The sequence below is a fragment of the Phyllobates terribilis genome, unplaced genomic scaffold (assembly GCF_046119375.1).
Source record: "Phyllobates terribilis strain yellow unplaced genomic scaffold, ASM4611937v1 Scaffold_12__6_contigs__length_324123572, whole genome shotgun sequence".
In the NCBI taxonomy this organism is placed as follows: Eukaryota; Metazoa; Chordata; class Amphibia; order Anura; family Dendrobatidae; genus Phyllobates; species Phyllobates terribilis.
This window is the reverse complement of record NW_027362772.1, coordinates 29,735,063-29,807,151: the sequence shown is the minus strand read 5'-3', so window position 1 is coordinate 29,807,151 and position 72,089 is coordinate 29,735,063. Positions and strand designations below refer to the sequence as shown.

Genomic DNA, 72,089 nt, shown 5'->3' with positions numbered 1-72,089 from the left:
CCTGGGACTGTGCTCTCCCTTAGGAGTAATCTCGCCCTACCCCCACTGCGGGTATGTGTTGGATGCAGGTGTTAGGGTCCCGAGCCATACGCCTTCCTTACCTGAGGGTGAGATACCACACCTCTGGGTGAGATGCAGTAACTCTGTGGCGACTGAACCCTCAGGGGCGCCTCACACCGTTCTGCACAGCTTTGAAATGGCGACGAAGATGTTTAGTGCTGACGACGATGCCATTATCAGCATGACTATTCCGGTGATTTACATGCTGGAGCACAGATTAAACAGAATTCAGAGTCATGTGGTGGGACAAGAGGAGGTGAAGGAAGTAGAGAAGGAGTCGTATGCGGAAGGGATAACATCTCCAAGGTCCAGACGGTCGGCAGCACCAAGGCGGCAGGCATGGGAGGGTGGGGAAGAGGGATTAACCAGGGAGCATGGTAGCAGCCAAACTGTTGAGGAAGGTGCAGGAGCCAAGGAAGAAGTGTAGGACGAACTGGCGATGGGCATGGAAGACTCATCAGATGAGGGAGACCTTGATCACATTTCTGTTGTGCGAGGTTGGGGGGAGAGGGCAGAGGAAGGAAGCATGTTTCTTACCTCGCTACCAACACAACAAGGACTTGGTCCTCCTGGATGCGCAAGACACATGAGTGCCTTCTTGCTGCACTACCTGCAACATGACCCTCGGATTGTCAGAATTTGAAGTAATCCTGACTACTTGGTTGCCACACTCTTAGATCCCCGGTACAAAAGTAAATTTGCCGAAATAATTCCTGCCATAAAAAGGGATTTACGCATGTAGGAGTATCTGCAGATGCTGTTGCAGAATCTTACATGTGCTTTTCCACAAAACACCAGTGGTGCACGTAGTGAATCTCACAGTTCTAACTTGCCAACCGTGGGACGGTCGAGTCTTCATCACACAAACCGTAACAGTAACACAGTATCTACTGGTAACAGCAATTTTGTGGAATCGTTTCACCACTTTTTTAGACCATCCTTTGCAAGGCCACAGGAGACAAGAAGTCTGACACATAGTCAACGCCTAGAGAGGATGGTACAGGAGTATCTCCAAGTGAACATCGAATCCATGACTGTGTCACTGGACCCTTGCTCTATTTGGGATTCCAATCTGGAAAAATGGCTGGAGCTCGCCACTCACGCCTTGGAGATCTTGTCATGCCCTGCAGCCAGCATTCTCTCTGAACGTGTGTTCAGCGCTGCTGGTGGTGTGCTGACAGATAAGCGCACGCGGCTGTCCACTGAGAATGTAGACAGACTCACATTCATAAAGATGAACAAATCATGAATTCACAATGACTTTTCTACCCCTGTGTCATCCTGGGGAGACTAAAAGCTTGAGGATTTTGTAAAATCACCTCACCAACCGTGTTAAGCAACTGTGGGGCAATTGATGCCACTTAACCCTAGAACGCATGACCATAAAAATCTACACTTTCACATACCTGGGACCTTTTAGGCCCTAGTGCAAATAACATGGAATAACTCAAACTGAAATGACAAACAACTATATACATGAAGAATACCTAGAGTTTCAAAATTCTAACTAAAGTAATCTTGCAGAAAATAGAAAACAATTAACAGGGCAGGCCTGCGAGGCCCCAGGTATGCGTTCTAGGGTAAAGTGGTGTCTGTGCCACAATTTTGGGAAAAAATGGAGACTCTTTTTGGAGTCCCCTTGCTGTGTCTTACGTGACGTTGGTATCGTCAATTCCAGGTGGGTTGGGTCGCTCCCAACCCCTTTTAACTGTAAGAAACTACATACACTATGGCTTGGGGTAACACAGATGGTTGAGTCTGAAGAGCTGTTTACTCAGAGGTCTGCTCCAAAGCTTCAGTGTCTGCTAGTCAGCGTAGAATTTTTAACTGCATCTAGCCTAGGTAATACTTTGGGCGTAGTAGCACAGCTGCGAAGCAAGCTGCACCGCCTGTGTATCTAATAAGAATTTTTAAATGCATCTAGCCTAGGCAGACTGTGGGGACCCCCAACCAAACCCAGACGCTCAGCCCCCCTACCGCCCCCCTTTCCTTGACAATACAATAATGTAACTCTTACAACTGGATGGTCACAGCTTTATTAACTGTTTATACTCATTCCATTAGAAAGGCATTTTATTTCTAAAATAATTCAGCTTGTTGCAGCATGCCCTGGGTCTTCTCTCCGGCAAGTTGGCCAACAAGTGTAACTCTCCAAAATGTCCTTTCTATTTCCAGGCCACGGAGGATCCTGCGTACTCGTATGCGGGACTCTGAACCACACCCATCACTCATAATGCTTGTTACACTCCGTCCTGGAGTCCTGACAGGAATATGTCCAGTCCAATATCCATTACGTGAACACCGTCGGGCCGTATGAGGCCTGCTTTATCTCCTTCCAGTTGTTGGTGTCATATCACTACACCGCCTCTGTCTCTTCTAAATTTTGCCATCCGAATATTTATTACCCGCCTTGTCCGTTCGATGGCCGTGATGTCTCGCGCACCTTGCCATACCGCTATTGGCACAATCTCTGACCATACTATAGCTAGTTTTGTGAAAAATTCTCTGAAGTGCTCAGTGTCTAGTTTCATTATTGCCATTAGTTATGCACTCTTGTGATGACCTAGGTCATTTCTCTCAGCCTGTATAACTAAGATTGTAATGCACACGCCCGGGCTGAGCGGCGTGTGCGTGTGATTCCACTGGACCGTGCCGGAGAGTGAATGCCTGGAGGGGCGTAACTAGGTATTCACCCGATCCGACCAGGGTCGCACGACGGCATACGATGCTAGTGCACCAAGGAGGAACCGAGCAGAGGGACCAGGTGTTACTCCAGGACAGACCCCGGACACGGCTGTTGACCCACACAGGGGAATACAGGAACAGACAGGTTAGGCTGGCACACGGACTGGTGGGTATAGGCAGGCACGACTGGTATGCAGGCAGGTGGGTATGCAGGCAGGGGGGTACAGGCAAGCACGGCTAGCGTGCAGACAGGAAGCCACTAGCAGGTAGGAACACAGGCGGGATAGGACCCAGTACACACTGGGACTCAGGAACAGAACCACAGATGTGGCGGACAAACACAGCAGAGTAAGGCCGCCCAGAGTGTTGAGCGAGAGCAGGGCAAGACGAGACCGCCTAGAGCGGTGAGCGAGAGTAGAGCAAGACGAGGCCGCCTGGAGCGGTGAGCAAGAGTAGAGCAGGACGAGGCTGCCTGGAGCGGTGAGCAAGAGTAGAGCAGGTTGAGGCCGCCTGGAGCGGTGAGCAAGAGTAGAGCAGGACGAGGCCGCCTGAAGCGGTGAGCAAGAGTAGAGCAGGACGAGGCCGCCTGGAGCGGTGAGCAAGAGTAGAGCAGGACGAGGCCGCCTGGAGCGGTGAGCAAGAGTAGAGCAGGACGAGGCCGCCTGGAGCGATGAGCAAGAGTAGAGCAGGACGAGGCCGCCTGGAGCGGTGAGCAAGAGTAGAGCAGGACGAGGCCGCCTGGAGCGGTGAGCAAGAGCAGAGCAGGACGAGGCCGCCTGGAGCGGTGAGCAAGAGTAGAGCAGGACGAGGCCACCTGGAGCGGTGAGCAAAGGGTCAGAGCGGAGCAAGACTGCCGGAGCAGTGAGCAAAGGCAGAGCAGGCTAGAACCGCCGGAGCGGTGAGCAAAGGCAGAGCAGGCTAGAACCGCCGGAGCGGTGAGCAAAGGCAGAGCAGGCTAGAATCGCCGGAGCGGTGAGCAAAGGCAGAGCAGGCTAGAACTGCCAGAGCGGTGAGCAAGGCAGAGCAGGCTAGAACCGCCGGAGCGGTGAGCAAGTCAGAGCAGGGGGGACAGTGCTCTGTTCGCATGGAACAGATAGGAAGGGAAAGGCAGAACCAGATACCCACAGGGTACTTGCAGTGAAGTAGCGAGTGGACCACAAACTCACAAACGGAAGTACAGTGACAACGAGCAGGAGTTAGGTACGAGTTCAGACTCTGCAGAAAAAGGAAAGGTACGGACATAGAGAAACACAGGAAACAGGCTAGAAGAGTATACAGACAAGAACAAACACAGTAGCAAGATACAGGAGCGGGTCTAGGTATGCGGCCCCTAGAAGGCGGGAGGAACAGGCTAGGAGCGTGTTCAGACAGGCCTGAAAATACAGCCTCCAGGAAGGGCAGGCAAGCAAACACAGAAGGGGACGTGGCACATTCAGAGTGAAAGAACACACTGAATGAAACACAATGCTCAGGCAGGGATTCATTGGAGCAGCTGGGTGAAATACCAGGTGACAGACAGTAATAGGCTGAGGACGCACAAGGGGTGTGCCTGCAGCAGGTACAAAAAGCAGGAAGTGATCGGGCGCTGCCCTAAAGCAGCAGAAACAGACACAAACAGACAGCATGGAGGGAAGCCAGAGAGACATTCTGGACTGGAGATCAAGTGCGCGCTCTTGCACAGTGGGAGATGGACCACTATGCAAGGACGCTGCCAGGTATGTTACAAAGATGACCAGACCTCTTGCCTCTCTCCCTACCTTGATTACCTCCATTAGTACCTGTGGCCATAGCAGGCCTCTAATACCTCTCCAGTTGAAATATGTGTTATGAAAACTCTAATTTCCTCCCGCCTGGACGGACTTTCGCCCTTTTTTCTGCCCAATATATATACGAGTGGCCTATCACCCACACTGTTGGCTTAGCGTCACCTGTAAAAGAAACAAACCACATTAGGATAACAAGTCCGGTCTTATGTATCTCGCCAAACACGTGGATCGCCATCTCCCTATCCTCTGAACTTCCGTTTCTGACTGTCCTGCTCTTGCTGCTTTCGTGGCCGCGCCTATGCGGAATGAGTGTGTCCCGTAATCTTTGGGGTGGTTCCCTGCCGATGTTATGCATTTATTACATATAGCTTGGAACTGGTATATTGATAATGGCGTTCCATCAATGTGTGATAGGAGGAAATTACTTTGTGATCTGATGGTTATATCTGTTTTTACTATTGTTACCTGACTCAGTGTACCGTTAGTGGGTTGTAGAAGTCCCCCATTCCCCCCTCCCGCTGGAACCGTTTTCGATTGGCGTATACATAGACGTATTTAATTATTGGCTATGACTACGTCCTGGTGTAATAAGCCTCCACTGGTGGTAATTTTGGATTGAGGGACTAATTCGCTTATGCAAAGCGCCCGAAGAAGGCGATCACAAATGCAGTAGACAGTAGTGTTGCTTCAAATTGTGAGTGTCATGTTAATGGTGTTAGGGATATGATGTGAGAAATCAGTTTTAGTGACACGGGACGGGACGTCTACACTCCTGACGTGGCTGACCCTTTTTCCACCCTTTTATGGATTGTCTGATGATGAATCTTTGTCACATCTCCCCAATTCAGTAGTTGGAAGTGAAATGCTACTCCGGTCAGACACCCCTGCGCTGACGCGCCTGATATGTCCCTCATCATTAGCTGGTGGAGAAATTCTATGGTGACTTGTGATCTGGCTTGTTCACATTGGTCAACCCGTCTGCCTGCTACTAGTCGTGTCCACTCTTCCCATGCCTTACCGTATGCTTGCCACATCGACGGGGCAACTGACGCTCTGATTAATGGCATCAACTATTCGCCACTAGATCCCATAGGGAGGGTGGGCAACTGCTGCCCGATGGGCGGGCGTTGGGGAAGAGCTCTGTGAAAATCTGCCAATTGAATTGTTATAAAGCGTTAGCAGCAGCTTTACACCCCTCAGCATAGTGGCTAGTGCGGACCCATACATTGTATTTTAGGCACAGGAATGCTAGCCGGCGTAGAAGGCCTAGCACTGGAAGAGACGATGATGCCATCTTATTAATGCAATGCGCTAGGCTGGTGTTTTTTGTTATGAAGCGTATATTTTTGTTAGCCAGGCGCGCGCCCCATATTTCTATTGCTACCACTATTAGGAAGAAAAATGATTTTAGATGAAGCTAAAAATTATTAATAATTTCAAATCTGGTGGAGCTTGGTATAGATGGCCTAATACAATGAGTACCACACACTGCTACAAGTCGAAATATTTTTTCAGAGCTAGATGCAGAAAAAAATTATATTGAATTTGCAACCTGATGGAGGTCAGTATAGATGGACTAATAGAACAAGTCCCACACACTGCTAGAAGCACAAATATATTTTCAGAGCTAGATGCAGATAAAAATTATTTTTAATTTGCAACCTGGTGAAGGTTAGTATAGATGGACTAATAGACCAAGTCCCACACACTGCTAGAAGCCGAAATATTTTTTCAGAGCTAGATGCAGAAAAGAATTATACTGAATTTGCAACCTGATGGAGGTCAGTATAGATGGACTAATAGAACAAGTCCCACACACTGCTAGAAGCCTAAATATTTTTTCAGAGCTAGATGCAGATAAAAATTATTTTTAATTTGCAACCTGGTGGAGGTTAGTATAGATGGACTAATAGACCAAGTCTCACACACTGCTAGAAGCCGAAATATTTTTTCAGAGCTAGATGCAGAAAAAAATTATACTGAATTTGCAACCTGGTGGAGGTCAGTATAGATGGACTAATAGAACAAGTCCCACACACTGCTAGAAGCCCAGATATTTTTTCAGAGCTAGATGCAGATAAAAATGATTTTTAATTTGCAGCCTTATGGAGGTCAGTATAGATGGACTAATAGAATGATGCTATGCCCAAAAGGTTTTACTTCACTAGGTGCAGTAAAATAATTGGTATTCTATACACAAGTGGTGTAGCTTGCAACACAGATAGGCTACTCCACTGACTAACACACTCTGCAATAGGCCAAAAAGGATTTGCTTTGCTAGATTTAGCCAAATGCTGTGAAAAAAACTTGCATAGCACTGGCACAGACCTGCCTGGCAAAAACTGATAGCAACTGATGTAATTTAGTCCTGAAAAGGACTGCAATTACAATTAGTCTTTACTCCCAACCTATCTATTTAAGAGCACAGACCTGCCTGATAAAAGTCGCAGGAAATGCTGTGACCTAGTCCTTAAAAGGACTGCAATCACAACTATTCCCTACTCCCAAGCTGTAGATTTGTGCGAAAATTGGCTTGAAATTAACAAGGTATAGCGCACACAGCAACAGCGGTGCCGTCTAACACGCAGCTGCAGCAGTGCGAAAATGGTGGCGACGGGGAAAATGGCTTGGTCTTGGTCTTATAGGGCAAGGACATGTGACATACACTGCCAATGACACATGCCCTTGCTTGTGTGAAAAAAAGCACTTCGCTCCGTGTGTGCGCTGCTGATAGGCTGACAGATTGCACCTCCCCACTGTAAATGCGGGAAAGGTGCCAGCCGCTCATCTCCCGGCTGCTCGCAGCACAAGTACACCGACGGCCTCGCTCCCCGGTCCTCCCTTCACACTTGCCGTCGGTAGATCAGCGGCACTAGCCGCTCATCTCCCGACGGTAGCCGCATGGAAGTCAGCAGCGATGCAGCCGGGAGATCACCGGCGCTAGCCGTTGATCTCCTGGCTGCTCACACCGAAAGTACCCGCACATCAACGCCACTCCCCGTTCTCAGTAACATGGGTCGCAGATTGGCCGCAGCCCCCAGCCACGACCAATCAGCGATTTGGGCGCCAAATTAAAACACGGTCTCCGGCCAATTGGCGCCGGATTTCAAAGAAGTACGCCACCTTTCGGAGATAGCAGGGCTGACTTCGCCCATGTTGTCTTGTGACTCACCAACTGCCCATAACGTACTGAACATGTTTTGTCAGTCACAGTGTGTGATGGACTTCAGTCACATTTACTGAACACGTTCTTCCAGTGACAGCGCGCTGAAGAGATACTTCTTGACGCTTCCTGTCTTCCAATGGGTCGTAAGCGAAAATACGCCACGGAGGATGACAGAAAAGCAGCAGAAGCAGCAAGAAAACGACAATGTCAAGAGCAACAGACACCACAACACACTGCCGCCAGACAAGCCCAGGATGCGGAAGCTCACAGAAAAATTCGGGAACAGGAGACACCAAGACACACTGCCGCCAGACAAGCCCAGGATGCAGAATCTCACAGAAAATGTCGGGAACAAGAGACACCACAACACACTGCCGTCAGAAAACCCCAGGATGAGAAATCTCACACACAACGTCGTAAACAGGAGACACCACAACACACTGCCGCCAGACAAGCCCAGGATGCGGAATCTCACAGACTACGTCGGAAACAGGAAACACCGCAACACACAGCGGCTAGACAGGAACACGATGCGGAATCCCATAGACAATGTCGGCTGAATGAATCTCCAGAATCCAGGACAAACAGAGAACAACACGATCACCAAATTTATCAAAAACGAATGCTCTACCAACTAAGGCAAACCCAGCAGAACATTCAACAACTCGCATGTTACGTAACAGACAATGAAACTATAGTTATTCCACACTACTGTGGGAATATGAATGTAGTTTGTTCTAAATGCGACTCTCTGAATTTCATTGAGGAAAAACCATCTGACAATCCGTTTACTCAATGCTGCCAAAAAGGAAAAGTTATGCTACCGAGACGTCACTACTCAGATCTGTTTGAGCAGTTGATGAAAGGAACGCATGAACACAGTAGAAATTTTATGGAAAATATCAAAAGTATCAACAGTTCTCATGCGTTTGCTTCATTTGGTGCCAACATTGCACCGCCCCCTGGATTCGGACGGTATTGTTTTAAAATTCATGGCCAGATCTACCTCCGCACTGGAACACTTCACCCAGAACTAGGACAACCACCAAAATTTGCACAACTATACATCTTTGATCCAAATGAGGCTACAGAACAAAGGATGAACCTGAAAGAAAATGAAAAGTGTAATGCAGAACTGATGAACCTAATTGCCGTACATTTACAAACAATCAGCCCATTTGCTGCCGCATATCGCATGCTAAAGACGTCGAAGCTGAGGAGGAACAGAGAGCTATACCAAATGGGACTGAAATGCCTTCTATTATCATGTCCATTAAACAAGAACGTAAACAAGAACCCTGATGTTACAACAAACCACGTGTAAGTGAGGTCGCAGTTGTTTTTCAAAACCATGAAGGAGAGCCTCCTTTTCAAAGGGATACATTAGTCCATCTTAAGCCAGACCAAAACAACCCTTTCGTTCCTAAAACACAACGAATTAGCATTTTGCACAGCAACCTTGATGCTCTTCTGTATCCGCTATTCTTTCCAAACGGTGATCAAGGGTGGCATGAAAACCTACACCAGCAAGGAATTTCAAGGAGAATTACACAACTACAGTACTACAGTTTTCTTCTGTCTGTCCGAAATTACTTCAATCCTATTTTAAACGGTGGGAAACTGACACAACAGTACTTAGTCGACGCATACGTTAAAATTGAAGCTAATCGGCTCAATTTCATACGAATGAACCAAAAACAACTTAAATTTGAAGACTACTGCATTCTTCAAGAACATTTGCAAAAACAATCCATTCAAAAAGGAATTCCAATTGGAAAAACAGTAATTCTCCCGTCGTCGTTTGAAGGTAGCCCCCGCAACATGCAACAGCGTTATCAAGAATCAATGGCAATAGTAACAAAGTATGGAAGACCTGACATTTTTTTAACAATGACCTGTAATCCAAAATGGCTGGAAATTACCGAAAATCTACAACCCTGGCAGCAAGTTGAACACAGGCTGGACTTAGTTGCACGCGTATTTCGACTAAAACTCAGCAGCCTTTTTAAAGACATCAAAAATGGGTATTTTGGAACAGTCGTAGCAATGGTACACGTCATAGAGTTTCAGAAACGAGGCCTCCCACATGCGCATATACTAATTATCTATGGATGTGCCATTTCTGGGGAGGCTGACGGCTGGTGTTTATAGCCTGGGAGGGGGCCAATATTCATGGCACCCTTCCTGGGCTATTAATATCAGCCCCCAGCTGTCTGCCTAGCGTTTGCTAGCTATTAAAATAGGGGGGACCCCACGTTATTTTTTTTTGGGTCCCCCAATTTAATTGCTAGTAAAGGCTAGGTATTCAGCTGGGGGCAGATATTAGTAGCCTGGGAAGCTCCGTCGGTATTACCCCCTTCCCAGGCTTCAAACCTCTGCCCCAGCCGTCTGCTTAACCTCCGCTAGAGACTAAAATTACGGGGAACCCAACGCCAATTTTTTTTTTAATAAATCCTTTATTTTAACACTAAATGACAAGTACAATAATCAACACTATCACTGTACTTCTTATATATGTGACTGACATGTTTCTATGTATCTAATCTATGTGTGATGCTCTATTCTTTATGTTATAAATTGTCGGGTACCGCTGCTGAATTGCCGGCTGGCTTTTTTAAAGAGACGGTGCATGAAAACGCTAATATTTTTTTTAATAAATCCTTTAACACTAAATGACAAGTACAGTAACCAACACTGTCACTGCACTTCTTATATATGTGACTGACATGTTTCTATCTATCTAATCTATGTATTATACTCTATTCTTTCTGTTCTAAATTGTTGGGTACCGGTGTATGCCGCTGCTGAATTGCCGGCTTTTCATGTTTCACTGTGAGCACTGTTCCCATCGATTTGGGCAACCACTGTAATGCCACAACCACCATGGCTGTGGCATTACAGTGAGTGGCAGACAATCCCTGCATGATTGGTGCTCTAAATAGCGCAAAACATGCAGGACACGCTTTTGGTGCACGAACAGTTATCGAACATAACCTCGAACAGACAAATTTTTTGCGAATCATTCGCGTTCGTCGAACGACTCGAACAAGGCCCAAAACAGCTCGAATTTGAGATTGGCGAACAGTTCTAGTCGAACACTGCTCATCTCTAGTCACAAGGTCAAACTCTACACCGTGTTGGCATATATTTACCGGAGCCCGCTTTAGGTCATGGACAACTCTATGCTGCATTTTCAAGAGTTAAAATGAGATCCAACATCAAGGTGCAAGTTTTGGATTCCCATTTACAAGGAAAGTTTCTTAGAGATAGTCCAAAAGTATTCACCAAAAATGTAGTGTACAAAAATATTTTGGGTTGATATTGTTAAAAACTATATTATAGGGTCATACTTTTGTCCGATGATTTATTTAAAAATAGAGTTAGATATTCATGGAATAGTTTATATATTTGGAACATCTGTTTAATAAATTTGTTCAGTTGTATTAAGTTCTATAAGCAATAATATTTAACAAAAAAGTATTATTTTACCCAGAAAATTCTGTGTATTCATTGTATTATTGTTAAATCTTCATAGCGACATCTGCAGCATGTGCTACTAAAGTGAATGCAGATTTGTGCCTCTCCACGCACTTAGTCCCGACGTGGAGAGGAGCGAATCTACAGACAGCAGCAACTCAGGGCTGTATCTGAGAGCGCGTGCTGTGCCTCCAATCCTGCCAGGAGCTGCTGTAGACACGACAGACAACGCTAGACCAGAGAAAAGGAAACAAGGTGAGTATTAGTGTTTAGTTTTTTAACTGTGCTGTGGGGATGGGGGAATGAGTAGGTCATACAAAACCAGGAAAAGAGGGCCATACAAGCTAGGATGAGGAAGCCGTACAATCCAAGATAAGGCAGCCATACAAACCAGGATTAGGGGAATGACGGAGCCATACAAACCACAACTAGGGGATGAGGGAGCCATACATACCAGCATATGGAAATTTAACATTAGGTGCTGCATTTCCCACCCTAGGCTTATACTCAAGTCAATAAATTGTCCCTTTTTTTTGTTGAAAAATTATGGGTCTCGGCTTATTCTCGGGTCACCGATCACAGGCAGCAATGAGATGGGATGTTTTTAATGGGAACCAGATGGATAATTTGGAGTTGTTGCACAAGTATAGAAATTTAATGCAAAGGAAAACCAGAACCTGGTGGACCAAAGCGGCCCTAGAGAATTATAGCAAACAAAAAATTATACCTAGAGGACTTAGGGTTCAACTATACCCAACATTTGAACTTAATGACCCCATACTGGTTGGCAAATGAGAGGTGGCTGCCTCCTCCTGCTCACTCACTTTCATCGATATTATCAATGAAAGAAATTCACAGCTTTTAGAAGAATTGGATCAGGAGATCAGTACTCTGCAAATACAAATGAAACAGGAAATTCAGACTGAACATTTAAAACAATTCTATAGTGATCTAGAACTTGAAATGGAAAAATGGGAGCAGGAGATTAGTACAACCAAAAAAAAGAAATATACAAGGGATTTAAATGACTACCAACAGAAAAGGGTCTATAGATGGCAATTCAAGTCTAAAAATGGAGAAAGCATGAACGAATCAGCCCCAATAATGTCCTCAGCATCATCCGTATCAAGTGCATCATCGGTAAACCTTGATCAGGTGTCTGGAAATTCCAATCAGATTAGTAGAGATGAGCAGAGTTCGACTCGAACTGTTCGCCAATCTCAAATTCGAGCTGTTTTGAGCGGTGTTCGAGCCGTTCGGCAAACACGAACTATTTGAAAAAAATCCAGCTGTTCGAGGTTATGTTCGATAACTGTTCGTGCACCAAAATCATAACTGGATTTTTTCACAGTAATGCTGATAATCAATGTTAATACGCAGTTTGAGTGTACAGCGGGGCAGGGGGAGGGGCAGGGGATGGATCTCTGCAGAAATAATGAAGATCTCCATTTTTTTTTTCTCTTTCCCACATTTACAGTGGTGAGGTGCAATCTGTCAGCCTATCAGCAGCGCACACACGGAGCGAACTGCTTTTTTTCACACAAGCAAGGGCATGTATCATTGGCTGTGTATGTCACATGTCCTTGCCCTATAAGACCCAGCCATTTTCCCCGTCGCCACCATTTTGTCACTGCTGCAGCGGCGTGTTAGATGGCACCGCTGTTGCTGTGTGCACTATACCTTGTTAATTTCAAGCCAATTTTCTCAGAAATATACAGATAGCTTGGGAGTAGGGAATAGTTGTGATTGCAGTCCTTTTTAGGACTAGGTTACAGCATTTCCTGCGACTTTTAGCAGGCCGGTCTTTGCTCTTAAATAGACAGCTTGGGAGAAGGGACTAGTTGTTATTGCTGTCCTTTTGAGGACTAGGATACAGCATTTCCTAGGACTTTTTGCCAGGCAGGTCTGTGCCAGTGCTGTTCAAGTGTTTTTCACAGCATTTGGCTAAATGTATCTAAGCAAATCATTTTTGGGATCTTGCAGTGTGTGTTAGTCAGTGGAGTAGCGTATCTGTGTTGCAAGCTACACCACCTGTGTATAGAATACAATTTTTTTTACTGCACCTAGCCAAGTAAAACCTTTTGGGCATAGCATCATTCTATTAGGCCATCTATACTAAGCTCCACCAGCTTGAAAATTACTAATAATTTTTATCTGCATCTAGCTCGGAAAATAATTTTGGGCTTGTAGCAGTGTGTTGGAATTATTCTATTAGTCCATCTATACTAGGCTCCACCAGCTTGCAAATTACAAATAATTTTTAGTTCATGTTGTCTGGAAAATAATTTTGGGCATAGTAGCAGTGTGTGATACTCATTCTATTAGGCCATCTATACTAAGCTCCACCAGCTTGCAAATTACAAATAATTTTTAGCTGCATCTAGCTCGGAAAATAATTTGGGGCTTGTAGCAGTGTGTGGGACTTATTCTATTAGTCCATCTATACTAAACTCCACTAGCTTGCAAATTACAAATAATTTTTTTCCTGCATCTAGCTCGGAAAATAAATTTGAGCTTGTAGCAGTGTGTTGGACTCATTCTATTAGTCCATCTATACTAAGCTCCATCAGCTAGCAAATTACAAATAATTTTTATCTGCATCTAGCTCGGAAAATAATTTTGGGCTTGTAGCAGTGTGTCGGATATATTCTATTAGTCCATCTATACTAAGCTGCACCAGCTTGCAAATTGCAAATAATTTTTATCTGCATCTAGCTCGGATAATAATTTTGGGCTTGTAGCAGTGTGTGAGACTTATTCTATTAGTCCATCTATACTAACCAACTTGCAAATTAATAATAACTTTTAGCTGCATCTTGTCTGGAAAAAAATTTTGGGCATAGTAGCAGTGTGTGGTACTCATTATATTAGGCCAGCTATACTAAGCTCCACCAGCTTGCAAATTACAAATAATTTTTAGCTGCATCTAGCTCGGAAAATAATGTTGGGCTTGTAGCAGTGTGTCGGACTTATTCTATTAGTCCATCTTTACTATGCTCCACCAGCTTGCAAATAACAAATAATTTTTTTCTGCATCTAGCTCGGAAAATAATTTTTGGCTTGTAGCCGTGTGTGGGACTTATTCTATTAGGCCATCTAAACTAAGCTCCACCAGCTTGCAAATTACAAATAAATTTTAGCTGCATCTTGTCTGGAAAATAATTTTGGACATAGTAGCAGTGTGTGGTACTCATTCTTTTAGGCCATCTATACTAAGCTCCACCAGTTTGCAAATTACAAATAATTTTTAGCTGCATCTTGTCTGGTAAAATAATTGTGGGCATAGTAGCACTGTGTGGTTCTCATTCTATTAGGCCATCTATACTAAGCTCCACCAGCTTGCAAATTACAAATAATTTTTAGCCGCATCCAGCTCGGAAAATAATTTTGGTCTTGTAGAAGTTTGTGGGACTTATTCTATTAGTCCATCTACACTATGCTCCACAAGCTTGCAAATTACAAATAATTTTTATCTGCATCTAGCTCTGAAAAAAATTTTTGGCTTGTAGCAGTGTGTGGGACTTATTCTATTAGTCCATCTATACTAAGCTCCAGCAGCTTGCAAATTACAAATAATTTTTAGCTGCATCTTGTCTGGAAAATACTTTTGGGCATAATAGCAGTGTGTGGTACTCATTCTATTAGGCCATCTATACTAAGCTCCACCAGCTTGCAAATTACTAATAATTTTTAGCTGTATCTTGTCTGGAAAATAATTTTGGGCATAGTAGCAGTGTGTGGTACTCATTCTATTAGGCCATCTATACTAAGCTCCACCAGCTTGCAAATTACTAATAATTTTTAGCTGCATCTTGTCTGGAAAATAATTTTGGGCATAGTAGCAGTGTGTGGTACTCATTATATTAGGCCATCTATACTAAGCTCCACCAGCTTGCAAATTACAAATAATTTTATCTGCATCTAGCTCGGAAAATAATTTTGGGCTTGTAGCAATGTGTGGGACTTATTATAGTAAGTCCATATATACTAAGCTCCACCAGCTTGCAAATTACAAATAATTTTTAGCAGCATCTAGCTCGGAAAATAATTTTGGGCATAGTAGCAGTGTGTGGTACTCATTCTATTAGGCCATCTATACTAAGCTCCACCAGCTTGCAAATTACAAATAATTTTATCTGCATCTAGCTCGGAAAATAATTTTGGGCTTGTAGCAGTGTGTGGGACTTATTATAGTAAGTCCATATATACTAAGCTCCACCAGCTTGCAAATTACAAATAATTTTTAGCTGCATCTAGCTCGGAAAATAATTTTTGGCTTGTAGCAGTGTGTGGGACTTATTCTATTAGTCCATCTATACTAAGCTCCACCAGTTTGCAAATTACAAATAATTTTTAGCTGCATCTAGCTTGGAAAATAATTTTGGGCATAGTAGCAGTGTGTGGTACTCATTCTATTAGGCCATCTATACTAAGCTCTACCAGCTTGCAAATTACAAATAATTTTTAGCTGCATCATGTCTGGAAAATAATTTTGGGCATTGTAGCAGTGTGTGGCACTCATTCTGTTAGGCTATCTATACTAAGTTCCACCAGCTTGAAAATTACAATTAATTTTTAGCTGCATCTTGTCTGGAAAATTACTTTGGGCAAAGTAGCAGTGTGTGGTACTCATTCTATTAGGCCATCTATACTAAGCTCCACCAGCTTGCAAATTACTAATAATTTTTAGCTCCATCTTGTCTGGAAAATAATTTTGGGCATAGTAGCAGTGTGTGGTACTCATTATATTAGGCCATCTATACTAAGCTCCACCAGCTTGCAAATTGCAAATAATTTTATCTGCATCTAGCTCGGAAAATAATTTTGGGCTGGTAGCAGTGTGTGGGACTCATTCTATTAGTCCATCTATACTAAGCTCCACCAGCTTGCAAATTACAAATAATTTTTATCTGCATCTAGCTCGGAAAATAATTTTGGGCTTGTAGCAGTGTGTGGGACTTATTATAGTAAGTCCATATATACTAAGCTCCACCAGCTTGCAAATTACAAATAATTTTTTTCTGCATCTAGCTCAGAAAATAATTTTGGGCTTGTAGCAGTGTGTGGGTCTCATTCTATTAGTCCATCTATACTAAGCTCCACCACCTGTGTATGTAATAAAATTGTTTTACTGCATCTAACCCAGCCAATCCTTTTGGGCTAATACCACAGTTTGGCCACTCACCGCTGCTCGGTTCCCATCCATCTTTTTTTGTGCAAAGAACTCCAGAGTTGTCAATTAGTTAACCACCAAAATGAGTGGAAAAGGGCCTGCTGCTGGTGGAAAGGGGAATTGGCATGTTGGGAAGGGAAAAAAAAGGTTGTGTCTGTGGGGTATGTGTTAAAGCAACAGTAACATCTGCTGAAGAAAGACCATATTCCAGCCAAACTAAGATGTCTACTTCTTTTAGCAAACAATGTGATACGATCCCTTTCTTACGGCTACGCCAATCGCTACAAATTCCAGATGAAGCACAAAAACAGCAGGTGCTTCAACGGATATCAAGAGCTCCTTTAAGTGGGCTCTCCTCCACCTCAACTTCAACATCACAAATACTACAGTCCTCAGAGGTGTCACACCAATCGCACTTGCTTCCTCACAGCTCCCAAGTCTCCAGATGCCCGTCTGAGTATGGGGTAGAACAGATGGTTGAGTCTGCAGAGCTGTTGACTCATACTATAGCCTGGGAATCAGAGGTCGGCTCCAGAGCTTCTGTGAATCCAGACGAGGAAATGATCTGCACTGATGCCCAGAATCTTTATGGGTCGGATCCAGGACTAGGTGCAGAAGGCTCTGACCATAATGTAGACCCAAGTTCCCAAACTGTAACTCCTGTTGGTGGAGACAATGAGGAAGACGATGATGAGACTCAAATACCTGATTGGAGCGACAACTTGAGTTTTTTGCAAGGCAGGAAGAGGTTGGCTCTGAGGACGACGGGTGTGAGAACACACAGGGTGATGATGACGAGGTTGCAGTTCCCACTTACTGTCAACCCACAGTCAGCCAGTCGATGAGGTCAGCAGAGGAGGTGGAGGAGGATGCTAGTGACGACGAGGTCAGGTTGCACTTTCCTGGACAGAGACATAGTACTGGAAGCACGTCAACAACTGCATCCTCAAACACAACTCTGCCTCTGACCACAAGTCGTGGTGGCTTTTCAGGTCGCATGGGTGCTAAGCCTTGCATAGCCTGGGCATTTTTTCAGATCGATAAGGATGACCCAACTCGTGTTATCTGTAACATTTGTCACCAAAAGTTAAGTAGAGACCAAAAAACCCATAGTTTGAGTACTTCATGCATGAACCGTCACATGGATATGAAGCATAAGTTGCAGTGGGAAGCTCACTGTGCTACAATGCGGCCTATCGGGCCGGGCCAACCACCGTCTGCCCCATCTTGTGCATTCGCGGCCTCTTCATCTTCTGTGACTGGGGGGACAGCAGTCACACCTGTTTTGGGACGCAGACCTGCCACCTCTTTACCCGCAACAGCCAGCGTGATTGGCAGATCATCATTTTATTTGGAGGTGGAAACACCAGCTTTGGATCAAGGCAACCTAACATGTCCGCCTGCATCTTCCTCATAGACCGGCAGTTTGCCGGGGACACCCTTCTCAACCCCGTCTAAACACAACAGCCAGCCCTCGGTCCATCAGATGTGGACAAGTAAAAGACCATTTCCTCCTAGCCATGAGAAAGCTAAGAGCTTGAATTTCACCATCTGCAAGCTCTTGGCTACAGAAATGCTGCCTTTCCGCCTGGTGGACACAGAGGATTTTTGAGACCTTATGTCCGTCGCAGTGCCCCAGTACCAGATGCCCAGTCGGCACTACTTCTCAAAGAAAGGTGTGCCTGCGCTCCACCAGCATGTTACACACAACATCACCGCTTCTTTGAGAAACTCTGTGTGTGACAGGGTGCATTTCACCACATACACTTGGACGAGTAGGCATGGACAGTGGCATTACATGTCGCTGACTGGGCACTGGGTAACTATGGTGACAGCAGGACAAGGGGCTGCTGTCCAAGTCTTGCCGTCCCCACGAGTTGTGCGTCAATCCTCTTTATCTCGAAGTACCTCCACGGCTTCTGCCTCCTCTACCTCCTCTCAGTCTTCCACCTGCACCCAAAGCCTGTCTGGTCATGCCACACGCTTTCTAACTGAGCAGAAGGGATCCTGCACACCTCCTTACTATGCTGGCAGCAGGGCTCAAAGTCATCAGGCAGTTTTCACTTTGAAATATCTGGGAAATGTGAGTCACACAGCTGAGGAGTTGTGGTCAGCTCTGGAGAACCAGTTTCATGAATGGTTATCTCCACTGGACCTGAAACCAGGGAAGGCCGTGTGTGACAATGCTGCAGACTTCGGTGCGGCCCTTCGCCGGGGCAATGTCAAACACGTGCCTTGTATGGCTCACGTGTTGAACCTGGTTGTCCAGCAATTTTTAGGCCACTGTCCTGGACTAGATGGCCTTCTGCAGAGGGCACGGTCGCTGTGTGCTCACTTCCGCCATTCGCATCCCGCAGCTCAGCGACTTACAGCTCTACAGAAGTTGTTGGGTCTGCCACTTCACCAGCTAAAATGCGATGTGCCTACCCATTGGAATTCAACTCTGCACATGTTGCAGCGACTGTGGCAGCACCGACAAGCCCTGGTGCAATACGTTCTGGCATATAGCCTGGGCCAACGGGATCCAGAGGTGGGGCAAATCACGCTGGAGGAGTGGTCTCAGATCAGGGACCTATGCACCCTTCTGCACAGTTTGGAAATGGCGACTAAGATGTTTAGTGCTGAAGATGCCATTATCAGCATGACTATTCCAGAGAGTTACATGCTGGAGCACATCTTAAACAGAATTCGGAGTCAGGTGGTGCGACAAGAGGAGGTGGAGGAAGTAGAGGAGGAGGAGGAAGTAGAGGAGGAGGAGTTGTATGCGGAAGGGCTAACATCTGCAAGGTCCAGACGGTCGGCAGCACCAAGGCGGCAGGCATGTGAGGGTGGGGGAGATGGATTTACCAGGGCGCATGGTAGTAGCCAAATTAGTGAGAAAGGTGCAGGAGCCCAGGAAGAAGTGGAGGACGAACTGATGGAAGACTCATCAGATGAGGGAGAACTTGATCACATTTCTGTTGTGCGAGGTTGGGGGGAGAGAGCAGAGGAAGGAAGCATAAGTGTTACTGACGCGCCCCCTGGGCCATATTCTTTAGGGGAATACCCGGAGCCGGATCAGATGGGGGTTGTAGTCTTCCGAGTGGCTGTGACCCGGTCCGTGCCCAGGGTGTCAAACTCAGTTGTATGTGGCAGTCCTACAGATGTTATTAAGTTCTTTATTGTCGACTACGCCACCCGTTGTATTGCGGTCACTATGGCCGCCGCTGCAGCAGGGTCCGCTGAGGCTGATGGTGTAGGTGCAGCTTGTGATGGTATAACCCCCAACGGGTGGGGTATAGCCTCAGGGGGTCAGGTGCAGAGGATGGGGGTTGTGGTGGTGCAGCGTAGATGTTAAAGGAAGACAGAGTCGGGTTATGCAGTTTAGGGTGTTTACTCACTGCTGATGTTCCGGTCACTCTAGCTTCAAGTGACCACCCGAGCCGTGCTGCATCCACCAGGTCCTGGATCCAGCCAACCCCCAAGCGAGTCCGGAGCGTGACCCTGAGCTCTCCTTCTGTCCTTTCTCTGGCCGTCCCCACTATTGATCCACCCAGGTCCAGCTCCCTCGGGCCTTCTGTTGGGAGACCCTTGGCCTTGGGTTCCCTGACCCTCCACGTGGTATGCCTTCGTGGTGGATATGGTGGGTGGCCGTGGCAGACGCTGCCCACGGCCTCCGGTCTCTGGCTGGGGTGTGTTTTTGCCCCCACCAGCTTGGGTTCCGGTACCCTGATGCCGACTCTTCACCCGTGGATTGGATTTGGGTTCTTAGAGTCCTTTCTTCTGTTTCCCCCTCTGGGTCTCTCTTTCTTCTCCTCTCTCACTCTGGCTCAGGCTGCTCTGCTCCTCTGCTTCTTACTTCTCTGCAAAGACTGACTGACTGACTGACCCTGTTCTTTGATGGTGCCCACCTTATATACACCCTCTATGTGTGAGCTCAGGTGACCAGCACCCAATGAGCTCCTATCTTTACCCAGGCTGCTCCCCCTATCTGCCCCTACACTACTTGGGATGTACCACCCCCCTCCCACTCCAGCCAGGAACAGACTCGGTCGTACCTGCACATTTCTAAGTGGGAGTACCGTCGGTCTGCTCCTCGGAAATGGGATGTATGTAGTGCATGCAGCCTACCGAGCTCAGATCCACACTCCATCCTTACCCGGGAGTGGAATATCACACCTCTGGGTTGAGGTGCAATACCCCTGTAGCAGCCGAATCCTCAGGGTGCTACATTCCCCCCTGGCAAATCACAGCACGTCCTCGGGCTGTAAGACATAACACCAAAACATACAAATTTTTGCATAACATATAAAACATATAAAACAATATATATATATATATCAATATAAAACATTCTCGTCGTCTCTGGCTCCTCCTCCGGTCACTGTGCAACGTGTGACCGGGTAAAGTGCGACAGTCTCTCTGGAAAACTGGTTTTCCTATAAAACCGGTAGGGGGCGCTTTAGGACGCGCAACTATATACAGGGGATATGGCCGCTCTCAGTCCTCGGCCAGGTATTAGGGAGGAATGACCGCTCTCAGTCCTCGGTCAGTGGGATTAAGGGAAAAACGGGTAACAGTTCACACTTGCTGGTCCCAACGGGGACTATATTAGCAACTACAGTTTCAGTTTCAGTTTCACGGTTTCAGTTTCAGTTTCAGTTTCAGTTTACGGTTTCAGTTTCAGTTTCAGTTTACGGTGCCCCGACGGGCAACTATATACAGCTTCTGCTTCGCTGTCCTTAGCGACGGCGTCCTCCTGCTCTTGCTTTTTGGTTACCTTTGGCTCTAGTTTCAGACCCGTCCGGGTCCTCTTGTTCTTCCTCCTCACACCGCAGCTCTTCCTCCGTCAGGCGATGCACATGGAGGGCGTAGGGACCTTTGGCACACTTGTGCCGGGTGAAGGTGACCTCGTCCCCGATGTAAAGGTCACGACCTCTGTGTCCCTCCGGTAGGTGGGATTCAACGTCTCTCCTGGTTACGAAGACGTCGCCTACGGTGTGGTGGTCTCGGATGAAGCCCCACCCATGCTGCATGTTAAACTTGATCACAGTCCCGGTGGTGCGGGGACTATGCGCTGCACGGGGGTCTCTCCTGGCCCGGCTCTTCTGCTCCGCGCTCCTTATTTGAGCTTGCTGTTCCCGGACCCGCCTCTCTCTCCGCTCCCTCTCAAAGTCCTCGAGCTGTTGGCGGCAGCACTCAGCACGCTCCGCTGCAGCTGCCCGAGTCTCTTGAGTGAACCCCATAAGATCTTCTCCGGTGGGGTCCCACTCAAACTGCGCTTCCGCTAGCGGGGGCGAGATCCTCTTTACGGGCTTTGGAGCCGGGATCAGGGGTTCATCCAGGGGTCTCTCTCTCCGGAGTCGGGGATGGTGGAACTCCGGTGGCCATATAAATGGCTGCCCATCCGGGCACGTGTGCTGGGCGTACAGGTCCTCTCCCAGATGCGGCACTCTTGGTCTTATGGGCGCGGTGGTGTTAGCGCCCGGGTTGCCCGGGCCTTGCGGCCAGGCCTGGGGTATCTGGAAGGTAAAGGGCACCGTAAGGACGGCGGCGCCCTGGGCTACTTGGCCCTGCGACCAGGCCGGGGGCTCCGCGGAGGTAGGGGGCGGTGTTGGTATTGCGGCGCCCGGGGGTACTAGGCCTTGCGACCAGGCTGGTGGTACTTCCTGCTTGGTCACGCTCGGGGTCGAGGCGTGTGACGTCACAGGGGTCGCGGCTCCCGTTTGAGGCCTAGTCTGCGGCGGTGACGTTGCAGCGACGGGCACGGCAGGATAGACTTCGGGCTCTGCGACGGGGAGCTGGGGCAGGTGCGCGGTTTCCCGGTTTGGGGTATAGACGTCCCTTTTACCTGCCTCCACTCGTTCGGCTCCCTTCTCGGCGCTGTCTCCGGCCTTCAGTCCTCCCGCGCCATCCTCAGAGGCGGTCTGTTTCCTCGTCTCGGGTGGCGTGCTCCGCTGACAGGTCTCGGTCTGCTGGGCCATCTCACGGCTCCACTCCGCCAACGTCTCTCGCTGCACCCGGGCCATCCTCCTTGCGAGGCCCTCCAGAGCGGTCTGTGCACACTCCCGGTCTCGGGGGAGCTGTGCTAGGACCTCCACTAGTCCTAGTGGGGTCGTTGTTTCCAGTAGGCTCCTGACCAACGGGTCAGTGCTGCTCTGCTCTCCTACTGTTGTCTCCAGCAGGCTCCTGGCCAACGGGCCGGTGCTGCTCTGCTCTCCCTCCTCTGTTTCTAGCAGGCTCCTGGCCAACGGGCCGGTGCTGCTCTGCTTTCTCGCCATCTCCGGGTAAGCTCCTCCGATATTCTTCTCCAGGCTTCTTGCCTCCGGGTGCGCTCGCTCCAGACTGCTCCAGGCGGCACCCATCTTTGTTCTCTTCTTTCGTCTCCTCCCCCTTCGAGGGCGGTCCCGGGGCCACTTGGTGACTGTCAGCTCCAGGGGCTGTTCTTTCACGCTGACAGACACCTCTAGCATCACAGTCTCTGTTGGTGGGGGCGGTTTCCACTTTTGGCGCCATTTTCGGTCCTGGCCCACGATGGGAGGTGGCCTCTCACCACCCTCTGGCACGCCCATAATGGCGTCCGCTCTTCCAAGGCGGGAAACCTTTGGAAATGGCGGGAATCGCTTCCCAGTGGCGGGAAACTCTGCAGATGGCGGGAAAAAGCTGTTAATGGCGGACAACCGGCGGGAATCGACTGGTGATGGGGTCCGATGGCGGGGACCCTCCGGAACCGGCAGGAGACTTCTCTTTGAGGTAAACTCATTCTTTTCTTCAGGCACGCAGTACCCGGTTGTTGCGGGCACGTAATCCTGCCGACTACGCCAAAGTTGACGCGCCCCCTGGGCCATATTCTTTAGGGGAATACCCGGAGCCGGATCAGATGGGGGTTGTAGTCTTCCGAGTGGCTGTGACCCGGTCCGTGCCCAGGGTGTCAAACTCAGTTGTATGTGGCAGTCCTACAGATGTTATTAAGTTCTTTATTGTCGACTACGCCATCCGTTGTATTGCGGTCACTATGGCCACCGCTGCAGCAGGGTCCGCTGAGGCTGATGGTGTAGGTGCAGCTTGTGATGGTATAACCCCCAACGGGTGGGGTATAGCCTCAGGGGGTCAGGTGCAGAGGATGGGGGTTGTGGTGGTGCAGCGTAGATGTTAAAGGAAGACAGAGTCGGGTTATGCAGTTTAGGGTGTTTACTCACTGCTGATGTTCCGGTCACTCTAGCTTCAAGTGACCACCCGAGCCGTGCTGCATCCACCAGGTCCTGGATCCAGCCAACCCCCAAGCGAGTCCGGAGCGTGACCCTGAGCTCTCCTTCTGTCCTTTCTCTGGCCGTCCCAACTATTGATCCACCCAGGTCCAGCTCCCTCGGGCCTTCTGTTGGGAGACCCTTGGCCTTGGGTTCCCTGACCCTCCACGTGGTATGCCTTCGTGGTGGATATGGTGGGTGGCCGTGGCAGACGCTGCCCACGGCCTCCGGTCTCTGGCTGGGGTGTGTTTTTGCCCCCACCAGCTTGGGTTCCGGTACCCTGATGCCGACTCTTCACCCGTGGATTGGATTTGGGTTCTTAGAGTCCTTTCTTCTGTTTCCCCCTCTGGGTCTCTCTTTCTTCTCCTCTCTCACTCTGGCTCAGGCTGCTCTGCTCCTCTGCTTCTTACTTCTCTGCAAAGACTGACTGACTGACTGACCCTGTTCTTTGATGGTGCCCACCTTATATACACCCTCTATGTGTGAGCTCAGGTGACCAGCACCCAATGAGCTCCTATCTTTACCCAGGCTGCTCCCCCTATCTGCCCCTACACTACTTGGGATGTACCACCCCCCTCCCACTCCAGCCAGGAACAGACTCGGTCGTACCTGCACATTTCTAAGTGGGAGTACCGTCGGTCTGCTCCTCGGAAATGGGATGTATGTAGTGCATGCAGCCTACCGAGCTCAGATCCACACTCCATCCTTACCCGGGAGTGGAATATCACACCTCTGGGTTGAGGTGCAATACCCCTGTAGCAGCCGAATCCTCAGGGTGCTACATTACCTCGCCACCAACACAACAGGGACTTGATGCTACTGGATGCGCAAGACACATGAGTGCCTTCTTGCTGCACTACCTGCAACATGACCCTCGAATTGTCAGAATTCGAAATAATCCTGACTACTGGGTTGCCACACTCTTAGATCCCCGGTACAAAAGTAAATTTGCCAAAATAATTCCTGCCATAGAAAGGGATTCACGCATGCAGTAGTATCAGCAGAGGCTGTTGCAGAATCTTACATGTGCTTTTCCACAAAACACCAGTGGTGTATGTAGTGAATCTCACAGTTCTAACTTGCCAACCGTTGGACTGTCAAGTGTTCAGCACTCAAACCGTAACAGAAACACAGTAACTGCTGGTAACAGCAATTTTGCGGAATCATTTCACATCTTTTTTAGCCCATCCTTTGCAAGTCCACAGGAGACAAGAAGTCTGACACATAGTCAACACCTAGAGACGATGGTACAGGAGTATCTCCAAGTAAACATCGAAGCCATGACTGTGTCACTGGACCCTTGCTCTTTTTGGGCTTCCAATCTGGATAAATGGCCGGAGCTCGCCACTTACGCCTTGGAGATCTTGTCATGCCCCGCAGCCAGCGTTCTCTCAGCGCTGCTGGTGGTGTGCTGACAGATAAGCGCACACGGCTGTCCACTGAGAATGTAGACAGACTCACGTTCATAAATATGAAGAAATCATGGATCCGCAAGGACTTTTCAACCCCTGTGTCATCCTGGGGAGAGTAAATGCTTGAGGATTTTGTAAAATCACCTCACCAACCATTTTAAGCTTTCAAATTACTAATAATTTTTAGCTGCATCTTGTCTGGAATATAATTTTGAGCCTGTAGCAGTGTGCGGTACTCATTCTTTTATGCCATCTATACTAAGCTCCACCAGCTTGCAAATTACTAATAATTTTTAGCTGCATCTTGTCTGGAAAATAATTTTGGGCATAGTAGCAGTGTGTGGTACTCATTCTAACCAACCGTTTTAAGCCACTCTGGGGCAATTGATCCCACTTAAGTGGTGTCTGTGCCACAAATTTTTGGATAAAATGGAGACTCTTTTTGGAGTCCCCTTGCTTTGTTTTATGTGACGTTGCCATCGTCAATTAGAGGTGGGTTGGGTCCCCCCCCCTTTTAACCACAAGAAAATATATACACTATGGCTTGGGGTAACACAGATGGTTGAGTCTGAAGAGCTGTTTACTCAGAGGTCTGCTCCAATGCTTCAGTGTCTGCTAGTCAGCGTAGTAAACAAGCTGCGTAGCAAGCTGCACCGCCTGTGTATCTAATAATGATTTTTAAATGCATCTAGCATAGGCAGACTGTGGGGACCCCTAACCAAACCCAGACGCTCAGCCCCCAAACGCCCCCCTTTCATTGACAATACAATCATGTAACTCTTACAACTGGATGGGTGAGGATCGGTCACAGCTTTATTAACTGTTTATACTTATTCCATTAGAAATGCATTTTATTTCTAAAATAATTCAGCTTGTTGCAGCATGCCCTGTGTCTCCAGTCTCCACAACGGCAAGTTGGCCAACAAGTGTAACTCTCCAACTTGTCCTTTCTATTTCCAGGCCACGGAGGATCCTGCTTACTCGTATGCAGGACTCCGACCCCCATCCATCACTCCGTCCTGGAATCCTGACAGTAATATGTCCAGTCCAATATCCATTAAGTGAACACCGTTGGGCCGTATGAGGCCTGCTTTATCTCCTTCCAGTTGTCGGTGTCGTATCACTACACAGCCTCTGTCTCTTATGAATTTTGCCATCCGAATATTTATTACCTGCCTTGTCCGTTCGATGGCCGTGGTGTCTCACGCTCCTTGCCATACCATTCTCAGCACAATCTCTGACCATACCGTAGTTAGTTTTGTGAAAAATTCTCTGAAGCGCTCTGTGTTTAGTTTCATTATTGCCATTAGTTATGCGCTCTTGTGAAAAGCTATGTTGTTTCCCTCGGCCTGTATAACTAAGATGACCGGACCTCTTGCCTCTCTCCCTACCTTGATTACCTCCATTAGTACCTGTGGCCATTGCAGGCCTCTAATACCTCTCCAGTTCAAATATGTGTTATGAAACTCCAATCTTCTCCCACCTGGGCGGACTTTCACCCTTCTTTCTGCACAATATATACACGAGTACTTAATCATTGCATAGCAAAAAAACAGCAAGGAAGTGGTATTTATGTGTCATGTCCTGCTATGCACCTGTTCAAGGCTGAGTTAATCAGAAATGTAAACACACATACCATGTTAAAATCGTATAGAATAGAAACAATGCATATAAATGTAAATAATCAAAAAGAAAAGAAGAAAAAAGGAACATATATATAATAATAATCTATAAATGATACATAAAATCATGTCTGATGTTTAAACCCGCTGGTACACGTGTATTTAAAATATAAATCCACCAACTTTCTCTATTAAGGTGCTTTCTCCTATAATCATCCACCAAATCTCCACCAATCGCCACGGCCCACGGAGGGGCCACCAGTCAGTGAATCCTTCCTTATTTAGTATAGAGTCTACCAATACTTTGGGCGTAATAGCCCAGCTGCAAAGCAAGCTGCACCGCCTGTGTATCTAATGAAAATTTTTAACTGCATCTAGACTAGGCAGACTGTGGGGACCCCCAACCAAACTAAGACGCTCTGTATCTAACCCAGCCAATCATTTGATAGTATTGCTAGTAGCAGAGTCGCATGGGCTCTAAACCTTGCACAGCCTGTGCATTTTTTCAGGTCGCTAAGGATGACCCAACTCGTGTTATCTGTAACATTTGTCACCAAAAGCTAAGTAGAGGCCAAAAAATACATAGCTTGAGTACTTCATGCATGAACCGTCACATGGATATGAAGCATAAGTTGCAGTGCGAGGCTCACTGTGCTACAATGCGGCCTGGCAGGCCTGGACAACCACCATCTGCCCCACCTGTGTCATCCTGGGGAGACTAAAAGCTACTACGTAGTCTTTTCCAAAAAAATTGAGGGAATTACCACAGGAATGGTTTGGAAGAGGTATAAGAGTTTAGGTAGGACGTTCATTTTTAGTATACTTATTCTGCCGAACCAGGAAAAATCCTTCACCATCCAAAAAGTAAGATCTTTATGGAGTTGTTCAATAAAGGGCCAAAAAATTAAGATAAAATAGACGGGAGAGGTCTCTAAGAATATGAATTCCTAAGTATTTGATACCCTGTGAGGGCCAGGCAAAGGGAAAGTTGGACTGGATGGAATCCTGTATGGGTTTGGGGAGGGAGACATCGAGGGCCTCAGACTTCGCTGAATTGATTTTACAATTTGACCATGTAACAAAGTGATCTATTTCAGCCATAACAGCAGGGATGGATATATGTGATTGAGTGATATATACTAGGACATCAACAGCAAATGCAGAGCACTTGTACTCGGTGCCTCCCACCTCAATCCACCTAATATTGAGGTTATGGCGAATTGATGAGAGAATGTGCTCTGTCACTAGGATGTATAAGAGAGGGGACAGAGGACATCCCTGCCTTGTCCCATTGGTGATTATGAAAGGTGATGAAAATGTTCCATTTATCTTCAGCCAAGCTGACGGATTGTGATACAGGCCATGATTTTGGCTATAAAAGGGTTCCCTAGACCCCAACCCCAAGCTTTTTAAGAGAATAATATATGGCGTGCCAGGAGACTCTAAGGAATGCTTTCTCAGCATCCAACGAGAGTATCTAATTACAAATTTTTAACTGCATCTAGCCCAGGAAATACTTTGACCTTGTAGCAGTGTCTGCTAGTCAGCGGATTATCCCACCTGTTAAGCAAGCTACATCACTTGTAGTTTGGACACTTAATTTTTTCAAAGGAAATGCTTCGGGCCCCCGGGACACTCAGTGAAGAGCATCGGGGAGGCACCCCAAGGCACAGGGGCTGGGACTGGAGGTAGGACGCCTTGCGGTGGACCGCCAAGCTCGATCCTTATAAAAGCTTTTTAACTGCTGCAGCTTCAGTGGACGCTACTGGAGCTGGAATTCCCGTGGCTGCTGGCATCAGACTTGCCCTCCAATAAAGCCTTGTAAAAGGATTTAAAGTGTACTCATTCAAATTACAGAGACAATTTAAATTTAAAAGCTAAGACCTGCCGCCACCGCAGGGGGGCTCGCTCGACCCACCAGCGGACAGGCACCAGTATTGGGAGAGGGGGGCTGGCCGTCAGGGTCCACCGCCGCTCTGGCACAAACCCAGCGACACGGAGGTCGCACGGGCAGGAACGGACTGGCCGTGTCAGCTTTGCACTTTTTTGGTTTTAGAAGGGCATGACATGCCTATATCTGTGTCTCCCCCTCCTTTTACTCCTCCACCTCTTTTCTTTTCGCATGACTATATGTACTTGTCACTTTTTCATGTGTTAGTTGTGTTTTCTGAGCAGTTTGTCAGGTTTTGGACACCTTTGAAGGTGTTTTCTATGTGTTTCTATGTGTTTTTGTTTGCCTGCCATTGGTTTTAACGGTGTTCCACGGTGTTCAACGAACAGTTCGACGAACAGTTTGGCGAACATACGGTTGTTCGACGAACCGAACCGAACTCGAACACTATGGGGGTGGCTCAACTCTACAGATTAGAACAACATATGGAGGAAAAAGGAAGTACTATGGGCCTACTAAAAGAACAGTGGGAGGAGACGATTTGAACAACCAAAGGTAATTAATTTATCAAAACACTGCCTCTCTAAGACACAAATAAGCGTTTTGGATAGAGGTCTAACTTTCTCCCCCCCTCAACCCATAGATACCTTTACGGCCATAAAGGACGTACATTTATATGCCAGAAAATTGATCCTTAAAAGGTTTCATGAAAAAAACAACATGGGCCTAAGATTAGATACGGAAGAGGAAAAGACAGCAATAGCTATCTTAGAGTCATTAGCTGAGGAATCTGATTTTCTAGAAGATGAAGATAATAGGGTAAGCCCATTTCCTATGTTTCTATGTAATAAATCGAAGAAGTTTCCTAGTATTGCATCCTGTCCTCCAATAGACATGTTTGTAAAACTAGTCTCAGCCGATATTGAAAAATTGAAACCAAGAAGACTGACAAAGGGTTGTGGACTGAAGGAATCAGCGGTAAGAGAGATGCAATCTTGGAATGACGTGGCCTTCAAAATGGTGGATAAAGGCGGAAACCTGGTCATATGGCCGTGCGATATGTATGAAAAGCAGGCTTATAAGCAGTTATTGGATAAGAAATGCTATAAAAAATTAACTTACAACGCGCTTCCTGAATACCAGCAGCAATTGTTGGATATTCTACAAAAAGCCTTTGAAGACAGCGTCATTCCCAAGAAATTTCTAGATCAAAAAATTAAGAAGAAACCAAAGCTCCCAACCTTTTACCTGATCCCTAAATTGCACAAAAACTTGATAGATCCTCCTGGGCGCCCCATAATCTCGGGCAATTATGGCTTGTGTGAAACAGTGTGCCGAATGATTGACTACTATTTGAAGCCGATTGTCTCGACACTACCATCCTATATACAGGATATGACATTGGCCCTAAGATGACTGGACCAAATCCATCTGGAAGATGGAATGGTTCTAGTCGTGGCCGATGTTGAAGCACTGTATACATCGATAAAACATTGAGACGGGCTGAAGGCGATACATTGGTTTCTTGTTAGTGGCAATCTGGACACGCTATTGATAGACCTCATTCTGACCTTGTTGGAATTTGTTCTTGAGCATAACAGCTTCATATTCAACGAGCAGATCTTTGTTCAGACACAAGGAACAGCCATGGGGGCGGCGTGTGCCCCCTCATATGCCAACTTGTTTATGGGGGCCTGGAAAGGGAGACCCTACAATGTTCTCCGGTTGAGAAATCTGATAAAGTCCTCAACTGGTTGAGGTATATAGACGATATACTTTTCGTCTGGGGGGGCACATGTGAGGAGCTGGAAGCCTTAATGAGGGAGTTGAATAAAAATGATGTGAACATCAAATTGACATACAACAGTGGTCGACATGTCAATTTTTTGGATGTGGATCTACTGGTAACTACAGAAGGATTGATCATTACTGACATCTATCGAAAACCGACCTCGACCAACTCCATCCTACATTCCAGCTCCTCACATTTGCCCTCCACTATTAGAAGCATTCCAACCAGCCAATACCTCAGAGCAAAAAGAATCTGCTCCACGGAAAAAAATTTTGAAGACCAGGCTGCAGATCTGTACCTGAGGTTCAGAGAGAGAGGGTATGGGCATCGAGCCATTAAGCGTGGGTATAATAGGGCCAAAAATACCACCAGGGACAAACTATTATACAATAATTCAATAAAAGAGGGAGAACCCTCTAATCAAGCGAGATTGATCACACCATATAATAAACAATGGAAGGAATTTAATAGCATTATCTGCAAACACTGGAGAGTCCTCCAAATGGACCCGATCCTGGGATGAAAAATTGGGGAAAAACCCAGCATTACGGCCAAAAGATCAAAAAATGTAAAAGATCTTCTTGTCCGAAGCCACTACTCTAAAGAAAAGATGAAGAAAGATTCCTTTAGAAATCATATTAAGGGCTTTTTTCCGTGCGGGCATTGTAAAGTCTGCTCTAACCTGGTCAAAAATAAAACGTTTCTTAATTCGGAACAGACCAGAGTATTTACAATTGATACTTTCCTGACATGCTCTTCCAAGGGTGTGGCAAACCTGGCAGAATGCCCTTGTGGCAAATTATATGTTGGTATGACGACCCGAGAACTCAGAATTAGAGTACGTGAGCACATAAGGGATATTAAAAAATCAAAGGACATAGAGGATATGAGTGACTTAAAAACCCTACCCAGGCACTTTAAAACTTTCCACAATAGCGATGCCAAACTCTTAAAGATAAGAGCAATTGACCAGGTATCTTTAGGACCGAGGGGAGGGGATCTGTTTAAAGCTCTATCTCAGGTGGAGAGCCGATGGATTTACAGACTGAAGACTGTAACTCCATTGGGATTAAATGAGAATTTTTGGGTTCAGCTCCTTCCTATGACTCTGCTGTGTGCTCTGACTCTCTTTCCTTCTGGTTTCCCCTTTCTTTTCCTTTTTGGTGTGGGTGGAATTTTTTTAATAGTCTGGATTTTAATGTAATTCTTATTCAGTTTTAGATTGCCTGATAATAAATGTGTGCTCTACCAAGACTCCAATATAACATAGAAGCGAGTGGAACCACATGTGGCACCCTCAAGAATCTCATCAAGATCCACAGATGATGAACTCTGCTAATGTTGTACAATATAATGGTTTTATCAATGATTGTTCTTTCTTGTTGATATCTACAATGTAAGCGTAACTACGGGTGAATGTTAACAATGGAGGTGGGATTAAATGTTGGTATGAGGATAAATAGCAGGATAATGGGATTGTGCAATAATTTTATGTTCGGTGAAGATCTATGGGAGCTAATCCGATTCAAGCAAAAGGTAGATGAGCGATATACGGCCATTATCTGACCACTGGGCTCCGGGGTACATATACATATATGTGGGAGTTCATTATAATTATTAATATGCTCTAATGCCTGAATTGCCTTTAATCAAATGGGACATTGCACCTGATATGCCTTTCTTTCATTTAGAATTTGTATAAATATCAATATCATGAGATTTTGATCACCTCGGTCAAGCGTAGGTATTATAAGGTGTATTTATTTAAATGGAAATTACAATTCGTAATGGAAACGGAACACCTTCCCGGTGCTATATAATCTCCAGATTTTTTCCTTCTGTGGTTGGATATCATGGGAAGATGTATAAAATAGGGATTATGTTGTCTCCTAAATAACCAATAATAATGGAGTAGCTCATCAGTGTAACCACACTTAGATAATGCCTCCTACCTGCACCTCCCCACGATCTCCTAAATAGTCCTGTGATTCCCAGTGCGCATGCGCGCCGCTGTCGCTCCGGACACCTGACACGCTGGTGTGTGCATCACTGCTTAGCAGCGGTGGAACGCTTGCGTTCCACTGTCGGCGGGCGGAAGTACCTGACAGGAAGTGATACGCGACTGCTCATGCGCCGCTATGGGCTAGCGCTACCCAAAAACACTGCTTCATATGTTAATTGGGCATGGAGTATAACCACACGTCCCTATTTAAGGCAATACAGGCTCACATTGAAAACACACGCCCCCCGACGAAGCGAGGGCGAAACGCGCCTAGGGGCACGAGGGCACGAGCAGTACTCACATACGTCCGCAAGTAACTACTAAATACTATTGACTAAATATCATTGATTAATATTGGAGATTGTGGAAGCTATTAAGATTGATCTTTCCAAAGGCAGGATATCAGAAGGGACTCAATCCAGTTTTAGGTGTTTGATGCCAGTTACTATTATGCACTATGCACTGGTCACTTTAACACAAATAAGATGGAGAAGTAAGAATTTGAGATGGTCCCTAAGACCAATTTGAGGTGTCTGATGCCAGTTATTAAAATGCACTATGCACTGGTCACGTTTACCTAAATGGGATGGAGGTGGAGGAATAATGATCTGAGCTGATTCCTAACGACTATATTGTATGCAACAAATTTGTATCTATGATATCCTTATGCACTCTTCCAATTGTGTTGGATATAAATTGAACAATATGAGAATGTGCAGTGTCCTCTTCATGCAGCACCGTGATATATTCTTTTAATCATGCACTAATGTTTAAATAAAGTATTAATTTTTTTCTAAAAACTCTGGTCATATAAGCTCTCCTATTCTTTTGAGGGCTTCTCCCTTCTTGTGTGAGCAAGTACCCCCTCCTGAAGCTGGCTCTTGCTTCCGCTTATGTCACGACTATTTGCAGCTGCAGCCAAGGAGTCTCCTGTTTCGCGTTCCACGGTGAGTGATGGGCTGTGGCCGGGGTTATCCCCCATTCCGTCACACCCGGCATTCACCGCACGAGCATTCATTGACAGAGCGCGCGGTGGATGCTGGGTGTGACACGATGAGGGATAAGCCCACCCACAGCCTGTCATTCACCTTGGTATGCAGAACAGGAGACCCCTGGCTGCAGCCGCAAATAGTCGTGATGTAAGCGGAAGCGAGAGCCGGCTGCAGCCGGGGGAATTACGTGCTGGCTGTGCGTGGTCAGCGATGTTGTCACAAGCAGTATTGACAACATGACGTAATGACAAAATTCATTAGGGGCCCCGAGGGGATACATTGGAGGGTTAATTTAAAGTAGTGCACAACCCATTTAAACACTGCTTCTCTGCTTAGTCGTGCCCGGTCGGCCGCATACATATTCTAGAATACCCGATGCAATCGAATCGGGCCACCATCTAGTATATTATAATACACTTCCTTAGTCTTCCATACAGTATAACACACTCCCCATAGTCATCCATACAGTATAATGCACTCCTCATAGCCCTCCATACAGTATCATACACTTACCATAGTCCTCCATATAGTGTAATGCACTCCCTACAAAAAAGTACAATACTCACCTCTCCTCCACGTTCCCTCACTACTCCGGTCTCTGCAGCGAGCTTTCTGAGTTCCCGGACATCTCAGACTCGTGAGCGCCATGCAGTGACATCCTAGTCCTCGGGAACTTTGTTGCAAACACCATCAGCCCAGGAATCAAGGAGAATATCATGACCAGATGAAATTCTTATCAGTTTGTCTTGTTTACAACGTTATGGCTTCAAAAGCAGTGGAAAAACCATTCACATAACCGAGCCTTGATAATTCAATCTTACTTGGTTTCCATCCTTGAAAGTTACGTAAGGATTAGTCTTATCTAGGTTTATTATGAAAGCGAGTATTTATTATGAGTTTCTGCAGACCCTAATAAATTCATGGTTCATCCTTTAAGACAGTTGAACAATAATGTCATAAAACTTTACTGTTAGATACATGTGATCTGCAGTTCCTCCAAAAGTATCAGGAAGTATTTATAAGGAAATATCTTCGTTCACCTTGAGCCTTTTATGTTCAGGTTTTAAGAAATTCTAATAAAGGTTATATTTTATATTAGTCCCTGATTATTTCAGTGAATTTAATTTTCTGATTTCTTTAGCATCATTATTGGTACAGTGATGTTTAGAACAGCTTTGCAAATTTCAGTGTTTTTCTATTAAACATACTTATAAATTTGTTATTATTATTATTATTTTACTATTTTACACATCAAAATTTCTGAAAAAAAATCTTTCAATATGGTCGCTGAGCCTTATAAAAGGATGATATGTTCTGTTCTTAAGAGATCACTTTTTTTTAGAAATCTTTGTAATAACATGACAGGGAGGATAATAAGATATTAATAACACAATGTACAGATAACACAGGATCCACCATTCACAATAGGTGATGTCACAGCTCACCTCCTCCTCCTGTACAATGACTGATAACACCTCTATGTACAGTAGATAGCACAGGATCCACCATTCACAATAGGTGATATCACAGCTCACCTCCTCCCCCTCCTGTACAATGACTGATAACACCTCTATATACAGTAGATAACACAGGATCCACCATTCATAATAGGCGATGTCACAGCTCACCTCCTCCTGTACAATGACTGATCACACTTCTACATACAGTAGCTAACACGGGATCCACCATTCACAATAGATGATGTCGCAGCTCACCTCCTCCTCCTGTACAATGACTATAACACCTCTATATAAAGTAGATAACACAGGATCCACCATTCACAATAGGAGATGTCACAGCTCACCTCCTCCTCCTGTACAATGACTGATAACACCTCTATGTACAGTAGATAACACAGGATCCACCATTCACAATAGGTGATGTCACAGCTCACCTCCTCCTCCTGTACAATGACTGATAACACCTCTATATACAGTAGATAACACGGGATCCACCTTTCACGATAGGTGATGTCACAGCTCACCTCCTCCTCCTGTACAATGAGTGATAACACCTCTATATACAGTAGATAACACGAGATCCACCTTTCACAATAGGTGATGTCACAGCTCACCTCCTCCTTCTGAACAATGACCGATACCTTGATAAGTGCAGGGTTAAAAGTCAGTACCTTTCCATATAAAAATTCTTCCATAAACTAGGGTGTATTGCAGTAAATAAATAACTTTGGTAATAAAAGGAGGTCAACATAATCTTGGTTTATTAGTGGGCAGGTTTCTTTTTCTTTAGAATCCCATGTGGCCCACCCTACCCGCCACTCCTCAAAAACCCATGTGATAAATACTTCATCCAAGGTTTCCATCTCACAATAAGACCTTTCTTCACTTGCAGAACGATGACCTCCTTGATCGGAATTCTGAGTCTCTTCTCTGCTCTCGCAGCAATAAGTACGTTTTCTCAAAAATCTTGAAACTGGAACTTTAGTTTTGTTTTTGCCTATTTTTCAATCTTTTTTTAATGTTTTATTATTATTATTATTATTATTATTATTACTAATAAGCCTTAATAACCAGACTTTTTTTTTCATTCTTTTTTAGTAGCTATAATTTATTATTGTCCTTCATTGATATGGTTATATAAGGCTTTGTTATATGTGAGACAAATTGTAATAGTTTTTAGCCTTTATTTGGCGCGCAATAAATTATTGTGTAATATAATAATATAATATCTCTAACTATTGTTACAAGTAAATATGATAAAGCTAAATAATAATGCTAATAATATTACAAAAGTGTCATCTCAGTTTAATAACTAATACTGTTAATTCAAATGATCAGAAATGTCTAAAAATAATATAATAATAATTTATAAATAACATAACGATAAGCGATATTAGTAATAGCAAAAATAATTCAACAAAAATAAATAATACCAATATTGGCAAGACAATAAAATAATAATCTAAATATAATAGAAAAAAACAATATTACCAGTAAAAAAGTAATGCAATAAAGTAGGAAATAGAAATGATACAATAATATTAATGTAATAATAATAATACGTATTATATCATGAGATTGTATCACAAATAAATATAACTGATACATTAAAAAAAAAAAAAAAACCTGAAATAATAATAAAATAATAGAAAATGTACTTTTAGTTTTTGTGATCATTCAAGCGATTTCAATGTAATAAGTGAACAATGTTCTGGTTTTGCGACATTTCTTTAGGCAACGCCCTCACCTGTACCCAGTGCGTTTCTACATCCGCTTCATGCTCAGGCAGCAGTGTGACTTGTCCTTCAGGCTCTACGTGTGGATCCTCATACACGGAAACGGTTGTTGGTGAGTTATATAACTGAGGACAATCTTTGGAGTGTTGGGTGGTGTTGTGGAGCGGTGTTCAATTCTATTTACATAAATAAAGCATAATCTTTGAAACATAAAAAGTTCTAGAAACTTCTAATAGATTCTTTTTTCAACCCCTCTTAATTTTAATACCTTTCTTGTTGTCATTAAATTCTTTATTATGTATTTAAAAAAAAAAAGAAATACAAGTTAGCTTTAGGCTAATCCTTTAAACTTAGTTTTTGAGCGCTCTGATGAGATTCCATATTCTTTCATTCAGCAGACAGCAAGCCATCACCTTTCTTGTGGATAGCTGATAACTTTGTAAGATGGGAATCACCTTTAAGTTTCCTGTACCACCAAAATATGCCCTAGTATACAAACAGTATATTTCACTCTGATGGATCTTCCTAGTCAGTCATGTGTAATTCTTAAATTCCCCTGCCAAGTTTCCCCATTGACATCAACTGATCTATGCGGTTCACAACTTAGAGGTAGTTTGTGACCAACTTTTTACGTAGAATCTTTTCTAGCAAGTAGGATTGCCCAGTACAAAAAAACTCTTGATTGTTCCAGTTGGAAAATGTTAGTATGTAAAAAACAACTTTTGTATATTTTTAGGTGGAGCGACTCAAGTATCTTTCATCAGGTCATGTATCCCACCTGCTGAATGCAACTACAATGGCAGCTTGAGCATACCGCAAGGATACGTAAGGATGGGCATTTCCTGTTGCAACAGTGACGACTGTACTCCTACTACCCCTTCATGTAAGTCATTCACTTCTGCTTCTTTCAACATACGCCTGTAGTTTGAGAAGTAAATGGGCTCAAAATTTTCTAGCGCACCACAGTTTAATTTCCAGATAAATACTTAAGCTTTCAGTAATGCTGCACATTTCGTATCTTGATGGTATGGTGTGGTATATGGGGTACAAAGATTGTGGGGCCATTCTTCATCAATGGAAACCTCAATGCCATTGGATATCTGAAATTGCTGCATCATGATGTGTTGCCCTCTTTATGCACTGAAGGTGGCACGTTCCCTGAGTTTTCCCAACAAGATGGTGCACCACCACATTATGGGTGTCAGGTCTGAGCATTTCTACATGAACAGTTTCCTGTAAAGTGGATTGGTCATCATGGGCCAGTTGAATGGCCACCAAGGTCTCCCGATCTGACCCCCTTAGACTTTTATCTTTGGGGTCATCTGAAGGCAACTGTCTATGCTGTGAAGATACGAGATGTGCAGCATCTGAAACAGTGGATACTTGAAGCCTGTGCTAGCATTTCTTCTGCGGTGTTGCTATCAGTGTGTCAAGAGTGGGAGAAGAGGGTTGCATTGACAATCCAACACAATGGGCAGCACTTTGAGCACATTTTATAAGTGGCCATAAACTTGTAAAAAACTCATGAAAGAATAAATTTGCTTTAAAACCAAGCACACCATTGTTTTTCTTATGAAATTCTCAATATGTTTGATGTGTCACATGACCCTGTTCCCATTGAAAAAAATAATGTTGGATCCAAAATGTCCGACTTCAAAATGGCTGCCATGGTCACTACCCATCTGGAAAAGTGTTCCCCCTCCCATATACTAATATGCCACAAACAGGAAGTTGATATCACGAACCATTCCCATTTAATTTAGGTGTATCCATATAAATGGCCCACTCTGTATATGCAATCTATCTATCTATCTATCTATCTATCTATCTATCTATCTATCTATCTATCTATCTATCTATCTATCTATCTATCTATCTATCTAATCTTTTTTTATTCAGTAAAGCTAGCAAATTCGAAAATCAAACAATCTGCCCAACTGTAACTGACTTTTTTTTTTGTTTCGTTAGATTATATTTGTATTCATTTTACTCACTTATATAGCGCCATTAATTCCTCAGTGCTTTACAGACATTGTCATCACTGTCCCCATTCACAATCTTAATTTCCTATCAGTATGTCTTTGGAGTGTGGGAGGAAACCGGAGAATCTGGAGAAAACCCACGCAAACATGGGAAGAACATGCAAACTTCTTATATCACGAGAATATGCCACCAGAGCAGCGCTATATGTATGAAAAAAGAGTCTCTATTAACAATTATGACTTGACAAACAATACAAAAGCTGTCCCAACATTAAAGTAAATGTAGCAATTTAAAAAAAGTAATGAAATGTGCAATTCTTGTTAAAAAAAAGTAAACCAATAAAAAAACAATTATAGTCATAACTAGTGTTGAGCGAGCATGCTCGACACTGCTCGGTACTCGCCCGAGCATCTCACTACTCGAGATGTTTGGTGAGCACCGAACATTTCCGGGTTACTCGGGTGGGAGCTCGGGTTCCCGCCCTGCATGTTTGGTGCTCTTTACAGAGCCAATGAACATGCAGAGATTGGCAGCCAGTCACTGTAATGCCACAGCCATGTTGGTTGTGCGCATTACAGTGATTGGCTGGCCGCACAGCGTCACCTCGAGTATTTAAAACCAGGCGCCGCCATATTGGAAACAGTCGCTCCGGATCAGACGGTGTAGGGAGAGTGCAGCTGAGCTAGGGAGAGATTTATACTGCAAAATACTTAGTGTAGGGTGTTTAAAGCCTGAAAAATCAAACAAACAGTCCTTCTGAGGACTAATATCCATCCCAGATATCAGGCAGGCAGGCTGTATAGGAGACGCACTGGTTATACCAACAAACACTGCATTTACAGCCCTGTGTGCTGCTGCTGCTCAAGTTGCTAGATTTAGCCCCAGGTCTCAGGGGCCAGGAAAAATCCTTTTCTTTTCATCTAAATCGTCTTTTTTTTTTTTTTCCTCAGTCAGACTGTACAAATAAGTGTCTTAGTAACGTTTTGGTATTCCCCCACCCAAAAAAAAAATTGAGTGTGTCTGTGAGTGTTCAGACACAAATATATCTGTTGAAAAAAATCTGGTTTCGGAAAGATAACTAGAACTGTGGTTTTGCAGTTACACGGTTAAAATGTCTGTATTATCCACTTTTTTGCATTTTTTCCATAGAAAAAACAGTTTGAGTGTCTTGCTGACTGTTCAGACACAAATATATCTATTTAAAAAAGTCTGGTATACGCCAGGAAATTAGAACTGTAGTTTTCCTCTTCCATGGTTCAAATCTGGGTGTTATCCACCTTTTTGCCTTTTTTCCATAAAAAAAAACAGTTTGAGTGTCTCGCTGACTGTTCAGACACAAATATATCTGTTTAAAAGAGTCTGGTGTAGGCCAGAGAAATAGAACTGTCGTTTTCCTCTTCCAAGGTTCAAATCTGGGTGTAATCCACCTTTTTGCCTTTTTTCCATAAAAAAAACAGTTTGTGTGTCTCGCTGACTGTTCAGACACAAATATATCTTTTAAAATTATTCTGGTGTAGGCCAGAGAACTAGAACTGTGGTTTTCCTCTTCCACGGTTCTAATCCCTTTTTATTACCATTTTGCCATTGATAGTGCGAGTGTAAGCTATTTTACTTCATTTACAATGGGCAAGGCGCGTGGCTAGGGACGTGGAACTGGACGTTCTGGTGATGGTGCGTGCAGAGGATGGGGTCGTGGCCCAGGTGAAAATGTGCCACAACCAACAGCCACATCTTCTCGCTCCCAGTTCCTGACCAAATTACTAGGGAAGCACACAACAACAGCACTATTACGAACTGATCAGTGTGAACAGGTTATTAATTGGATAGCAGATAATACTTCCAGTCACCTGGGCACCACCTCCTCCGGTCTCTCTTCCACACGGTCAAGTTTTAGTAGCCGTGAGTCTCGACCGCATAATCCTCCACACCATGATGCACCTTCCTCCCACCATGCCGAGTGTCATCAGACAGCAACTGATCCCACAGTTGGACACTCTGAAGAGCTGTTCACTGGTCCATTTCCATATTTGGGCCCCTCGCCTGCTCCGCTTGAAGTGGTGGAAGAGGAGATCCAATGTAGCGATGGCCAAATATTTGAACAGCCACGGCCTCAGGAAGGTGACGCTGGCAATTTATCACAAGAGGTGGACGATGACGAGACACAATTGCCACGAAGTGAGGAGGAAGACCGTGGTGCGGAAGTGGAAGAGGAGGAGGTGGTGGATGATCAAGTAACTGACCCAACGTGGCAGGAGGACATGCAGAGCGAGGCCAGCAGCACCCAGGGGGAGGGAGGCAGAGTACCCCAACAGGAAAGGAAGAAGCAGTGTGGTGGCCGCAGACAGAAGGCAGGCAACCGTTCCCCGTAACACCAACATGAGGAACATTGCCAGTACAACCGTCGATCTTCCAGAGTCTGGAATTTTTTTAAAGACTCTGCTGATAACCCCAAAAAGGCCATTTGTACCACCTGCCAGGCCAGCATCAGCAGGGGTGACAAAACTACCAGCCTGACCACCACCAGCATGATCAGGCACATGTAAGCAAAGCACCCGACTTTGTGGGGCGAAGCCCAGGGTCAGCGACCAGTGTCAGCGGGTGTCACCACTGCTTCTTCCGCTGTTGTGCGTGTAAGAGAACCCCCTGTTGTGCGTGCAAGGCAATCCCCAGTCCATACTGCATGCAAAGATGCCCTCTCCTCTCAGTCTTCACTTGTTATGGCAGTTTTTCAAGAAACAACATCAATGTCCACGTCCACATCCCACCGCAGCGTTCAATTGTCCATATCCCAGACCTTTGAACTAAAGCGCAAATTCGCAGCCAACGCCCCACAGGCCACAGTCCTAAATTCGCACATTTCACGACTGCTTGCGTTGGAAATGCTGCCTTTTAGGCTGGTGGAGACGGAATCCTTCCGCAACCTTATGGCGGTGGCCGTCCCTCGGTACTTGGTCCCCATCCGACACTATTTTGCCCGGTGTGCCATCCCCGCACTACACAAGCACGTGTCCCAAAACATCTGCCGTGCCCTCAAGAATGCAGTTACTGGGAGAGTCCACCTGACAACGGACACGTGGACAAATGCTTGTGGCCAGGGATGGTACATCTCCCTGACGGCACATGGGTAAACGGGTAAACATAGTGGAAGCCGGGACCCAGTCGGACCTTGGGACGGAACACATCCTCCCCACACCGAGGATTGCGGGCCCTATGTCAGTCAGAGTTGCTACCACAGTGTACAGCTCCTGCGCATTATCCTCCTCCTCCTCCTCTTGTTCAGCCTCCATCTCAGATATCACCACATCAGTTACAAGCTGGAAGCACTGCAGTACTGCCTCAGCCAAGCGGCAACAGGCTGTGCTGAAACTCATAAGCTTAGGTGATAAACCTCTCACTGCTTGTGAGTTGTGGACAGCTGCGAAAGAGCAGGCAGATCTGTGGCTGAGACCGTTGAACCTACTTCCTGGCATGGTCGTGTGTGACAATGGCTGTAACCTGGTGGCGGCTCTGAGACGAGGCGAGATCACACACGTACCATGCCTGGCTCATGTGCTTAAACTCGTGGTTCAGCGGTTTCTTAAATTGTACCCCGAGTTGCAAGGTCTGCTCCTAAAAGTACGCCGCCTGTCAGCTCATTTTCGCAAGTCAGCTACAACTTCCGCCGCCCTTGCTGTGTTGCAGCAGCGTTTGCAGCTTCCGGCACACCGACTGGTGTGTGATGTCCCCACACGTTGGAACTCTACCCTCCACATGTTGCAAAGGATTTTTGAGCAGAAGAGAGCAGTTGTGGAGTACCAGCTGCAACAAGGCTGTTGATATTCAGTTTAGACTCCACACATAAGACCCCAGGAGTGGACCTGGATGTCTGACATATGTACCATCCTGACAAACTTTGAGGAGTCCACCAAGATGGTGAGTGGCGATGACTCCATCATTAACGTCAGCATCCCACTTGTCTGCTTTCTGCAACGTTCTCTGCAGAGATTTAAAGAGGAGGCATTGCAGCCAGAGTGTGATGAGATGGATCAAGAAGCCGTAGCGGGCGATTACACACAGACCAGCCTCATCTCTTCCCAACATGCATTGGGGGACAATGAGGGAGAGGAGGAGGAAGAACAGGAGCAGGAATCATGCTCTGTAGACGGTAGTACTTGTACAACTGTCATACAGTCGGTTCAGCGTTGGTGGCTTGAGGACAGGGGGGAGGAGGAGGAGGAGGAGAGCATTGTCAGTCGTCATCTTGTTGAGGACATGGAAGTCTTGCCCATTACCAGTCTGGCACTCATGGCTGACTTTATGTTACGCTGCCTTAACCATGACCCTCGCATTGTCAAAATGTTGGGTGACAGTCATTACTGGTTGGTGACACTTTTAGACCCCCGCTATAAGGAGAACTTTCACTCTCTAATTCCTGAGGTGGAGAGGTCTACAAAAATGGTGCAGTACCAGAAGGCCCTTGTTGCAGAACTGTTAAAAAAATTCCCATCTGAACACGCTAGAGGCAGAGGTCACAGTTCGTTGCCCAACCAAGGCGTACAGGCGACAGAGATGCAACTCCAATCCAGCAGAGGCAGGGGAACACTGTCAACGTTCTGGGTCAATTTTCTCAGACCTGCCCAGCTTACAGTCCCTGAGGTGCGGGGTACTCTCACAAGGAGTGGAAAGTTTCAAAAGATGGTGAGTGAGTACCTTGCCGACCGTACCAGCATCCTCCGTGATTCCTCTGTGCCTTTTAATTATTGGGCATCCAAGCTGGACACTTGGAATGAACTCGCTCTGTACGCATTGTAGGTCCTGGCCTGCCCTGCCGCTAGCAAGTTATCGGAGCGTGTTTTTAGTGCCGCTGTGGGAATTATAACTAGTGTTGAGCCACCCCCGTAGTGTTCGAGTTCGGTTCGGTTCGTCGAACACCCTTGTGTTCGCCGAACTGTTCGTTGAACTGTTCGTCGAACACCTTCGAACACCGTTAAAGCCAATGGCAGGCAAACAAAAACACATAGAAACACATTGAAAACACCTTCAAAGGTGTCCAAAAGCTGACAAACTGCTCAGAAGACATAACTAACACATGGAAAAGTGACAAGTACATATAGTCATGTGAAAAGAAAAGAGGTGGAGGAGTAAAAGGATTGGGAGACACAGATATAGGCATGTCATGCCCTTCTAAAATCCAAAAAGTGAGAAGCCGACACGGCCAGTCCGTTCCTGCCCGTGCCACCTCCGTGTTGCCGGGTTTGTGCCAGAGCCGCGGTGGACCCTGACGGCCAGCCCCCCTCTCCCAATACTGGTGCCTGTCCGCTGGTGGGTTGAGCCCCCCCGCGGTTTGGGGGGAAGTAACATCTGCAGAAGAAAGACCATCTTCCAGCCAAACTAACATGTCGACTTCTTTTCGTGGACAATGTGATACGATCCCTTTGTTACGGACATGCCCATCACTACAAATTCCAGATGAGGCACAAAAACAGCAGGTGCTTCAGCGGATATCAAGAGCTCCTTCAAGTGGGCTCTCCTCCACCTCAATTTCAACATCACAAATACTCCAGTCCTCAGAGGTGTCACCCCAATCGCACTTGCTTCCTCACAGCTCCTAAGTCTCCAGCTGCCCGTCTGAGTATGGGGTAACACAGATGGTTGAGTCTGCAGAGCTGTTTACTCATACTATAGCCTGGGAAACAGAGGTCTGCTCCAGAGCTTCTGTTAATCCAGATGAGGAAATGATCTGCACTGATGCCCAGAATCTTTATAAGTCGGATTCAGGACCAGATGAAGAAGGTTCTGAGCATAATGTAGACCCTCGTTCCCAAACTGTAACTCCTGTTGGTGGAGACAATGATGAAGACGATGATGAGACTCAAATACCTGATTATAGCGACAACTTGACTTTTCAGTCAGGACAGGAAGAGGTTGGCTTTGAGGACGACGGGTGTGATAACACACAGGGTGATGATGACAAGGTTGGAGATACCACTTACTCTCAACCCACAGTCAGCCAGTCGATGAGGTCACCCGGGCCTTTGCCTGGCCTTGGGGATGTCGCGGTGGTCGGCTCCCTGGCCCGTACCCTGGGGTCACTCTTTAAAAGGGTGGATAATTGGGTGGATAATTGTTAATTTTATAAGAGTTCGTGACGCCACCTGTGGTATCTGGTGAGAAGCACCAGCGCTGCAGCAGTCCACTGAGGCCCGTGATAAGGCAGCTCGATGGTATAGCTCCCCACAGGTGGAGCTAGGTCTCAGGGCAGCGTATGCAGGGGGAATGTAGGAATGTAGGACAGGCGAGACCCAGCTGGGTCAGAGCAAGAACGGGAACGGACACAGTAGTCACTTCAGTACCTTTTACTGGAGGAAATTCAGGCACATCCCGGAGCACTGTAGGGTGAAGGGTGCACATCATCCTCCCCAATGAGCGGCTGCAGGGCCTCCTGTTTCTTGCCTCTGCGTAGTAAGTTTCTGACCTGCCTGGAGCTAGGCCTAACTTTGTCTCTGTCCTGCGCTGGCTGACCTTGTGGTAGGGCCTTCTCTTGGAGTTCACGCTCCTAGTATGCGGGGACTAAGCGTCTCCTGGCTCTGTTACGTATCAGCACCTTAGCGATCCTGGGACTTGTAGTTCTCCAGGGATTCCAGTTATGCCTTACTGGGTCATAGAGATCCCGGTAAGCTCGGTTCCGGTGTCCGGTAAATGCTTCGGGGTGAGCTGGTTAAGCTCCTCTGCCCCTTAAGTACTAACTCGCCACTCGCCTTCGGCCTACTCGTGCCCTCACTAGGCTATACACACTAACGGCAGCTTGCCGCGCTTCACCGATCTTATGGCACCGGCACACCTTAAGATCTATCTGGGCTCCCTGAATCTAGCTAGCAGGAGCCTCGTGCTCCACTGCTGAACTATTAACTGAGTTCTCTAGACTAGACTGAGCTCCACTGCAGACTGACCTCTCTTAGGCTTCTCTACTGCAGGAACTCTTCAGAGGAACAGAACTGCCTAACTCCACCTTCCCTATTTATATCCCTAACGGGCTCCCTCTGCTGGTCTGAGGTGGAAGGTGGAGATGTGTGAATGTTTATGGGGGCCTCTTGTGGAGGATTCCATCAATACACTCTTCTAGGATCTGTGATACCAAGCGCAGCAGGGCGTCACAGATGCTATTGACGACGAGGTTAGGTTGCGCCTTCCTGGACAGAGACGGAGTACTGGAAGCACGTCAACAACTGAATCCTCAACCACAACTCTGCCTCTGACCACAAGTCATAGTGGCTCTTCAGGTTGCATGGGTTCTAAGCCTTGCATAGCCTGGGCATTTATTCAGATCGATAAGGATGACCCAACTCGTGTTATCTGTAATATTTGTCACCAAAAGCTAAGTAGAGGCCAAAAAATCCATAGTTTGAGTACTTCATGCATGTACCGTCACATGGATATGAAGCATAAGTTGCAGTGGGAAGCTCACTGTGCTAAAATGCGGCCTAGCAGGCTGGGCCAACAACCGTCTGCCCCATCTTGTGCATCCGCGGCCTCTTCATCCTCTGTGACTGGGGGGACAGCAGTCACACATGTTTATGGACGCAGACCTGCCACCTCTTTACCTGCAACAGCCAGTGTGATTGGCAGGTCGTCAGTTCATTGGGAAGTGGAAACACCTGCTGGTGTTGAGCGCTCTCTGACATCGAGAGCACCACCTTTGGATCAAGGCAACCTAACATGTCCGCCTGCATCTTCCTCACAGACCGGCAGTTTGCCGGGGACACCCAACTCAACCCCGTCAAAGCACAACAGCCAGCCCTCGGTCCCTCAGATGTGGAAAAGTAAAAGACCATTTCCTCCTAGCCATGAGAAAGCTAAGAGGTTGAATTTCACCATCTGCAAGCTGTTGGCTACAGAAATGCTGCCTTTCCACCTGGAGGACACAGTGGATTTTCGAGACCTTATGTCCGTCGCAGTGCCCCAGTACCAGATGCCCAGTCGGCACTACTTCTCAAAGAAAGGTGTGCCTGCGCTCCACTAGCATGTCGCACACAACATCACCGCTTCTTTGAGAAACTCTCTGTGTGACAGGGTGCATTTCACCACAGACACTTGGACGAGTAGGCATGGACAGGGGCGTTACATGTCGCTGACTGGGCACTGGGTAACTATGGTGACAGCAGGACAAGGGGCTGCTGTCCAAGTCTTACCGTCCCCACGAGTTTTGCATCAATCCTCTTCATCTCAAAGTTCCTCCACTGCTTCTGCCTCCTCAACCTCCTCTCGGTCCTCCACCTGCACCCAAAGCCTGTCTGGTAATGCCACCTGCTTTCTAACTGTGCAGAAGGAATCCTGCACACCTCCTTACTATGTTGGCAGCAGGGCTCAACGGCATAATTGTTTACTTTGAAATGTCTGGGAAATGTGAGTCACACAGCTGAGGACTTGTGGTCAGCTCTGGAGACCCAGTTTCATAAATGGTTGTCTCCACTGGACCTGCAACCAGGGAAGGCCGTGTGCGACAATACTGCAAACCTGGGTGCGGCCCTTCGCCGGGGCAATGTCACACACGTGCCTTGTATGGCTCACGTGTTGAACCTGGTTGTCCATAAATTTTTAGCCCTCTATCCCGGACTAGATGGCCTTCTGCAGAGGGCATGGTCGCTGTGTGCTCACTTCCGCCGTTCGCATCCCGCAGCTCAACGACTTATATCTCTACAGAAGTCGTTGGGCCTGCCAGTTCACCGGCTGAAATGCGATGTGCCGACACGGTGGAATTCAACTCTGCACATGTTGCAGCGACTGTGGCAGCACCGACAAGCCCTGGTGCAATACGTTCTGACGTATAGCCTGGGCCAACGAGATCCAGAGGTGGGGCAAATCACGCTGCAGGAGTGGTCTCAGATCAGGGACCTATGAAGTTGACGCGCCCCCGGGGCCGTGGGGTACCCTGAGCCGGGCCGGTAGACGCTGGGGGTTGTAGTTACTGTGGCGGTGACCCGATCCGTGACCCAGGGCGGTCAATCAAACGGTAATTTGTATATATGGATTTTATAATGTCCGACTACGCCACCTATGGAGTGCGGCCAAAGGGGCCGCCGCTGCGGAACAGTCCTCTGAAGCTGGTGGTTTTGCAGCAATGGTATTATTACTCACCACAGGAAGAATGTAGCTTCAGGGCAGTGTGGGTAGATGATGGTGGTTGTAGTGCAGGGAGTCAGTAATGAACACAGAGTCCGTGTGACGCAGTCCCAAGATCTTTACTCACAGTTGTTGCAGTCCAGATTACAGGTACCAGAGCAATCTCTCCCGTCGTGCTGTGCGTACTCAGTGAGGGGCTCAGTCCACCCCCAGAAAGCTCCGGAGTACTTAGCAGGACCCCCTTCTGTGTGTCCTTTCTCTGGCCTTCTCCCTGCACCTCACACACAGTGACACTTCTATCCGGTATCCTCGGGCCTTGGCGGGCGACTTGTGTTCCGTCCCCTGGGTCCTATGTGGCTACCCTCTTAGTGAGACTGGTGTGGACTTTTGCCTGCAGCACATGAAATGCTGCAGCCTCCGGTTTCTAGTTGAGCCTTGCTGTTTCTCCTCTAGTTGAGGGACCGGTTCCCCTTATCTGGCCTGACCCCTCTACCTCCTGGTAGCAACGGGAGTACGGGTGGCCTTCTGCACGGCCCGCATCCCTAGGGTCCCTTCGGTTCCTGGAGCCTTCCTGCTCCCACTTCTCTCTTCTCTCCTTCAGTCCTGGGCCTCCCAGGCTAGGCCCGCCTCCGCAGCAGAGCTCATGCCGAGTCTCTGCTCCTGTCACTTTTCCTCCTCTGACTGGCTTGCTCTTTCTAAGATGTCTTCCTATTTATACTCTCCCTGACATGTGCTCCCATAAGCTGCTCCCCTAAGCACCCACTACATAGGACCCTCCCACCAGCTCTCCCTTAGGAGCAATCTCGCCCTACCCCAACTGCAGGTATGTGTTGGATGCAGGTGTTAGGGTCCTGAGCCATACGCCTTCCTTACCTGAGGGTGAGATACCACACCTCTGGGTGAGATGCAGTAACTCTGTGGCGACTGAACCCTCAGGGGCGCCACACACCCTTCTGCACAGTTTTGAAATGGCGACGAAGATGTTTAGTGCTGACGACGATGCCATTATCAGCATGACTATTCCGGTGATTTATATGCTGGAGCACACATTAAGCAGAATTCAGAGTCAGGTGGTGGGACAAGAGGAGGTGGAGGAAGTAGAGGAGGAGTCGTATGTGGAAGGGATAACATCTCCATGGTCCAGACGGTTGGCAGCACCAAGGCGGCAGGCATGGGAGGGTGCGGGAGAGGGATTAAGCAGGGCGCATGGTTGCAGCCAAACTGTTGAGGAAGGTGCAGGAGCCGAGGAACAAGTGGAGGATGAACTGGCGATGGGCATGGAAGACTCATCAGATGAGGGAGACCTTGATCACATTTCTGTTGTGCGAGGTTGGGGTGAGAGGGCAGAGGAAGGAAGCATGATTCTTACCTCGCTACCAACACAACAAGGACTTGGTCCTTCTGGATGCGCAAGACACATGAGTGCCTTCTTGCTTCACTACCTGCAACATGACCCTCAGATTGCAGAATTCGAAGTAATCCCGACTACTGGGTTGCCACACTCTTAGATCCCCGATACAAAAGTAAATTTGCCGAAATAATTCCTGTCATAAAAAGGGATTGATGCATGCAGGAGTATCTGCAGACACTGTTGCAGAATCTTACATGTGCTTTTCCACAAAACACCAGTGGTGCACGAAGTGAATCTCACAGTTCTAACTTGCCAACCGTGGGAATGTCGAGTCTTCATCACTCACACCGTAACAGTAACACAGTATCTGCTGGTAACTGCAATTTTGTGGAATCGTTTCACCACTTTTTTAGACCATCCTTTGCAAGGCCACAGGAGACAAGAAGTCTGACACATAGTCAATGCCTAGAGAGGATGGTGCAGGAGTATCTCCAAGTGAACATCGAAGCCATGACTGAGTCACTGGACTCATGCTCATTTTGGTATTCCAATCTGGAAAAATTGCCGGAGCTCGCCACTCACGCCTTGGAGATCTTGTCATGCCCTGCAGCCAGTGTTCTCTCTGAATGTGTGTTCAGCGCTGCTGATGGTGTGCTGACAGATAAGCGCACGCGGCTGTCCACTGAGAATGTAGACAGACTCACGTTCATAAAGATGAACAAATCATGGATTCGCAAGGACTTTTCTAACCCTGTGTTATCCTTGGGAGACTAAAAGCTTGAGGATTTGGTAATATCACCTCACCAACCGTTTTAAGCAACTGTAGGGCAATTGATGCCACTTAACCCTAGAACGCATGACCATAAAAATCTTCACTTTCATATACCTGGGGCCTTTTATGCCCGTGTGCAAATAACATGGAATAACTCAAACTCAAATAACAAACAACTATATACATGAAGAATGCCTAGAGTTTCAAAATTCTATCTAAAGTAATCTTGCAGAAAATAGAAAACAATTAACAGGGCGGGACGGCGATGCCCCAGGTATGCGTTCTAGGGTTTAGTGGTGTCTGTACCACAATTTTGGGAAAAAATGGAGACTCTTTTTGGAGTCCCCTTGCTGTGTCTTACGTGACGTTGGCATCGTCAATTCCAGGTGGGTTGGGTCGCTCCCCCCCCCTTTTAACTGTAAGAAACTATATACACTATGGCTTGGGGTAACACAGATGGTTGAGTCTGAAGAGCTGTTTACTCAGAGGTCTGCTCCAAATCTTCAGTGTCTCCTAGTCAGCGTAGAATTTTTAACTGCATCTAGCCTAGGTAATACTTTGGGCGTAGTAGCACAGCTGCGAAGCAAGCTGCACCGCCTGTGTATCTAATAAGAATTTTTAAATGCATCTAGCCTAGGCAGACTGTGGGGACCCCCAACCAAACCCAGACACTCAGCCCCCCTACCGCCCCCCTTTCCTTGACAATAAAATAATGTAACTCTTACAACTGGATGGGTGAGGATCGGTCACAGCTTTATTAACTCTTTATACTCATTCCATTAGAAAGGCATTTTATTTCTAAAATAATTCAGCTTGTTGCAGCATGCCCTGGGTCTCCACTCCGGCATCTTGGCCAACAAGTGTAACTCTCCAACATGTCCTTTCTATTTCGAGGCCACGGAGGATCCTGCGTACTCGTATGCTGGACTCTGATTCCCACCCATCACTCTTAACGCTTGTTCCACTCCATCCTGGAGTCCTGACAGGAATATGTCCAGTCCAATATCCTTTAAGTGAACACCGTCGGGCCGTATGAGGCCTGCTTTATCTCCTTCCAGTTGTCGGTGTCGTACCACTACACCGCCTCTGTCTCTTCTAAATTTTGCCATCCGAATATTTATTACCCGCCTTGTCCATTCGATGGCCGTGATGTCTCGCGCACCTTGCCATACCGCTATCGGCACAATCTCTGACCATACTATAGCTAGTTTTGTGAAAAATTCTCAGAAGCGCTCAGTGTCTAGTTTCATTATTGCCATTAGTTATGCGCTCTTGTGATGACCTAGGTTGTTTCCCCCGACCTGTATAACTAAGATGACCGGACATCTTGCCTCTTTCCCTACCTTGATTACCTCCATTAGTAGCTGTGGCCATAGCAGGCCTCTAATACATCTCCAGTTGAAATATGTGTTATGAAACTCTAATTTCCTCCCGCCTGGGCGGAGTTTTGCCCTTTTTTCTGCCCAATATATATATGAGTGGCCTATCACCCACACTGTTGGCTTAGCGTCACCTGTAAAAGAAACAAACCATGTTAGGAAAACAAGTCCGGTCTTATGTATATTGCCAAACACGTGGATCGCCATCTCCCTATCCTCTGAACTTCCGCTTCTGACAGTCCTGCTCTTGCTGCATCCATGGCCGCGCCTATGCGGAATGAGTGTGTCCCGTAATCTTTAGGGTGGTTCCCTGCCGATATGATGCATTTATTAAATATAGCTTGGAACTGGTATCTTGATAATGGCGTTCCATCAATGTGTGATAGGAAGAAATTACTTTGTGATCTGATGGTTAGATATGTTTTTACTATTGTTACCCGACTCTGTGTACCGTTTGTGGGTTGTAGAAGTACCCAAGTGCCCCTACCCGCTGGAACCGTTTTCAATTTGTGTATGCGTAGACATATTGCATTATTGGCTATGGCTACGTCCTGGTGTAATAAGCCTCCACTGGTGGTAATTTTGGATTGAGGGACTAATTCGCTTATGCATAGCGCCCCGAAGAAGGCGATCACAAATGCAGTAGACAGTAGTGTTGCTTCAAATTGTGAGTGTCATGTTAATGGTGTTAGGGATATGATGTGAGAAATCAGCTTTAGTGACACGGGACGTCTACACTAGTGTTGAGCCACCCCCGTAGTGTTCGAGTTCGGTTCGGTTCGTCGAACACCCGTGTGTTCGCCGAACTGTTCGTCGAACTGTTCGTCGAACACCTTCGAACACCGTTAAAACCAATGGCAGGCAAACAAAAACACATAGAAACACATAGAAAACACCTTCAAAGGTGTCCAAAAGCTGACAAACTGCTCAGAAGACACAACTAACACATGGAAAAGTGACAAGTACATATAGTCATGCGAAAAGAAAAGAGGTGGAGGAGTAAAAGGAGGGGGAGACACAGATATAGGCATGTCATGCCCTTCTAAAATCCAAAAAGTGAGAAGCCGAGACGGCCAGTCCGCTCCTGCCCGTGCCACCTCCGTGTCGCCGGGTTTGTGCCAGAGTCGCGGTGAACCCTAACGGCCAGCCCCCCTCTCCCAATACTGGTGCCTGTCCGCTGGTGGGTCGAGAGAGCCCCCCTGTGGTGGAGGCAGCTCTAAGCTTTTTAATTTAAATTGTCCCTCTAATTTGAATGAATACACTTTAAATCCATTTACAAGGATCTATTGGAGGGCAAGTCTCATGCCAGCAGCCGCGTAATTCCAGCTCCAGTAGCGTCCACTAAAGCTGCTGCAGTTAAAAAGCTTTTATAAGGATCGAGCTCGGCTGTTCACCGCAAGGCATCCTAGTGCCAGTCCCAGCCCCTATGCCTTGGGGTGCCTCCTGATGCTCTTCACTGAGTATCCCGTGGTCCAGAAGCATTTCCTTTGAAAAAATTAAGTGTCCAAACTACAGGTGGTGTAGCTTGCTTAACAGCCGGGATAATCCGCTGACTAGCAGACACTGCTACTAGGCACAAAGTATTTCCTGGGCTAGATGCAGTTAAAAATTTGTAAGTAGATACTCTCGTTGGATGCTGAGAAAGCATTCCATAGAGTCTCCTGGCACGCCATATATGATTCTCTTAAAAAGCTTGGGGTAGGGGTCTAGGGGACCCTTTTATAGCCAAAATCACGGCCCTGTATCACAATACGTCACCTAGGCTGAAGATAAATGGAACTGTAGCACCGAGGGCTCGGTTGCTACAGACGTATTGCACCTCACCCAGAGGTGTGATATCTCACTCTCAGATAAGGATGGAGTGTGGATCAGGACCCAACACCTGCATGCATTACACCACATTGCCGTGGGGAAGGCGACCAATATGCCCCTGAGATGGGCACGACAGTCCCTGTCCCTGGCTGGAGTGGGGGGAGGGAACACTGAGGAAGGGGAACCCTGCAGTGCAGGAGCAGGGAGGAAGCAGTTCCTGGGTGCATTGAGAAGGGAGTATAAAAGGTGGGCACCATCTTAGTTCAGTGCAGAGAAGTCTGAGCAGAAGTGGCAGGGAGCAGGGGCTCTGCATGAGCTCTGCTCCGGAGGCGGGCCTAGTAACAGAGGCCCAGGCCTGCAAGAGGGAGAAGGAAGGAAGAGGAGCAGAGAAGGCTCCAGGAACGAGGAATGAAGGGATCCCAGGGGTGCGGACGGGCGAGTCGCCACCGCACGCCCGAATCCACCTGCGTGGAGGGGTCAGGCCAAAGGGGGAGACCGGTCCCCGAACTAGTGGAGGCAGGAAACGACCCTCAGCTAGAAACCGGAGGCTCTGACATTTTATGTGGCGCAGCCCCTTGCTCCACCCGCTAGGAAGGCACCACATAGGGTCAGGGAAACTGGCGCCAAGTTTACCAAGAGGAGGCCCGAGGCAGCCGGACAGAAGTGTTGGTAAGAAAGGCCAGACAAAGGACACACAAAGGGGGTCCTGTGAAGCGCTCCAAAGTTATCTGGGAGTTGTCTGAGCCCCTCACCTGGTGAGCACAGTACGACGTGGGCAGCCGTTACCTGCAGACGTGGTCTGGATAATAAGAACTGTGAGTAAAGGCCCTGAACTGCATCACTGACTCTGTGTCGTTACTGCTGCTGCCCTGCACCATCACCCCCATCCTCCGCATACACTGCCCTGAGGCTATACTCCTCCCGTGGGGAGTTATGCTACGCTCTGCTGCACCCACAACACCAGCCTTAGCGGTCTGCCCTGTAGCGGCGGTTCACTCTGACCGCAATCCACGGGTGGCGTAGTCGGACATTTAAACATCAAAACCACATAAATAGTTCCGCCACTGGTTTGACCGCCCTGAGCCACGGAACCGGATCGCCGCCACGAAGACTACAACCACCAGCATCCACCAAAAAGGGTCCGGCTCCGGGTGTCCCAAGGCCCAGGGGGTGCGTCAGAACATTTTCATCACCTTTCACAATCACCAATGGGACAAGGCAGGGATGTCCTCTGTCCCCTCTCTTATACATCCTAGTGACGGAGCACCTGCTCTCATCAATTCGCCATAACGTCAATATTAGGTGGATTGAGGTGGGAGGCACCGAGTACAAGTGCTCTCTATTTGCTGATGATGTCCTAGTATATATCACTCAATCACATATATCCATCCCTGCTGTTATGGCTGAAATAGATCACTTTGTTACATGGTAAAATTTTAAAATCAATGCAGCGAAGTCTGAGGCCCTCGATGTCTCCCTCCCTAAATCCATATAGGATTCCATCCAGTCCAACTTTCCCTTTGCCTGGCCCTCACAGGGTATCAAATACTTAGGAATTCCTATTCATAGAGACCTCTCCCATCTATGTTATCTTAATTTTGGGCCCTTTATTGAACAATTCCATACAGACCACGGTTGGCAAGTTAGAACTGTAAGATTCACTACGTGAACCACTGGTGTTTTGTGGAAAAGCACATGTACACCGCGTTCCAAATTATTATGCAAAAAGTGTTTAGGAGTGATAAGGGAAGAATTTGTTTGTTTGTCAGTTAAACTCATTGATGGTGATGTGTGTCAGGGCTCTTTATATCACTGTAAGCAATTGCAGACACCTGTGCTAATTAGTTTGGCAGGTGTGTCCAATGAAAGGCAAGACTACTTAAGAAGGCTCTCTCACATTATTAAGCAGCCTACATTTTCTGCCAAAATGGGAAAGAAAAAGGATGTGTCGGCTGCTGAGAAGCAACAAATTGTGGAGTGTTTAGGTCAAGGCATGACTACAATCAACATTGTGCGATGATCAGGATGAAGTGTCTTGGCAATCAAGAAGTATGTAGCTGATTCACAGTACACACGTGTGCGTGCTGATAAGGGCAAATTGAGGACTCTTTCCTACAGGCAATTACGTCAGGTTGAAAAAGCAGCGGCAAAAAAGCCTTGTCATAGCAGCACACAAGTTTTTGAAGCTGCTTGTGCCTCCAACGTCCCCCGAACAACAAGATGCAGGGTCCTTCAGAGGTTTGCAGCTGTGCATACGCCATCCTGTCGACCTCCTCTATCCACTTCACACAAGCAGAAACGGCTCCAGTGGGCCAAACACTACATGAAGACTGATTTCAAAACTGTTTTGTTCACGGATGAGTGCCGTGCAGCGCTCGATGGTCCAGATGAATGGAGTGGAGGATGGCTGGTTGATGGACACCCCACGCAAACACGGTTACAGCGCCAACAAGGAGGAGGTGGAGTAATGTTTTGGGCTGGAATCAAGGGGAGAGAGATTGTCGGCCCCTTTAGGATCCCTGAAGGCGCTAAAGATGAACTCCATAATGTATGTGGATTTTCTCAAACAGCACTTCCTGCCATGGTTCAAGAAGAAGAACCGTGTATTTCACAGCAAGATCATTTTTCTGCATGATAATGCACCATCTCATGCTGCACATAAAACATCTGCATCTCTGGCTGATATGGGCATAAAAGGGGACAAACTTATGGTGTGACCCCCATGCTCCCCTGACCTCTACCCCATTCAGAACCTTTGGAGCATCATTAAAAGGAGTGTCTATGATGGCGGGAGGCAGTTCACATCTAAGCAACACCTCTGGGAGGGTATTCTGTCCTCATGCAAAACAATTGAAGCAGAAACCATCCAAAACCTGACAAATTCAATGGACGAGAGAGTTCAGAAGCTCCTTTCGAACAAGGGGTCCTATGTGAAAATGTAACATCACCTAGAATAAAGTTTTGAGTTGAAAACTGTTTGATTTCAGTTTCTAACAAGCTGCTAATGCTTATAATTTCAAAAATGACCATTTTTTTGGTCTTTATTAAAATGAAAAGGTTGATCGAAAAGTTTGGGGGATCTAAGAGTGTGGCAACCCAGTAGTCATGATTACTTCGAATTCTGACAATATGAGGGTCATGCTGCAGGTAGTGCAGCAAGAAGGCACTTATGTGTCTTGCGCATCTCGGAGCCCCAAAATTATTTTCCGGGCTAGATGCAGCTAAAAATTATTTTTAATTTTAAATCTGGTGAAGCTTATTATAGATGGCCTAATAGGATCAGTGCTGCACACTGCTACAAAGCCCAAATTATTTTCCAGTCAAGATACAGATAAACATGATTAGTAATTTGAAAGCTTAAAACGGTTGGTAGGGTGATTTTAACCAATCATCAAGCTTTTACTCTCCCCAGGATGACACAGGGGTAGAAAAGTCGTTTCGGATCCATGATTTGTTCATCTTTATGAACGTGAGTCTGTCTACATTATCAGTGGAGAGCCGCGTGCGCTTATCTGTCAGCACACCACCAGCAGCGCTGAACACACGTTCAGACAGAACGCTGGCTGCGGGGCATGACAAGATCTCCAAGGCGTAAGTGGCTAGCTCCGGCCATTTATCCAGATTGGAAGCCCAAAAAGAGCAAGGGTCCAGTGACACAGTCGTGGCTTCAATGTTTACTTGGAGATACTCCTGTACCATCGTCTCTAGGCGTTGACTATGTGTCAGACTTTTTGTCTCCTGTGGCCTTGCAAAGGATGGGCTAAAAAAGTGGTGAAATGATTCCGCAAAATTGATGTTACCAGCAGATCCTGTGGTTCTGTTACGGTTTGAGTGCTGAACACTTGACGGTCCCACGGTTGGCAAGTTGGAACTGTGAGATTCACTACGTGCACCACTGGTATTTTGTGGAAAAGCACATGTAAGATTCTGCAACAGTCTCTGCTGATACTCCTGCATGCGTGCATCCCTTTCTATGGCAGGAATAATTTCTGCAAATTTACTTTTGTACCGGGGATCTAACAGTGTGGCAACCCAGCAGTCAGGATTATTTCTAATTCTCACAATTCGAGGGTCATGTTGCAGGTAGTGCAGCAAGAAGGCACTCATGTGTGTTGCGCATCCAGGAGCACCAAGTCCCTGTTGTGTTGGTGGCGAGGTAACAATCATGCTTCCTTCCTCTGTCCTCTCCCCCCAACCTCGCACAACAGAAATGTGATCAAGGTCTCCCTCATCTGATGAGTCTTCCATCAGTTCGTCCTCCACTTCTTCCTGGGCTCCTGCACCTTCCTCACTAGTTTGGCTGCTACCATGCGCCCTGGTAAAATCATCTCCCCCACCCTCACATGCCTGCCGCCTTGGTGCTGCCGACCGTCTGGACCTTGCAGATGTTAGCCCTTCCGCATACAACTCCTCCTCCTCTACTTCCTCCACCTCCTCTTGTGCCACCACCTGACTCCGAATTCTGTTTAACATGTGCTCCAGCATGTAAATCACCGGAATAGTCATGGTGATAATGGCATCGTCAGCACTAAACATCTTCGTCGCCATTTCAAAACTGTGCAGAAGGGTGCATAGGTCCCTGATCTGAGACCACTCCTCCAGCGTGATTTGCCCCACCTCTGAATCTCGTTGGCCCAGGCTATACGTCAGAACGTATTGCACCAGGGCTTGTCGGTGCTGCCACAGTCGCTGCAACATGTGCAGAGTTGAATTCCACCGGGTAGGCACATCGCATTTTAGCCGGTGAAGTGGCAGGCCCAACGACTTCTGTAGAGATGTAAGTCGCTGAGCTGCGGGATGCGAACGGCGGAAGTGAGCACACAGCGACCGTGCCCTCTGCAGAAGGCCATCTAGTCTGGGATAGTGGGCTAAAAATTGCTGGACAACCAGGTTCAACACGTGAGCCATACAAGGCACGTGTGTGACATTGCCCCGGCGAAGGGCCGCACCCAGGTTTGCAGCATTGTCGCACACGGCCTTCCCTGGTTTCAGGTCCAGTGGAGACAACCATTCATGAAATTGGTTCTCCAGAGCTGACCACAACTCCTCAGCTGTGTGACTCACATTTCCCAGACATTTCAATGTAAAAACCGCCTGATGACGTTGAGCCCTACTGCCAGCATAGTAAGGAGGTGTGCAGGATCCCCTCTGCGCAGTTAGAAAGCTTGTGGCATGACCAGACAGGCTTTGGGTGCAGGTGGAAGACCGAGAGGAGGTTGAGGAGGCAGAAGCAGTGGAGGAACTTTGACATAAAGAGGATTGACGCACAACTCGTGGGGACGGCAAGACTTGGACAGCAGCCCCTTGTCCTGCTGTCACCATAGTTACCCAGTGCCCAGTCAGCGACATGTAACGCCCCTGTCCATGCCTACTCGTCCAAGTGTCTGTGGTGAAATGCACCCTGTCACACACAGAGTTTCTCAAAGAAGCGGTGATGTTGTGTGCGACATGCTGGTGGAGCGCAGGTAGAAGTAGTGCCGACTGGGCATCTGGTACTGGGGCACTGCGACGGACATAAGGTCTCGAAAATCCTCTGTGTCCACCAGGCGGAAAGGCAGCATTTCTGTAGCCAAGAGCTTGCAGATGGTGAAATTCAACCTCTTAGCTTTCTCATGGCTAGGAGGAAATGGTCTTTTACTTGTCCACATCTGAGGGACCGAGGGCTGGCTATTGTGCTTAGACGGGGTTGATAAGGGTGTCCCCGGCAAACTGCCGGTCTGTGAGGAAGATGCAGGCGGACATGTTAGGTTGCCTTGATCCAAAGGTGGTGCTATCGATGTCGGACAGCGCTCAAGACCAGCTGGTGTTACCACCTCCAAAGAAAATGATGACCTGCCAATCACGCTGGCTGTTGCGGGTAAAGAGGTGGCAGGTCTGCACCCCAAAACAGGTGTGACTGCTGTCCCCCCAGTCACAGAGGATGAAGAGGCCGCGGATGCACAAGATATGGCAGACGGTGGTTGGCCCGGCCGGCTAGGCCGCATTGTAGCACACTGAGCTTCCCACTGCAACTTATGCTTCATGTCCATGTGCCGGTTCATGCATGAAGTACTCAAACTATGTATTTTTTGGCCTCTACTTAGCTTTTGCTGACAAATGTTACAGATAACACGAGTTGGGTCATCTTTATCGATCTGAAAAAATGCCCAGGCTATGCAAGGCTTAGCACCCATGTGACCTGAAGAGCCACCACGACTTGTGGTGAGAGGCAGAGTTGTGTTTGAGGATGCAGTTGTTGACGTGCTTCCAGTACTACGTCTCTGTCCAGGAAGGCGCAACCTGACCTCGTCGTCACTAGCATCTTCCTCCACCTCCTCTGCTGACCTCATCTCTTGGCTGACTGTGGGTTGACAGTAAGTGGGATCTCCGACCTCATCATCATCACCCTGTGCGTTATCACACCCGTCGTCCTCAGAGCCAACCTGTTCCTGCCCTGACAAAAAACTAAAGTTGTCGCTCCAATCAGGTATTTGAGTCTTATCATCGTCTTCCTCATTGTCTCCACCAACAGGAGTTACAGTTTGGGAATGAGGGTCTACATTATGGTCAGAACCTTCTGCGTCTGGTCCTGGATCCGACTCATAAAGATTCTGGGCATCAGTGCAGATCATTTCCTCGTCTGGATTCACAGAAGCGCTGGAGTCGACCTCTGATTCCCGGGCTATAGTATGAGTAAACAGGTCTGCAGACTCAACCATCTGTTCTACCTCATACTCAGACGGGCAGCTGGAGATTTGGGAGCTGTGAGGAAGCAAGTGCGATTTGGGTGACACCTTTGAGGACTGGAGTATTTGTGATGTTGAAGTTGATGTGGAGGAGAGCCCACTTAAAGGAGCACTTGATATCCATTGAAGCACCTGCTGTTTTTGTGCCTCATCTAGAATTTGTAGCGATTGGCGTGGCCGTAAGAAAGGGATCTTATCACATTGTCCGCTAAAAGAAGTAGACATTTTAGTTTGGCTGGAAGATGGTCTTTTTTCTGCACCTACCCCACGGACACAACCTTTTTTCCCCTTCCCAACACGCCTATTCCCCTTTCCACCAGCAGCAGGCCTTTTTCCACTCATTTTGGTGGTTAACTAATTCACAACTCTGGAGTTGTTTGCACAAAAAAACAATGGATGGTAACCGAGCAGAGCTGAGTGGCCAAACTGTGGTATTAGGCCAAAACTATTGGCTGGGTTAGATGCAGAAAAAAATTATTTTTAATTTGCAACCTGATGGAGGTCAGTATAGATGGACTAATAGACCAAGTCCCACACACCGCTAGAAGCCCAAATATTTTTTCAGAGCTAGATGCAGAAATTTTTTTTATTCAATTTGCAACCTGATGGAGGTCAGTATAGATAGACTAATAGACCAAGTCCCACACACTGCTAGAAGCCCAAATATTTTTTCAGAGCTAGATGCAGAAAAAAATTATTTTTAATTTGCAACCTGATGGAGGTCAGTATAGATGGACTAATAGACCAAGTCCCACACACCGCTAGAAGCCCAAATATTTTTTCAGAGCTAGATGCAGAAAAAAATTATATTCAATTTGCAACCTGCTGGAGGTCAGTATAGAAGGACTAATAGAACAAGTCCCACACACTGCTAGAAGCCCAAATATTTTTTCAGAGCTAAATGAAGAAAAAAATTATTTTTAATTTGCAACCTGATGGAGGTCAGTATAGATGGACTAATAGACCAAGTCCCACACACTGCTAGAAGCCCAAATATTTTTTCAGAGCTAGATGCAGAAAAAAATTATTTTTAATTTGCAACCTGATGGAGGTCAGTATAGATGGACTAATAGAACAAGTCCCACACGCTGCTAGAAGCCCAAATATTTTTTCAGAGATAAATGAAGAAAAAAATTATTTTTAATTTGCAACCTGATGGAGGTCAGTATAGATGGACTAATAGACCAAGTCCCACACACTGCTAGAAGCCCAAATATTTTTTCAGAGCTAGATGCAGAAAAAAATTATTTTTAATTTGCAACCTGATGGAGGTCAGTATGGATGGACTAATAGACCAAGTCCCACACACCGCTAGAAGCCCAAATATTTTTTCAGAGCTAGATGCAGAAAAAAATTATATTCAATTTGCAACCTGCTGGAGGTCAGTATAGAAGGACTAATAGAACAAGTCCCACACACTGCTAGAAGCCCAAATATTTTTTCAGAGCTAAATGAAGAAAAAAATTATTTTTAATTTGAAACCTGATTGAGGTCAGTATAGATGGACTAATAGAACAAGTCCCACACGCTGCCAGAAGCCCAAATATTTTTTCAGAGATAAATGAAGAAAAAAATTATTTTTAATTTGCAACCTGATGGAGGTCAGTATAGATGGACTAATAGACCAAGTCCCACACACTGCTAGAAGCCCAAATATTTTTTCAGAGCTAGATGCAGAAAAAAATTATTTTTAATTTGCAACCTGATGGAGGTCAGTATAGATGGACTAATAGAATGATGCTATGCCCAAAAGATTTTACTTCACTAGGTGCAGTAAAAAAATTGGTATTCTATACACAGGTGGTATATCTTGCAACACAGATAGGCTACTCCACTGACTAACACACTCTGCAATAGGCCAAAAAGGATTAGCTTTGCTAGATTCAGCCAAATGCTGTGAAAAAAACTTGCACAGCACTGGCACAGACCTGCCTGGCAAAAACTGATAGGAACTGATGTAACCTAGTCCTGAAAAGGACTCCAATTACAATTAGTCTTTACTCCCACAATCTATCTATTTAAGAGCACAGACCTGCTTGATAAAAGTCGTAGGAAATGCTGTAACCTAGTCCTTAAAAGGACTGCAATCACAACTATTCCCTACTCCCAAGCTATCTGTATATTTGTGCGAAAATTGGCTTGAAATTAACAAGGTATAGCGCACACAGCAACAGTGGTGCCGTCTAACACGCAGCTGCAGCAGTGAGAAAATGGTGGTGACGGGGAAAATGGCTTGGTCTTATAGGGCAAGGACATGTGACATACACTGCCAATCACACATGCCCTTGCTTGTGTGAAAAAAAGCACTTCGCTCCGTGTGTGCGCTGCTGATAGGCTGACAGATTGCACCTCCCCACTGCAAATGCGGGAAAGAGAAAAAAAAATGGAGATCTTCATTGTTCCTGCAGAGATCCATCCCCTGCCCCTCCCCCCGCCCCGCTGTACACTCAAACTGCGTATTAACATTAATTTTCATCATTACTGAGAAAAAATCCAGTTATGATTTTGGTGCACGAACAGTTATCGAACATAACCTCGAACAGCCGAATTTTTCTCAAATTGTTCGTGTTCGCCGACCGGCTCGAACACCGCCCAAAACAGCTCGAATTTGAGATTGGCGAACAGTTCGAGTAGAACAACGCTCATCTCTAGTCTACACTACTGACTTGGCTGACCCCTTTTCCACCCTTTTATGGATTGTCTGATGATGAATCTTTGTCACATCTCTCCAATTCAGTAGTTGGAAGTGAAATGCTACTCCGGTCAGACACCGCTGCGCTGACGCCCCTGATATGCCCCTCATCATTAGCTGGTGGAGAAATTCTATGGTGACTTGTGATCTGGCTTGTTCACATTGGTCAACCCGTCTGCCTGCTACTAGTCGTGTCCACTCTTCCCATGCCTTACCGTATGCTTGCCACGTTGACGGGGCAACTGACGCTCTGATTAATGGCATCAACTATTCGCCACTAGATCCCATAGGGAAGGTGGGCAACTGTTGCCCGATGGGTGGGCGTTGTGGAAGAGCTCTGTGAAAATCTGCCAATTGAATTGTTATAAAGTGATAGCAGCAGCTTTAGACCCCTCAGCATAGTGGCTAGCGCGGACCCATACATTGTGTTTTAGGCACAGGAATGCTTGCCTGGGTAGTAAGCCTAGCACTGGGAGAAACGATGATGCCATCTTATTAATGCAGTGCGCTAGGCTGGTGTTTTTTGTTATGAAGCGTATATTTTTGTAAGCCAGGAGCGCGCCCCATATTTCTATTGCTACCACTATTGGGAAGAAAAATTATTTTCAGGGCTAGATGCAGCTAAAAATTATTATTAATTTAAAAGCTGGTGGGCTTGGTATAGATGGCCTAATACAATGAGTCCCACACACTGCTAGAAGGCCAAATGTTTTTTCAGAGGTAGATGCAGAAAAAAATTATATTCAGTTTGCAACCTGATGGAGGTCAGTATAGATGGACTAATAGAACAAGTCCCACACACTGCTAGAAGGCCAAATATTTTTTCAGAGCTAGATGCAGATAAAAACTATTTTTAATTTGCAACCTGATGGAGGTCAGTATAGATGGACTAATAGAACAAATCCCACACACTGCTAGAAGGCCAAATATTTTTTCAGAGCTAGATGCAGAAAAAAATTATATTCAATTTGCAACCTGATGGAGGTCAGTATAGATGGACTAATAGAACAAGTCCCACACACTGCTAGAAGGCCAAATATTTTTTCAGAGCTAGTTGCAGATAAAAATTATTTTTAATTTGCAACCTGATGGAGGTCAGTATAGATGGACTAATAGAACAAGTCCCACACACTGCTAGAAGCCCACATATTTTTTCAGAGCTAGATGCATAAAAAATATATATTCAATTTGCAACCTGATGGAGGTCAGTATAGATGAACTAATAGAACAAGTTCCACACACAGCTAGAAGCCCAAATATTTTTTCAGAGGTAGATGCAGAAAAAAATTATATTCAGTTTGCAACCTGATGGAGGTCAGTATAGATCGACTAATAGAACAAGTTCTACACACTGCTAGAAGGCCAAATATTTTTTCAGAGCTAGTTGCAGATAAAAATTATTTTTAATTTGCAACCTGATGGAGGTCAGTATAGATGGACTAATAGAACAAGTCCCACACACTGCTAGAAGCCCACATATTTTTTCAGAGCTAGATGCATAAAAAAAATATATTCAATTTGCAACCTGATGGAGGTCAGTATAGATGAACTAATAGAACAAGTTCCACACACAGCTAGAAGCCCAAATATTTTTTCAGAGGTAGATGCAGAAAAAAATTATATTCAGTTTGCAACCTGATGGAGGTCAGTATAGATGGACTAATAGAACAAGTCCCACACACAGCTAGAAGGCCAAATATTTTTTCAGAGCTAGATGCAGAAAAAAATTATATTCAATTTGCAACCTTATGGAGGTCAGTATAGATGGACTAACAGAATGATGCTATGCCCAAAAGGTTTTACTTCACTAGGTGCAGTAAAAAAATTGGTATTCTATACACAGGTGGATTAGCTTGCAACACAGATAGGCTACTCCACTGACTAACACACTCTGCAATAGGCCAAAAAGGATTAGCTTTGCTAGATTTAGCCAAATGCTGTGAAAAAAACTTGCACAGCACTGGCACAGACCTGCCTGGCAAAAACTGATAGGAACTGATGTAACTTAGTCCTGAAAAGGACTGCAATTACAATTAGTCTTTACTCCGACAACCTATCTATTTAAGAGCACAGACCTGCCTGATAAAAGTCGTAGGAAATGCTGTAACCTACTCCTTAAAAGGACTGCAATCACAACTATTCCCTACTCCCAAGCTATCTGTAGATTTGTGCGAAAATTGGCTTGAAATTAACAAGGTATAGCGCACACAGCAACAGCGGTGCCGTCTAACACGCAGCTGCAGCAGTGAGAAAATGGTGGCGACTGGGAAAATGGCTGGGTCTTATAGGGCAAGGACATGTGACATACACTGCCAATGACACATGCCCTTGCTTGTGTGAAAAAAAGCACTTCGCTCCGTGTGTGCGCTGCTGATAGGCTGACAGATTGCACCTCCCCACTGTAAATGCGGGAAAGAGAAAAAAAAATGGAGATCTTCATTATTCCTGCAGAGATCCATCCCCTGCCCCTCCCCCCGCCCCGCGGTACATTCAAACTGCGTATTAACATTAATTTTCATCATTACCGAGAAAAAATCCAGTTATGATTTAGGTGCATGAACAGTTATCGAACATAACCTCGAACAGCCGAATTTTTTTCAAATCGTTCGTGTTCGCCGAACGGCTCGAACACCGCCCAAAACAGCTCGAATTTGAGATTGGCGAACAGTTCGAGTCGAACAATGCTCATCTCTAATTATAACTGATAAGCGCACTTGCCTGTCAACTGACAATGCTGACAAGCTGACCCTTATCAAAATGAACAAGGGCTGGATTGGGCCAGACTTCTCATCACCACCAAACGACTGCAGAGTAACATAAAGTCAAATCCACTGTGTTATTTCAGGAGGTTGTATTCCCAATCACCGCTTCACACCCACACATGGGTATACGCTTCCTCATTTCGGCTGTTTTTTCTCTTCTTCTTATCCTCAGCCTCCACCACCACTATACCACCATGGTGACCGTGGTCCGTGTTGCCAGCATTGCAAGTTCCTCTGTCCTAATTTTTGGCAGCTTTTGCGTGGAATGCATAGGCAAAGACTATGGGAGACCCACTCCCCAATAATGGGAATAATGTTTTTAATATGCTGTACTACATGGCTCTTGTAAGGGGCATTGCAAGCTCCTCCATCCTAATTTTTGGCAGAGTTTGCTTGGAAGGCATAGGCAAAGACTATGCGAGACCCACTCCCCAATAATGGGAATAATGTTTTTAATATGCTGTACTGCATGGCTCTTGTAAAGGGCATTAAAATCATCTTGTTAAGCTACTGTGACCTCCACGTCTCTTCCAAGGGTCATTGATATTGTCTCTTTATTCCACTGGGACCTCCACGTCTCTTCCAAGGGGCATTGATATTGTCTTTTTATTCCACTGTGATCTCCACTTCTCTTCCAAGGGGCATTAAAACCATCTTGTTAAGCTACTGTGACCTCCACGTCTCTTCCAAAAGTGACTTAATAGCCTGTTTAAAAGCTGAGACAGGGAATGAAGTAGCTGTTTTATGGTGAATCTGGATAGTAAGAGAACATCACAGCTCAGCAATTAGTAATAGAAATAGGGAGGGAAACACTTAAGGATCTGTACCGATTGTGTGTGATGACACAGCAATGAAGAAGATTGGAGTGTGAGGAGTATAATATCAGATCATACATGTCTTTCAGGGCAATTGGAGGTTTAGAAATACTTTCGATTTGCTTAGAAATGTTGGTGACGTTATCTTTGAAAGTTAAACCAAAAGAAAGTTGATTGATGATATTTCTTCATGGGATAATAAATACCATTATGGTGTAACATTTATGAAGACGTCATTGTTTAATTTATTTTTTTTCTCCTGTTTGACTTTAGTACCAGCAAGAAGCTCTACCCTTAATGGACAGGTGTGCCGAACTTGCATATCTGCTGATTCTACCTGGTGTTACACTTCGGATACAGTACAATGCACCGGGGATGAGAATATGTGTCTTCTCCAAACAACAAAAATAACAGGTACCAAAAATAATTTCTTCCTTTAGGTCACTTTTCAAGACGTACAATTTCTTGTTAACACGAAACTACAAAAAAAAACCACTTTTGGGCTCAGGTTATTGTTCTCCGATATGTCCATTAGGAGTAAATCAATTAACAACAACTAATAATTATTAGGAAATACATATAACCAATTTCATGCAACTGACTGACATTGAGAGCATACAGTAATAGGGACAACTGAAAGAAAAATTCCATTTTGTCCCTCGACATCTACAAGCTTTTTACTCCTTTAGGCTAAGTGCCCACGATGCAGAAATGCTCCAGATTTTTTCTGCATCTCCCTGGCAGGAAAAACTCATGCGGATTTTACATGCATTTTTCATGCCAGGTAGAAGCGTTTCTCAAGCGTTTTTGCATGCATTTCTGCATGCAGGTTGTAAAGCGCTTTTCCAGGCGATTTTAGCATCACTTGGAAAAGTGCTTGACAACTTGGTCACACTATATAAATCCATGCAAATGGGATGGATTTATATAGTGAGAATCAAGTTAATAGTTAAAAAAAGAATAAAAATGGTAAAAAAAAAAATTACACTCACCTTCTGATGGCCCCCAGTCTCCTGTATGGTGCGGTGGTGTAAAATGACCTTCCATGACGTCATTTAGTCATGTGACAGAACACGTCAGCGGTTGCGTGACCTGTCACATAACTATATGACGTCATGGAACGTCCTTTTACACCATCGCGAGCCGCCGAAGACACCAGATGCACCGTACAGGAGACTGGGGGCCATTGGAAGGTGAGTATAATGTTTTTTATTTTTTTTTAATTCTTTTTTAACTCTCTTTTTAAAGTCTCCTCTTCTTTAGACCCGGGTACCATCCACGCATTGATCCGTTTAATATCCGCATGTGTACGTGTAGTCATGCAGATATTATGCGATTCAATGCAAGTCAATGGCGGCAATTGCGCCGCTTTTCCGCAAAATTAATGGACATGCTGAGGATTTTTCCGCAATGATAATCCACAGCGGAAATTTCCACAGCATGTGCACAGCACATGCGGATTATCAGTGGGGAACATCGCAGACCTTCTACCAAGCGTTTTTTAAGTGTTTCAGCAGCGGAATTGCTGCTGCAGAAGCGCTTAAAAAACGCATAGTGGGCACACAGCCTTAATTTGGTTAAGGATAAATTCACACATTCATGTAATACCATCAGATGGAAAGGGACCAATTTTTGTAACTGAACAGGTTGTCTGACTTTTTTTTTAACATTGACTCTTAACAATGTATCAGTTAAAAATGGATAAAACTCAGATGGATCTCTGAAGTACAAAGTCTGTCTAAGGCAACGTTCACACATTCAGTATTTGTTAGGGGTTTTCCCTCAGAATTTGAAAGCTAAATTCAGGAGTGGAATAATAATCAGGGGAAAAGTATAAAAGAAACACATCACCACTTCTGCATTTTTCACACTTGTGAAGACGTGCATATAAATTGGATATGAGCTTTCCTATCTTTTGATTGGATTGCACACGGAGAGCACGATGATCAATGCTATTCGATATGGCTGTTCAGATGACCGATCTTTATCTCGGTCCAATTGTCCAAGGGAAATACTGTATTTTTCGGATTGTAAAACACAATTTTTCCCCAAAATTTTTGAGGAAAATGGGAGTGCTTCTTATAGTCTGAATGTAGCTTACCTGGTTAACTGTGGGGGCGGAAGCGATGGAGTAGGGTCACAGGAGGCAGGAGCGGGGTTTCTCCTCCGATGGTCTCCAGCAAAATAGCTGATGGGATGATGAGCTGTAGTTTGGCAACAGCTGTAGAGGCACATGGGTTGTGCAAAAGTAACAAGAGTTTGCACAATCTGTGACCCTCCTGCAGCAGATCTCCTCCATAACAGTGTTAGCAGATATGTTATTAAATATTTTAACAAATTTTTTGCTTCAACATTTTTTTTTCCGATTTTCCTCCTCTAAAACTTTGTTGCGTCTTATAGTCCGGTGCATCTTATAGTCCAAAAAATACAGTAAATTGCAGAATGCTCAAATTTTCTTACAAAAAAACATACAGCACTGGCACATATGTGAATGTAACCTTGAAGAGTAGATTTACTTTCAAGAAAATGTAACAAATGAATTTTAAAAAAAAAATGTATAATTTAATTGGCCATTATGATCAACAAAACTGTTTTTTTTTCACTTTGACAATCTTCTTATTCGATGTCGAATTGCAATTCTAATAATTTACATCTTTGCAGGATCACAATCAGTTTCTACAGCACTTCGAGGTTGCTCAACAAAATCTATTTGTGATCTTGGCAGCCAGTCGCAAACTGTTTCTGGTATGTCACTGAAAGTGAAGTTTATCTGCACCAGTGGTGGCAGAAGTGTCCATACGTTTGTCCTGACTCCGGCCATCTTGTGTCTTCTGCTGAAATTGTTCTACTAACTGATCTAAATATTTTAAATAGCCCTACATAAAATGCCAAATGTTTGCAGAATGAAATATTTTACATTGTTGCTTCAATTGTCAAACTTTTTATTCTTTTTTAAATAAACTTTGGCTTTATAAGCATCTGTTGGTGATCCTTCACTTGTAATACTACTCCTGCTTTTCAAATTATTAATCCTACTTCACTTTCATTAAAAGAAAAATTGTCACCCTCTGTACTCCTATATAGTTTTAGCTTATCATAGGACTATGATTTATTATTTAGCAGCTTTCAGCTCGACCTTCGAACCATGACGACTTGATGGATGAACACTTTGTAGGAAGTTCGATCTTGAGCAAGCTGAGATAGGTCCACCAGGATCTTCTCTGTCATTATCTTGATAGTGTCAATCCATCGGATTGCTGGTCTTTTTCTTCACCTTGTTCCTTCTATTCTTCCGACCATGATGTCCTTCTCCAGTGATTCCTCTCTTCATATGATGTGTCCAAAGTAGGCAAGTAGTAGCTTGGTGATACTTGCTCCGAATGACATGTCTGCCTTGATTTTTTCCACAATTGATTTCTTTGTTCTTCTTGTCATCCACGCTATTGATAACACCCTTCTCCACCACCACATATTAAAGATGTGGATTCTTCTGTCTTGCTTCTTTATCGTCCAGATTTTGCATCTGTTTGTTACCATAGAAAACACCAAGGTATGTACGAGCCGTGTCTTAGTCGCCAGTGAAATGTTCCTTAATTTGAAGACCTTGCACAGTACAAAAGTGTAAAATACACAAGGGTGTTTTTAGGGCCAAAAAAAAATTTCCCTAAGTAACTTCACATTGCCAAATCTTGATCGTGTGTAATGTGTTCACTGTCAGGATTCCCCTCTATCAACAGCATGTGCTTGGAAGTCACGTGATCACAAGTATATAAAACACTGAAAAAATCCAATGAGAACCTAGTTGGCATATGACTGCAAGTATACAAATCACATTCTTGAGGACATTTGAGGAGTAGACAGAGAGGGGACTCGAGGAGGGAACGGGCCCTCTCAGCTGCCATTAACAATGAACAGTGAGTAGCTTAATACCTAGAATCCATCCAAATGAACAAGAAAGGAAGGGAGAAAAGCTCAGCACGCCAAACTCCAGTTGGGTATAAATTATCACACTGCCTCATTGATGAGGGTATTGAAGCAATTCTTTCCAAAACAGACAGCTACATTTGGTTCTGCCTGTGTGTTCATTCTGACATTACAAGAGAGCTTTCAGCAGATCTTATTGGACAGCTCTGAGGGTTCCCACGAGTCCTAGTATGCTCCTCTTTCTCTTTCACAGGTATGGAGGGTATGGTGCTTCTTGGTGAGGAACTTCACTTAGATGTTAGTCTGCGCTAGTTACATTTCTCTGCCGAACGGTGTGCCTTGTACTTTAATTTCTAAAAGGAAAGGATCCCACAAATCTCCATGGCATTCCTAATTTTTTGCATCTTCCCTCTTTCACTCAGGGAATCAAATGATTCAAAGTAACTCAAAGTGCCTACTTTGTATCTATCTATCAACATCTGACGCAGGTTGCGAATTTGCAAATTTTGGCCAAAATATCATCCAATATCTCATGCTGGTTGGGAATAGAGATGAGCGAACCTTTCAAGCTTAAGTTCGGTTTGGATCGGCAAAATTCCCGATGTTCGCCAAACAGTTCGTCGAACAATTCGTTGATCATATCCAAACCCCATTCAATTCAATGGGAGGAAAAACCAAACCCATAGACAACATCTTTGGGGGGTCCAAAAGCTTACAAAACAGCTCAAATTAGGGCAGACATCAGGAAAAGTGACATAAATTGACCCAGAGTATAAATAGTAAACTTGTGCAGCATGGATGCATAGGACAGGGCTTGGAGCAGCATTTCTAGCTTAAACATTGATCAGTAACAGGTGGATGAGTGACAGGTGTAGGCCTGGTGCTCTGAGAGCCCTGCCAAATTAAGGCAACACGCATGAAGGAGACCCATCTTGGAGTCCAAACATGTCCAAAAATTAGGGCCAGACACCAGGAAAAGTGGCATCAATTGACCGACAGTAGAAATTATATAATTACACAGCAGCAGTCATGCATGAGGTATCAGGGCCTGGGCCAGCATTTACTGTTTTGAATTTAAGTTCAAATTAAGATGAGGTGGGTGAGGGATCAGTGTAGGCCTGCTGTGCTGGGAGCTCTGATACCTCATTCAACAGCTTAAACTGCTTTTCTGCTCAGCCAAACTCAGGTGGCACAAATATCAGCTTTGAAGACTACTATTGTTAGAAAAATGTAAGGATAATAGTACAGGTAGCTGACTGAAAGTAAGTGCAGGCCTGCCGGTCTGGGAGCTCTACTGCTACAGGCAACACACATGAAGGAGACCCAACTGGGAGTCTAAACATTTCCAAAAATTAGTGGCAGACTCAACTAATGTGGCATTATTTTCACCACAGTAGAAATAATATAATGGGGTTCTGACACCCCTTCCTCTACAGGCAACCTACCAAGTGCAGACCCAACTTGGAGTCTCCACATTTCAAAAAATTGTTAGTAACATCAGCAGCAGTAGCAATAGCAGGCACAGAAGCCACGACAAAGATGTCACAGATTGCGATAACGCGAGATCAATGCAGAGATTGTGACAGCAGCAACGAGCCCTAGTGTAGTATGTCATTTTGCATATCCCGGGCCAATGCAGTAAGAACATGGTGAAAATCATGCTTGTGGAGTGGGCACAGATTAAGGACCTCTGCACCCTTCTGCACAATTTCGTAATGGCTACTAAGGTGCTTAGCGTTGACGATGCCATGATCAGAATCACTATTCCGGTCATCTACATGCTGGATCACGCTTTGAATAGTCTGTAGGAGGAGGTGGTGGTCCGATAGGTAGAGGACAAAGTAGAGGAGGATGTAGGATTAATAACAATATCTATAAGTTCCAGACTGTCGTCACATGGGTGGGTGCCATGGGAGGGTGAATTACGGAGATAGATGGTGGCTCATGGTAACAAACAAACTGTTAATGAGTGTGTAGAAGCCGAGGAACAAATAGAGGAGGAAGAGGTGATAGGCGCGCAACAGTCAGGAGATGGAGAGGATAATGGTCCCCTCTCTGTTGTCCGTCGTTGCTGGGAAGGGACGGAGGAAGCAAGCTTGAGTGATTACCCATCACCTACACCATGGACTCGGACCTCATGGAAGCACCCAACATATGAGCGCCTTCTTACGGCACTATCTGCAACATGATACCCGTATTGTTAGGATTAGAAATAGTGCTGACTTCTGAGTTGCCACTCTGTTAGATCCATGGTAAAAGAGTAAATTTTGCCAGATGCTTCCTACCATGGAAAGGGACACGCGCATGCTGGAGTA

General features: G+C 45.9%; 1 protein-coding gene across 1 annotated transcript; it reads left to right on the top strand.

The window, feature by feature from the left end:
- Nucleotides 1–35,516: 35,516 nt before the first annotated feature.
- On the top strand, nt 35,517–68,828 carry LOC141171980 (phospholipase A2 inhibitor and Ly6/PLAUR domain-containing protein-like). Its single transcript, XM_073655729.1, has 5 exons — nt 35,517–35,672; nt 36,459–36,572; nt 37,197–37,343; nt 66,124–66,264; nt 68,512–68,828. Exons 1-5 carry the CDS (start codon nt 35,621–35,623, stop codon nt 68,700–68,702), a joined length of 645 nt encoding a protein of 214 aa, XP_073511830.1. The 5' UTR covers nt 35,517–35,620; the 3' UTR covers nt 68,703–68,828.
- The last annotated feature ends 3,261 nt before the right edge of the window (nt 68,829–72,089 follow it).

Bases quoted from the DNA above. Each gene is read 5' to 3' on its own strand.
- LOC141171980 (XM_073655729.1), top strand. From the start codon at position 35,621: ATGACCTCCTTGATCGGAATTCTGAGTCTCTTCTCTGCTCTCGCAGCA. The intron at 36,573-37,196 runs GTGAGTTATATA...GTATATTTTTAG, and splicing joins ATACACGGAAACGGTTGTTG to GTGGAGCGACTCAAGTATCT. The intron at 37,344-66,123 runs GTAAGTCATTCA...GTTTGACTTTAG, and splicing joins TACTCCTACTACCCCTTCAT to TACCAGCAAGAAGCTCTACC.